The sequence below is a fragment of the Hyalella azteca genome, unplaced genomic scaffold (assembly GCF_000764305.2).
Source record: "Hyalella azteca isolate HAZT.00-mixed unplaced genomic scaffold, Hazt_2.0.2 contig6145, whole genome shotgun sequence".
Classification (NCBI taxonomy): domain Eukaryota; kingdom Metazoa; phylum Arthropoda; class Malacostraca; order Amphipoda; family Hyalellidae; genus Hyalella; species Hyalella azteca.
The window spans coordinates 174,565-246,375 of NW_025936313.1; the positions used below are offsets into that span (position 1 = coordinate 174,565).

The 71,811-nt window shown below is 38.0% G+C and overlaps 5 protein-coding genes and 1 long non-coding RNA gene across 6 annotated transcripts in view; 5 read left to right on the forward strand and 1 right to left on the reverse strand.

The window, feature by feature from the left end:
• The first annotated feature begins 399 nt into the window (after window positions 1–399).
• Window positions 400–15,161, forward strand: LOC108673182 (neprilysin-1). The gene is made up of 19 exons (XM_047880757.1): window positions 400–470; window positions 944–1,008; window positions 1,683–1,792; window positions 2,058–2,131; window positions 2,473–2,550; window positions 3,850–3,925; window positions 4,123–4,225; window positions 4,503–4,636; window positions 8,875–9,077; window positions 9,409–9,675; window positions 10,284–10,428; window positions 11,447–11,664; window positions 11,871–12,047; window positions 12,364–12,464; window positions 12,793–12,866; window positions 13,464–13,583; window positions 13,834–13,973; window positions 14,181–14,345; window positions 14,664–15,161. The coding sequence occupies exons 1-19, from the start codon at window positions 441–443 to the stop codon at window positions 14,841–14,843; spliced, it is 2,460 nt and encodes an 819-aa protein (XP_047736713.1). The 5' UTR covers window positions 400–440; the 3' UTR covers window positions 14,844–15,161.
• Window positions 15,162–25,477: 10,316 nt separating this feature from the next.
• Window positions 25,478–27,134, forward strand: LOC108673192. The gene is made up of 4 exons (XR_001930960.1): window positions 25,478–25,542; window positions 26,159–26,268; window positions 26,542–26,615; window positions 27,064–27,134. It is a non-coding gene; the product is annotated as an uncharacterized LOC108673192 (long non-coding RNA).
• An 830-nt stretch (window positions 27,135–27,964) lies between these two features.
• LOC108673183 (neprilysin-1-like) lies at window positions 27,965–30,267 on the forward strand. The gene is made up of 6 exons (XM_018160972.2): window positions 27,965–28,033; window positions 28,719–28,794; window positions 28,991–29,093; window positions 29,387–29,520; window positions 29,699–29,901; window positions 30,203–30,267. Exons 1-6 carry the CDS (start codon window positions 27,965–27,967, stop codon window positions 30,230–30,232), a joined length of 615 nt encoding a protein of 204 aa, XP_018016461.1. The 3' UTR covers window positions 30,233–30,267.
• Window positions 30,268–30,299: 32 nt separating this feature from the next.
• LOC108673190 (endothelin-converting enzyme 1) lies at window positions 30,300–51,236 on the forward strand. Its single transcript, XM_018160978.2, has 10 exons — window positions 30,300–30,499; window positions 31,113–31,257; window positions 31,645–31,862; window positions 32,061–32,237; window positions 47,084–47,184; window positions 47,528–47,586; window positions 48,184–48,303; window positions 48,554–48,693; window positions 48,901–49,065; window positions 50,745–51,236. The coding sequence occupies exons 1-10, from the start codon at window positions 30,311–30,313 to the stop codon at window positions 50,922–50,924; spliced, it is 1,494 nt and encodes a 497-aa protein (XP_018016467.1). The 5' UTR covers window positions 30,300–30,310; the 3' UTR covers window positions 50,925–51,236.
• A 4,241-nt stretch (window positions 51,237–55,477) lies between these two features.
• On the forward strand, window positions 55,478–60,529 carry LOC108673184 (glutamate receptor ionotropic, kainate 2). Its single transcript, XM_018160973.2, has 10 exons — window positions 55,478–55,624; window positions 55,831–55,910; window positions 56,214–56,311; window positions 56,478–56,599; window positions 56,860–56,955; window positions 58,336–58,450; window positions 58,803–58,855; window positions 59,218–59,321; window positions 59,555–59,709; window positions 60,025–60,529. The coding sequence occupies exons 1-10, from the start codon at window positions 55,478–55,480 to the stop codon at window positions 60,105–60,107; spliced, it is 1,053 nt and encodes a 350-aa protein (XP_018016462.1). The 3' UTR covers window positions 60,108–60,529.
• Window positions 60,530–62,393: 1,864 nt separating this feature from the next.
• LOC108673185 (glutamate receptor ionotropic, NMDA 3B) overlaps window positions 62,394–71,811 on the reverse strand; it is a 17,297-nt gene continuing 7,879 nt past the window's right edge. The window contains exons 7-14 of the mRNA XM_018160974.2: window positions 70,547–70,632; window positions 70,096–70,217; window positions 69,898–69,993; window positions 69,454–69,568; window positions 69,071–69,123; window positions 64,292–64,398; window positions 63,637–63,791; window positions 62,394–62,563 (exon numbers count right to left, since the gene is read on the reverse strand). Of these exons, the coding sequence (XP_018016463.1) occupies window positions 62,487–62,563; window positions 63,637–63,791; window positions 64,292–64,398; window positions 69,071–69,123; window positions 69,454–69,568; window positions 69,898–69,993; window positions 70,096–70,217; window positions 70,547–70,632 (811 nt within the window). The 3' untranslated portion in view covers window positions 62,394–62,486. The remainder of the gene's footprint in view (window positions 62,564–63,636; window positions 63,792–64,291; window positions 64,399–69,070; window positions 69,124–69,453; window positions 69,569–69,897; window positions 69,994–70,095; window positions 70,218–70,546; window positions 70,633–71,811) is intronic.

The window sequence follows — 71,811 nt, forward strand, 5'->3', positions numbered from 1 at the left end:
AAGAGCGTGTGATATACATTTTAACAAGCAATGCTTCCAGTTTGTTTGCGTTTGCCTCGGCATTTACTTGTCTGATAATAAAGTTAATGTGATGTGCGTGCTCCAGCTGCTTGTTAATAAGACATGCTTAAGTAAGAATGACACCAAGCTTGATATATTAAATTCTCAATAATTGCGAATTACCACTTAGGCAATACAAATTAGTATACAAACCCTAAGACCGTCGTACTCCCAATCTGAATGTCAGTACCACTTCGCGACGTTAGCTATCAGAACAAACGCGATGATTAAGCGCGATCGAGACATCAAGTGTTTATGCTCAAGATTGCGACCCTCCAAATTTCCCATCTTGGTCATACCGAGTGGCCATGATTTGTGATATCGCCAGATCAAGTGGACACTAAATTATCGAGAAGTTATTAAGGACTACGACACAAGCGATGACTTCTCCACAGACTCTTAGCGTACAGGTGAGCTAACATCTCAATAATGTCTTACTGAGTTTGTTGAGAATTAGTACAGAAGTTTTTGAAACATACAAATTTATAACTTTTGAATCTATAAACTTCAGTGATTTTGAAGTGTACCATTTGCAAAATTGCCTCACAGTAACGTTATTTAAAATTGCAGATTTCTCAATTAATTTATGCGCAATGTTTTGAGGAAAACAACTACGACAAAAGTCAAAGAATTTTTTGATTAATGCACAGACATAAAATAGACCGTAAATTATGTCCAAGATCTCAAAGTTTTCCTTGATGCTCGTCGAATTTTGTTATCGATTATTCGAGAAAAAGTTTATCATAGCTTAATTTAATTTCAACTGCTTATTAATTTTGGCGTAAATAATTCCACGCTAAATGTCAGCGCAAAATCTTTCGCTAAAAATTGTTAGAATTCCGTCTTGTTGAGGATATTGAATAAAAAGTAATTTTTCCACCAGAACTTACCAAGGCAAAGCAGTGAAGTCCCTTTGAGGCAGTTGGAAGAAAACAAGCCAGAAGAAAGGTGAGGTTTCAAAACCGCAAGTTTAATAAAAAAAATTCATCGACTTTGGTCCCGACAGGGTCGCTAACTTTAACGTCGTTAGCAATTTTGAGCTTGACGGACGTCGTTAATTCCAAAATAGCCTGATTACTTTCAGTTCCGGGATTTTGCCACTTATTGATTCGATTGCCAATTCGACCCGCTCATTGGCAGTTCACTTTTCGATTCATTTGTTGCTCAGTTATCCCATATGCTGATATTATTATAGACTGTTATATAATTACTGATGCTAGAGTCTCGATCTACAGCTCAATAGTATTTTTGTAAAGTTTGCTTGCTGTATTGCGCCATTTGCCAGTTAACTCGCGAAATCGATTTTTATTTTATCACCCCTGCTCAAGTTTATATATATGTTCAATAATCTGTTCTAGACTAGATTTGAAGTCTATCTGTCCACTATTTGATCTAAGGGACGCAGTATTTATTTTTTAATTATGACCTCGTATTTTTATTAATTATTTTGGTTTGCTTACAGTAAGTCAATACTGATTAAATAACTTTCTCGGATCAAAATTTTTCATTCCGAATTTTCACGTATCAAAATCTCTACGTATTTGAATTTCGCACATCCAAAATTTATTGCATGATCCGTGTAAAGTTTCGCGAAGTTTATAGAAGGTTCATACAACCCCCAGCAACTCGGCAAGCATGAGGCAGTGGCAAGTGTTGGGCGTGTTGGGCGTCCTGTGTGTGGCCGCCACCATCGCGCTCAGCGTCACGCTCCCGGAGACACCCAAAGCCAATGGTGAGCAAATTGTGTGGGTGTGGTCGCATATTTCTTTCGAGAATCAAATTTATGGTCATGAAACCATAAACGTTCAGCCGTTAATGAATAAAATTCATTAGCATTCATTCTAGCATTCCGAAACAAGTTTTGAGGAAATTGTTACGAAATTAGTATTCAAACACAGCGTTGATGTCATACTTTCCAGTTCGATGTTTCAACAGCTATTAATATTTTAGGCATATAAAATAAGAGTCATAATAGTAACTTTCTTTTTCGGCCGCAGAAAAGAAAATTTATTCCACGAGACATGCAGTGGGCCCAAACCCCGGGCTTCAAGTAGCGTCAGTGCTCAAGCAGGTGAATGCATTTCGTTTGTATTTTATTGTTGCATATCATCGATATAATAAAAGTATTAATTCATTGAGCCCATAACACTGTTTGAAAATTCCGATTTGGAGGGGTGCGTTGAAAAAATATTTTGTATAGATAGAAGAAATTGTTAACCTTTTTCCATGTGCGTTTAGGTCTAGGACATTCGAATTGATGCCGTTAATTTCTGAACGAAAAACATCAACTGTGAATTAAAATTATCCTCTGAATTCTTCTCTTTCAGGACACTTGAATTCTCAGAAGCATTAAATTTCAATATTAAGTCCATGATATTCACTAATTATTGCAAAATTTCTCACGCTCTTCAGGTTGAGGATGCGAAGAAGACACTTCTTGAAGAGCCAGTCCCCCGCAGTCATCGTCAAAGTCTCGTCAAGAACAGGAAGGTTTGACGGATGATGAATATTTATATTCAAATATATAACATACAATAAAAAATTGTCCGGGAAAATAATACCTAAATACAAAAAAAATTGATCCTAATTTCAAAATCAACCCCATTAGTATGTTAGAGACTTCTGATAGATTCATAGACAACACTCATACACAAACTTAGTAAAATTTCAAAATTGATACAAAAAAGTTTTTAATTCGGATTTTGGCTAAAAATAATAGCCAAGTGAGCTATGGCCTGAATAATCTTCACAAATAATCAGATCGTAAGTAATTCCAGATATCCCTATAACAGATGAAATCGTCCCATCCATCATAAAACGTACTCGATACTTTGCTTTAGTCATGTAGTATATCATATACCCCCAACACTTTTCAACACACCCAATGAATAACAACTGTATTCAAACTGCAAACAAATATTACGTTTCATCACAAATGTGCGCTGTTCCGACGTCATGCACTCGCAAACACTTCATGAACAATGAAATATCCAAACAATAAATACCGTCTTCCGTCAACAAGCGCCCAAAACCTGGTCCCCCATCAAATCATGACCCACAGCTCTTTACTCAACTCACTTCCCTACCCGGCAGCCCCCTCGGTTTCAAAATACACACACCAACCCTGCATTCAACCCGGTGCGTTTGGAGTACGCTTAAGGATCGGCCACACTCCTACTCGGCTTTAACACCAACACAAAGGGGCCGGTTGCATCCAAGCGATAATTCCATAACGCATCCGTGTGCAGTCACCGACACCTCACAAGGCTTCTCTACACCTTTGTACCCATAACTACAATAATCACTACACTCACGCATCCCAACGTCAGTTCCCATGACACGTCTAAGTGATTTAAGCCTATCGTCTACATAATCAAACTATATTCATACATACATACTATACTTGTATTTAAAAATTAAACATTATGGATGGGAGGCGTCATATTTAAACCTCTCACTCTTCCGTGGCAGCTGAATAAAGCCTTGACGGATTCTCCCGCACCCTCTTCCGACCCCATCCCCACCAATCACCCAACATACTTCACAAAACAAATCATGCGTTTAACGTTTTTTTAACTAAACTTTTCATCAGTCATCACAATATCACAAACCATAATAGAAATTGCTTCATTTTTATTCTAATAATAAAAGTAGATTTATGTTCTGCGCCATATATTTTCCTCGTTCCCTCTTCAATAGTTCAATCTCCTCCCTCGTCTTGTTCCTAGCCTTCATCCTACCAGAATTGTTAATACTCCAGCTACTGGAATCTGTAACTTATGTTTGCAGCCTTACACGGGCGCCCTCGCAACCAAGGCCGTGAACGGGACACTGGTCTGCGAGACCCCTGAATGTTCGATGGCAGGTAATTGAGAACCCATAAACGGGCTTAGAGGTTTTTGTGAAGAAATTACTTAATTTCATACATTTTTCTGAGAAAGAGACACATTTTAAAGAAATTTTAGTCATTCAACCATTATTACATGTGTTTTTTATTATTTAGTCCGTTTACTAACACCATTTACTTCGCCATTTAATCAGTGATGTATTTTTATTGGTAAGCTGCTCTGATCAGCGCCAACATGGACGTGACAGTGAACCCATGTGACGACTTCTTTTCCTTCGCTTGCGGAGGCTTCATCAATAGCCACCCCGCTCCTCCTAAGTAGGTTGAGATTATCTACTATTATTTTTGAAAAATGTTGCACGTCGATATTAGTATTACCAACAAACTGATAATAAAACATGCATTCACAAATAGTTCAGTTTTGATGCTATGATTTTTTGATATGATTGAGCCAGAATTAGCATGGCCCAGTCAAATTTTTAAATTGAATTCTATCTAATGAATATTCCTTTCAGAAAACATTTGCTTATAATAGGAAATATATTTTACGCCTAGTTTTGAGCAGTGTTTATCAACAGAATTTGTGTCGTTCCAGTTCGGGCACATTTGACAATGCGGGTAGCCTTCTCTCAGAGCGCCTCACGCTGCTGCTGGAGACGCCAGCCGCCGCTTCCGACCCGCCCCCGCTGTTCATGCTCAGGAGGGCGTACAATGCTTGCATGGACACGGGTAAGCACCGTGTTGATGCCATCGTGATACTTAGGCTGGTAGTTAGAATGCAGCGAAGTCTGAGAGCGAGTTTTTCGCGACCATCGTGTGAAATCCTTGATCTGCCCGAAGCTCGGCCAGTCGTTCCCTCGAGCTTGTACTCTTTGTAATATGATATCCTAGCCAGACCCTTTTTCGCGGCAACTGGTCGCTTTCAGGTGGCCGAGGAATGGCCAGCGGTCGGCTATAACTAATTGGACTAGGCCGACCAGTGGCCACTTATTATTTCTCGCCTCTCATTGAATTCGCCTGCACCATGCCGCCCGTCGTGAACTGACAGTTCAGTAATTTACGGCGTCTCGTTCCCCACATACCTTCCACAACGTCTGCATTTGAGCAGTTAGTATGCGGGATTTTCCCTCCGCGTATCAGCAGGCTCGATCATAACTATTTTTTGGAAGATAATATCTACAACAAGGAGGCTGATCAAGGAATGACGAGTATACCATTCAATGGAGAATAAAAATTACAACCCGTTTACATCTTGAAATAAGTGTAAAAGTCGCAGACTTGATGAACAAAGTTGCAGACTTCATGAACAAAGTTTACTATTGTTCAAAGTATTTCTTGTTCCTGGTCACCGTTTATAAATAAATAGCTAGGTAAGCATGGAAAAATCCATATCGCTATCTCCTTTACGAGTGGAGTAACGTTCAGCCTAATTTATTAAGAAACTCTTAGGCAAGAGCCGAGCCTGTTCGTAGCCTCGCGGTTCTCAATCAGAGCCTTAAGAGGCCGGTGGAGCGGCCGCCAGGCGCGTTAATCCCTATGAGGGTTCTTAACAATGAAGGCAACCAATAACTCTCCTCCTAAATAAGATACAAGTCTGAAATTTGGAATGGTGATCTGGCTAATTATTTTCAATTAACGGAAAGTAAGATATATTATGTAAACTATGTATTATCACTTTTATCACGAACAAAAATTTTAAACCATATGAAGATCGTAAAATGAGCGAATTTTTCTAGCGCGACAACATTTTCTAACATTTTCGCGACACAAGTTAATTTAACTATTTATTCTTCATTGACCTCTACACAAAGCATTTCTGAATCATTCTTTTAGCATTAGATATTAGTCGACATTATTAGTGGTAAGTGAAAATTCCGTAGATTTAAGCAAGGCCTGACCCGGCCATTGTCGTACTGGGTGTAGGCGCAGCCTACGCTGTGGCAATAAATCTTCTGTCGTTCAAGGTAAACATTCCTTCTTTCCATCAGCTTTCAAAGCCCTTGTCTCAAGCTGCGGAGTCTTTTAAAGGGTCTAAACTAACAATGCATGTTTCCATGCATCGTCAATAATATGGAAATGTTGTTAAGAGATCGTAAATGAGCATCATGCGTTAGGATGATTACGAAGAGTTTATCGAAATAATGTTTTAAAATATTAAGAGAATGAATGCATAAACAGCACAATTTAATATAAAATTTCCCATTTGCTACCACACGAACGATTATTTTAATGAAAATTATTGAATTAAATGAGCTATAATATAGCATATTGAATTCCAAACTTTAATATTCCGAAACAATAAAGGCTTTAGTAAGAGCGGTTTTCTTTCCACTTCGATTTTTGTTGTAATGGAGTCTTCCTTCCAAATAAAAGTTAGATTGCGCTAAAATTGTTGTACAGATTACGAAGAGATAATCGTAATTATGTTTTAAAGTGTGAAGAGAATGAATGCATAAACAGCGCAATGTTATATTTAATTGTCATTTACTCCAACTTGAACGATCATGTTATTTCAAATAATTGAATTCATGTAAATTTTGTATTCCTGACAGTCGTTTCACCATAGCTTGGTTGTCGCACAGTACTTTAAAAAGGACACGGGATGCCAATTAGTCACTTGGCGTTTCAAGAGGGACCTCCCTCTTCCCGCACAATTTGGCGGCAAAGAATTCGGGGGGGAGGGGCGGGGAAAGCGATTTATTGATGAACGAATTAATTCTTAAAGTAATTATGCTGGATATTATACCTATGTGTGTGACACAATATTTACGGCATGCAGGTCTTTTATTGGCATGTGTGTACAGGGAATATATACGCATATACTCTGACATTATGGGGATGAGGGTGGAGGGTTTGTGTGTGCGTGTGTACACATCGTACAAGCTCAGTGTGTGTACTTCATGTCCCCACTCCCCTAACGTCAACCACTGCTGCACACGACTCCCCAATTTCTAGCCACGTCTGCGGCATTAGGGTGAGGGTTTCAAGCTGGAGAAGGTAGCAAGTCGTGAACAATATTCAGCCTTGCATAAATCATTCATAACAAACTTTGCATAAATCAACTTTATTAATAAATCATTAACTTAGCATAGATCATTCATAACAAAGAATGACTGGTTGTAAAAATATATGGAGCGATCTAAATGGTGATGTTGTTTATGAATTCATTGGAACATATTAAAAAAATGAAAATTCCAATTTCAATTAGTTAGCACTGCTATGTTACACTCTCCATTACTGAATAGAGAATGAAAACTACAACGAAAGCATGAATGAAAACATCTCACGAAGAAAAGAATGTTAAACAATTTGGCACAGTTCGTTAAAGAATTTTTTAGCCTTCCCAGCGAGGGAATGCGTGACTGCGTGTGTACATTTAAATGCGTTAGAGGGGGTACTTGTAAAAATCTCCCCCCAACCGCTGCCTCCTCCCCAAGTCCCCTCGCTTCCCCATAGTTGAGTTCCTCTCAAGTCTAAAGCAACCCTCCTCGCCGCATGGCGCGATTGTGACGAGATGCAAAGATTGGAAGCTGGCTTTCTACTGAATAGGCGTGAACTGCGTACTCATTTTTCCAGGAATTTGAAAGCCGACAATATTCACAACAAATTGCTTTGGGTGTCATAAAATTAAATAATGAAAGCATTCAAAGCTTTAATTTAAATAATAATTACCATGACACATTTTTGCACATTACTGTTGATGCTTCGTGACTTATATGCATTTTTATTGACATGTAATTATAGTATTTATGCTCGAGCGATCTTTACACATGCTTTTATGAAACAGCCTAAATTAACTTGGTTGTACTATCATGACACAGCATTGCCGTAAATTATGAACGCGTATTTTCAATAAAGGTTATTAGTAAGAAAACAACCAATTTGATAATAGAGTAAAATTTCGTAGAATAATTAGTAGTATGTCGCTCGCTGATTAAAAATGCCGAGAAGGGGAAGCGAAGGAGGGCAAGTGTGCAGCCAGACGTAGGATGTGGCAGACGTTAGACGGCAGAGCCTGGCCGAGAAATTTTAACCGCGTGAGGCCGTTTGGGCTCGATGCAGCGTTCACCGACCGCTCCACGGGACTCTTAAGATTGCGATTGAGAATCGCAAGCCTCAGGCAGGCTTAGCTGGATCCCTATGCGAATCTATCACTACGTTCACTACGTATGGTCATTATAACTCCGCTCGTAAATGAAATTATCAATCTGAATTTTGTCATGCTCATTCAGCTACTTATTTACAATTTCTGTACAATAACAAAAAATATATAAATTTTGTATAGCATTATTTTTTGATAGAGGATGACTTACCTAATTTTTACCTTTGAGACTTACCTAATTTTGTGAGACATAAGGAAGTAGTACTATTTATTCTCTATTGATCGGTATTAAAGACATATCTTAATCAACATCTATTTTGTAGATATTATCTAACAAAATATTTTTTAATTTCTGCTAAATCGGAGATTACACATTTTCTTTGGAAGCCGCAGTTCTCATGAAGGAATTGGGGAAAGAATGAGGGGAAACACACGTCGTAAATAACCCGCCTGTCACTCATGTGGTGAAGTGGAGCACAATGAGGAGCAAGTAATAATGGATGGCCAGCGGTCCGCCAAGGCCAATTAGTTCTAGCCGAGCGTAGGCCATTCCTCGGCCACATAAAAGCCAGCCGTAGCCCCAAAATGGGTACTGGTTCAGGTATCATATTACAAAGGCAACATGCTCGAGCGTAGCAACTTGCCGCTCTGAACACAGACAAGGATTCCACACCGTTGTCGCGAATTCTTCGCTCACAGACTTCGTCGCACTCTGACTACCACCCTTAAGAAACCGTTTTCTTTGTGTGCCAAAATTTTTGCAATGGGAAACATTTTTCGCAGTCGTGTCAGTTCTTTATCTGATCTTGGGTTTACTAGTGTTTATATATAGATTTTTTTAAAAATTAAATTCTCTTGTAAAAAGACGGCATGGACTCGTTGGGTTTGGCCCCTCTATGGGGAGCGTTGCAAGGCATCGGAGGCTGGCCCATGGTTGACCCCGCATGGGATCCTGCTTCGTACTCCACCGAAGCCTCCTTGGCTTCTCTGCGTGACCTCTTCATCACGCCTATGTTCGGCATGGCCATCTCTGCCGACGTATTCAACACCTCACACTTCATGATTTATGTTGGTATAGCTCTGATACGCTTTCATTTGTTAATTTTTTATGAAGCCATTACTTTTTTAGCAAAAAATACCGATTAAGTGTATGGCAAACACATTTTAGTAAGAGTTGCGATGAGTTTTTATTTTTCTTTATATATAGCTCACACATCAAAAATTCTTCACTTGTGTGTTAGGAAGTATTTTCTCAACAGTAATCTTATCCTACCCATTACACTTGTAAATTAGGAACAACTACAACTGTGATTAAATTAGACGGGAAAAGATAATGAAAGTCAATAATGCGTTACTGTCCTTGCCTTAGGTGGGCGAAGGTTCTCCGGGCATCAACTAGACCGTCCTCGCCAATCCGATAATTTTCTCTGGAATTTATGACGCATACAGAACTTTCATAACCGAATCTGCCAAGCAAATGAGAGACTACCTAGGCTCCAGCGTTACAGATGCAGAAATTAGTGCTGAAGTGGAAGACCTGCTTGCTTTTGAGACCACACTGGCAAAGCTCATGGTCGATGCGGGTGCCGACAATGTTACCGAAATACTTGAAAGGATGACCGTGGATCAAGTCCAAGCTGCGCTTGACTCGCAAACTCCAGGACAGGTAACAAAGTTCTAAGTGCAATAAATGTTGTATACGCAATCGTCCAAGGCGTTTACCAGATAATGCTAAAAAGCCGAAGTAGGAATCAGTTGTACGCTGTAAACAGTGTAAACAGTTTTGAATATGACTCATAATTTGAATTTCATGCTTACATTTCAAACTCATGTAGCAAAGTTTAACACTGGTAATAGGTGAACTGTCCAAAAATAGTATGAGAAATCATTTAGGTTAATTAAAAATTGAGATACGCGTTAAGTCAGATTGTCATTTTTGAAAACAAGCGATAAATTCAGGAAAAAGTACTTATGTCAATGATCCAGACGCTAGTGTGAAATGATAAGCTTCTTATTGCAATATATGCACCGCAATCTGGGAAGTATGTAAAAAAATCGGGTTCATTATAAGTTCCTGCTATGGTTTGATTGTCGCATACGCTGCATATCAACGCATGGAAGTTAAAAATAGTTCCTCAAAAAATTTACAGGCCATTCACCGGTGAATAAAGTTAACCTGTGTTAATTAAGGTTGGTTAATAAAATTAAAGGCTTAGAAATAATACAGTCGTCTGCTTCAGTGCAGTAGCAAGATGTTCTTTCCAATTTTGTTAGTTCAACTTGCTGGAATACATCCGTTTGGTGTTCGAGCCGTCTTCTGTGACCATCACAGCGGACGAAGTGATATACCTTGAGGAGGGTGTCGACTACATCTCACGATGGAGCACGCTGCTCTCAGAAACACCTACGAGAGTTCTCGGTGAGTATCAATAATTGTTATTACTACTGTCAATAAATACAAGTTTATTACATGAATAATAATATACGTTTTAAAAATTACTTTTTAGAGACAACACTTCCAAAGAATCCAGTATCTCCAATCTTACAGATGTACAATGAATTTCTCATCTAATTTTCGAAAATTAAAAAAATTTACTTTTCAATTTTTCTAATATATATAAATTTTTTTTAATATGTAATTTTTTTCAAAATTATTTATCCTGTTAATTGATTCGTGCATTGCCTCTGATTTCACATAAGTGTGCAAAATTTCAGATCTATTAGACAGTTTAAAGTGTGTCAAATATCAGTTATAAGATTTGTGGTAGCTGACAAAATATTTTTTAAATTTTTTTAATATTTAAAAAAATTTTTTTAAATTTTTTGAAATCATTTATTTTGACATTTGATTCATGCATTGTCTCTAACTTTACACAAGTGTGCAAAATTTCAGATCGATGGGATAAGTAGAAGTATGTTAAAAATTGATTATAAGATTTGTAGCAGACAGACAGACAAACAGACATACATGAAGTGAAGTTAAAGAGAAGTGTTGTAATTAACATGAGTAAAAATCTGTTTTACGTCTAAAAAACTGCCAAATAACTTCAATAACTCGTGAAAAGTCTCTTAAAAAAGTCCTAACTTTAAAAAAAAGGCTCTTAAAGTCTCTTAAAAAAAGACCTAACTAAAAAAACTGTGGGGCAGGGTGGTCCAGTGGTAGTACCAAGATTAGAGCAGAGAGATGCGGGTTCGAGCCCAGCTCTGAGAGCCCGTTTTCGTCTCATTCGGTGAATAGGTTAAGCTCAGCAGAAACTGGAGCAGTGAGTTGCGAGTTCAAGACTGTAACAAGCTGTGAATGTTATGCGATGGTAAGAATCTGCGACGGGCCTACGGCCTAACCGCTATATTATAATTATGTAATCCACAACGTCTTAATCACTTTATTTTACCCTAATACAAATAATTACATGAAAATTTATGTTCGTCCCCGTCAGCGAATTTCATGTCATGGATGTGGGTTCTTCAACTTGGAACTCAGACAACCTATGCAATGCGGAAAATCAGTAGTGACTTCGAAGAAGTCTACCTTGGAACCAGACTTGATCAGTTTCCAAGAGCTGACTTCTGCAGGCTGGAGATGAACCAGGAATTGGGCTTCGTGCTTTCCAGGGCCTACGTTGACGAGTTCTTTCCAGCTGGAGCCAAAGAAGAAGTATTGCTCAAAATTGAAATCAGATAATCGTGAACTCATGAACATTTTTGTGGCCACGTTCGATCCGTACTTATTAATTCTTCATGATAGAATATATAGGATTCAAGTTCTAAACGTATTGACATTTGGATACTGATCTTGCAGATTTATAGAACAATCTGAACCTCGACACATAATCGCTAACAGCGCTGGTCTGCCTTTATCAGAACGAGCAGCTAGTCGAAGACGTCCGTTCTTCTTTCAATGCTCTGTTCGACGAGAACACATGGCTCACTCCAGAGGACCTCGTCACAGCCAGAGAGAAGCTACAGGCAGTCGAAAGTTTCGTCGCCTACCCCGAATGGATTATGGACGATGCAACCTTCACGGCAGCCTATGAAGGGGTAAGCTGTGTCTGGAAATTCTTTTTAATTTCATATTCTTGTCATGAATTTCTCAAGAATTACGTAAACAATCTTTTCCATAAGTAATTTGTTACTGCCACTGATGTATTTTGGCAAATGATTAATGATTCTAAACTAATATCAAATTTTACGTATCAAAAATTTATTTCATCATTATTAGGCGAAAATTTTACATCGTGAATCTGATACGCGATATTATTACAAAATATTGCTGCATAGGGTACTTCTGATAATGTCGTGTAATAATACTAACCCCTATTTCTGGAATTATACACTTTTGTTTCCCCATTGAAAGTTGGAGATCGCCGCTAACGATCAGTTCGGTAATCTCGTGCGCATTGGACAATATATGGAGCTTTACGAATGCGAAATCTTCAGGACTGAACCGCAAACAAAGTTAGTGCATGTTTTTTAGTAAAAGATGTAAGAAAAAAATTCTGATTATGAATAAAAATACATTTGTCAACTCAACGATTTGTCATATAATTTCATGTTGCAAATCACAATTTCATATGTTGTATTATGTAGAAGTCAAATGAAGAAAAAAATTGTTATACGTTTGCGATTCCAATTTCGGATAGACTGTAATCGTGCAGAATTAACGTTAATAAACAACGTTTATTTTAACAATTAATTAGCAAAACATGTTTGGCAAGGCGTTGAAATATGCTCCACTGCCATTAGTTGATTCAATACAAAGCATATAACCAGCATAAATCTAATTTATCCCACGCAACAGATTCATATTGCCTCCTACGGTGGTCAACGCCTTCTACGATCCGACGACCAACTCTATAAGTATGTATGAGTATGATTGAAAACTTGACTTTCTCATGAGTTTGTGTGAGAGGCTTCACATTCACGCATACTGCTAAGTATTCTTATTTCAATGATGTTTTTGTATGATCGGAAATTTTTTGCAGGATTTTTATTCAAAACTTAAATCTATATACGTAGAACCCTCTGAACAACTCGTGGTTTAGAACCATCTGAACTATACTAAGTGTAGTTTTGAACCCTCTGAACAACTCAGTATAGTTTAGTACCCTCTGGACAACTAAGTGTAGTTTATTTATAACCCTGTGAACAACTCCAGTTTAGAACCCTCTGCAAAACTCTTTGTAGTTTAGAACCAAATTATAAATTCAACGGCAATATAATTTATGTCACAAATCACATATGCAAAGACTACTGTTGAGTAAATGAACATCACTATGAATTTCTCCGAGCTCCTTAGTAAAATGATGTACGTAAATAATATTCAAAATTTCATTAAATTGTTAACTCCGCAGGTCTTCAAACATATATTAATAACTAATATTAAATAAGTTATGAATAAGGAAATAATTTTTTTGAACTTATCACGGTCTATCACAAAACTCTTGCACCACACAGCGATCTTGGCGGGTATCCTGCAGATTCCGTTCTACCAACACAACTCCCTTGCCGCCCTCAACTACGGGGGCATCGGCATGGTCATCGGCCACGAGCTTACACACGGCTTCGATAATTCAGGTGCATTTGAAGGCGATGTTTAAGAGTCAAGCAACGCATACATTACTTCACAGAAGGAGCTGAGTACGTTATGTTGAAAGCACTTTGAATAAGAGCGATGACACCTATTGTACAGATTCTGAGTAGAAGATATCGATCGTAAATTGCGAGAAATTAAATTCTCACCCGTTTAGAAATCTTCTTAAAGCATCTTCTGCAGATGAATGGTTTATGGTTTCCGTTATCTAATGCATGTATCCTTTCTTTGCAGGAAGAAATTATGACAAGGACGGAAACCTGGCGCTGTGGTGGAGTCAGGAGTCCATACAGGCTTTCAACGAGCGCGCCCAGTGCTTCGTCGACCAGTACGATGCCTTCCACCCTCCTGAGGTGGCCGACCCCACAGTCATGGTCAGAGCAAACCTTCTCACGATGGAATTTATTTTTAAATAAGTCAAAGCCACTCAATAGCTTTCCGTACTCATCAAAAATTAGAAACATAGATTTTTAAATGATAAAATTGAGAAATTTATGCGCCTTCATGCCGCATCCTAATTATTTCACTGCAATATGAGATTCGGTACCATGGGATAGAATAGAGCGTATTTTCGAACACAGGTTGATGGGCAACAAACCCTTGGAGAGAACATAGCCGACAACGGTGGAATTCGCGAGGCGTTCCTCGCCTACCAGCGCTACGTGGACCGCAACGGCGTCGAGCCCGCGTTGCCCGGCCTCGACGAGTTTACCTCAGAACAGCTCTTCTACCTCGGAAATGCAAACGTAAAGAAATAACTCAAGTTTGGTCGTAAATAAATAGGTAAAGAGTCTTCGACCTAGCCTACGCAGAAACTACGAAGCAATTCAAGTTTCGCCGTATGAATGAACAGTTAAAGATTCATCAACCTACCCATCAAAGACATTGCGAATTACGAAAAAATTATTCATATCCGACATAACATTATTGTTATGAAAAAACACACACTAAATATTAAAAGCCTTTGTGGCTTCTTTTGAGTTTATTTCATTGCCCCTCGCTCTTGACGGTGATTTCGCGATTTAAAAATGAGTCATTTGCAGAAATTTTGATTTTATTCACAGTTATGGTGCGAGAGCAGGACTGAATCCAGCATCTTGAGTCAGCTGGACAGCGACCCACACTCGCCCGGTCGATTCAGAATCCTCGGACCGCTCAGCAACGATGCAGAATTTTCCAGAGTCTGGCAATGCCCCGCAGGCTCCAATATGAACCGCGGAGACCAAAGCTGCGTGCTGTGGTGAATATATCAATGAAGAATGGTCGTGATTCAGCAATAATATAAGTACCGACAAATCATCTCAACATTTTTTCTGCTGTAATTTTTTACAATCGCTTGGTCAAAAATATTAAAAGATCTTCCATTGAGCCGTGCATTTATTAAACTTATTTTCATTCTGCCTTAGAAGTACAGTTAGTATGATATTTCAGTAGCAAAACATCTACATTAATAACTTTTATTGTAAATTGTTCGATGAAGTCGCGTAATAGTCTGTTAAATATAAAAATAAAATTATTTTCATGAACTTTATTACATTTTTTTGCGCATTAAAAAATTGAGATCTCGTCGTCATTTTATTGCTACCTTCATCAATTTTATTTCGTATATCAATGAGAAGAAAGCAAAAATAAAAAGATTCCGTCTGATACCGAGAATTTTTATCTTTCTCTCCAACTTGGAGGAATAGAGGCCGGAGGTCGAACTTGAATAAATATGGAACTTTTACTCAAGATTTATGTCTCGCAGGATAAAGTCGAACATTTTGTGTCATTTGTAAGCATACGACATTGGCTTACAATAGAGCGGGTAAGGCATCCCATGTTATTATGGATGCGTTCTGTAGCATATAAATATTTGCACGGATACCGTCTATCAAGAAGCATAATGACGAGGAAAGGAGAATTAAATTTTAAACGCAGGTCAATGATCGTGTGACCCTTAATGCGGAAATGGTCAGATGGAAATGTCAGATGTGACCCTTAATGCGGAAATGGTCGGATTTAGTTTGGATTTTTGAGAAATATTTGAATTCTACTACAGAAGAGAACATATAATTTAATTTCACGAAACCTGGGAGCCTAAGACAAAATATTTCGGTTATCTGGGCTCTGTTTGTTAGTGCTTCTCTCAATTGATATATACATGTATGTGACACGAGGACAAGAACCCGATGAACGAAGGTACGAAGTCTATAAATGGGATGGGTACTTTAGTAATGCCCCCTCAGTATCAAATAAACGCGCCGCGATGTAACTCGCGTTGGAATTACTCCGACCTAACGGTCGGCGTCAAGCCTTTTACCACTAATATAACTCTCATGTATAACCACCCCATATTAAGATAAGTTCTCTAGATAGATGGTGTCTTATTTATCTCTCACGAAATCAGTCAACGAATAGTTTTCTAACTTGGAGGCGCATAAATGGGCATCAGGGACATTAAAGTCGCTGACTTACACAGTAAGGAAACTTAAATTGTAGTTAAAACCAAAGACATTATTAAAAGAGGACATTTCATTCGATTCTATAATTTACTAATAATAATTACAATCGCTTCATATCACTTAAAATGCAAAAAAGTTGCAATAGAGGAATCTCTAAATACTGTGAGCGGATATATTCTTCGATATATGTTAAAACCATAAATACAGTATCATATGAATAGTCAGTATGCATGTACATATCTAAATAGTTTTATTTATTAGCTTCTTGTTAGTTTTTTCAATAAGTAGTACTAAATTCTTCGTAGGTGTTGGAAGATTGAAAATTAAATTTTTAATATTTTTAATAATATTGAATATTTTTAATATTGAACGACGTTTCGAATGTACAACATTCATTTTCAAGTTAAAGACGCATTGAGTAACGAAATTTGGGTTGACATATGTACGAAATCAAGTAAATTGGATACCATTCAAATAATGCTAAAATTTCGTTAATGTGATACTACAGGAAGATTTTACAAGCGCAAAAAACTACTCGGGAAATCAATCTCAAAGTTCTGACGAAGCCGGTGGTTCGAAGGTTGATAGCTGGATTCCTCTCCTTAATGATGAGGGCCTCAGCTATCGCCACTAGTATAGGATCGGGGCACCGCATAACGATACTGGTGCATTCTTCCAATATCGGGCGAGTGATGGTCTCGTTAATGTGGGCCTCCTTCAAGTGATTCCTTGGTCCTCCGGACTGAAGGTGGCAGGTGAGACGTCGGCTTAGAGTCGTGGTAGTGAGCCCGATGTAGTCCATATTAGGAAGAAGTCTACAACCTTCTTTATTGCAAGAAAATTGCAAGAACTTGCTTAGGAGAAGGAATTCTGCCAGCCTACACTAATATCTAAATAGATACACAGATGTACTTCAAATCTCGTATCTTGATAATGATCTGCATTGTCGCTGTGCTCGTGAATAAAGAGTACAACAATCAAAAACGACCTTCAAGATTATTATTTCACACTCTATCGTATGGTTAAAGTTAACTCTAATGAAGCGTTTGCGGTCTTACGAAGAGCGTGTGATGTACATTTTGATAAGCAATGCTTCCCAGCTTATTTGCGGTTACCGTGGCATTTATTTACCTGATAATAATAAAGTGTGCACGCTCCAGCTGCTTGCTAATAGTAATAAGACATGCTTAACTAAGAATGACACCAAGCTTGATAAATCAAACTTCCAATAAATGCAAAATAACTTTAGGGCAATACGAATTAGTATACAAACCCCAAGACCGTCGTGCCTGAATGACAATCTGAATGTCAGCACCATTTCGCGACGTTAGCTATCAAAACGAAGATAGGGACGCTCGAGACATCAAGTGTTTATGCTCGAGATTATTTGGGACCCTACAAATTTCCCATCTTGGTAATACAGAGTGGCCATGATTTGTGATATCGCCAGATCAAGTGGACACTAAATTATCGAGAATTTATTAAGGACTACGACATATGTGATGATTTCTCCACAGACTCTTTGCGTACAGGTGAGCTAGCATCTCAATAATGTCTTACTGAGTTTGTTGAGTATAAATACTGACATTTTTTAAACATATACAAAGATATAACATATTAATTTGTAAACTTCAGTGATTACAAAGTGTAATATTTTAGAAATTGCATCGCTGCAACTTTTTATAAATTTGCTTTTTAAAAATTAATTTACGCGTAATCTATTAACGAAAACGACTTCGACAATAGTCAACAAATTTTTCGATTAATTAAATTAGTAGATACTAGCAAAGCGCGTCTATCTTCACAATTTACGCAAACGGATTAAATCACAGATTACCCACAATCTTCTCTCGTATCTTGACAATAAAAAACTTGAGCACTGTCCCCAATCGAAACATTACCAAGCGCTCACAATATTTGCTAATCACCGTCAGTAAAGTTTTGGAAGCTTTTCGTAACAAAAACCTAGAGCGAGTTTCACGATGGAAGATTCTTCCTTGTAATATGTAATTGATTTAAATTTTTGAAATACTTCCAAGAACCTTGAGTGCTCATTTTTATTAAGCGACACAAAGCTATAAGGTACTTTATACTTTTCATTACTTAGTTCTTTAAACTTCGCAGAAGGCGTATCGCAAGCAATGCAATCACTGTGAATATTCTACATATCGATGAAAGGTAACTCGAATAGAGTTAATAAATTTGATTTCGTTCTAATGGTTAGGCTTGGTAATATATTATAGTTCTGGGATAAGTAAATTGAACTACAGTTATTAAGTCCTCCACGGCTGTAAAAAATATCAGCAGAGTTTTGATCTTTCTCCGTGGCAATATCATCAAAAATGAACAAATTTTTCTTCCCTGGCTCTATGTCACTTGGATCAGGTACAGATGCAGTTCGTATGGGGGGCAGGGGGACTACGGGGGGCAGGCCAGCTGGAGTGGAGGGGCGGCGAGTGGAGGCAGTATTCATAACGTATTCGATTGCTAATTTTTGTTTGCGTCTTTCAGGTTAGTTTCAAGATATTCAACAATATTGCCATTGCCATCGGAAAATAGATCAATGATTTGAGATTTATTATATCCCTTATCGCGAGCATTTCTCAACAACTTATATTCAGGCTGAAGAGTTGACTTGCTATATAGGTAAAGGTTGCTAAAATCAATAAAGTTCTTCATACGCAACATCAGTAGCAATGACGTTTTTCCGCTGTTTAATCTTAATCTTAATAGAAACCTCAAACTTGGCGAGGGAAATGCAAAATGGTTCATCTGCTTATTTAATATGCTCAGTAATTTTTTTAATATCTTAAGGTATAATATATTCAAGTCTCCTATTGTTTTATCGTATTCACAAGCAGATGTCGCTTGCGTTCAGTTCATGATTATAATAATATGCTCAGTAGCTTTTTGTATATTCTAAGGTATAATATAGTTAAGTCTCCTATCGTTTGATCATGTTCACAAGCAGATATCGCCTGTGTTCAGTTTAAGATTATAGTAATATGCTCAGTAAATATATTTCATATCATATGGTATAATATAGTTAAGTCTCCTATCGTTTGATCGTGTCCACAAGAAGATATCGCTTGTGTTCAGTTGAAGATTATAGTAATATGCTAATTTAATTTTTGCATATTCTACGGCATAATGTAATTTAAGTCTACTATCGTTTGATCCTATTCACAAGCCGCTGTCGCTTATGTTCAGTTTAAGCTTAAGTATACTTAAAGGTATAATATATCTAAGTATCTTATCGTTTGCTCGTGTTCATAAACAGATATCACTTGTGTTCAGTTTATGCTTATAGTAATATGCTCAGTAAATTTTTGATTATTCTATGATATAATTTATATTAGTCTACTATCGTTTGATCGTGTTCACAAGCAGATATGGCTTGTTTTGAGTTTAGGATAATATTATTATGCTCAGTGACTTTCCTATCTTCTAAGTAAAGAATACTAGGTTGGTTCCTTTGGTTCAAGGTTCGCGGGATACAGTATTGGAATGACGGGTTCGAGGTTAAGTACTTATGTACCGTTTCTGAAATAATTTTAAAATTCTGTAAGGAACGCATTTAAATAACGACTTATTTCATATTCCAATATAAGTGAATCATGAAACATTTATAAACAAAATACTAATCAATTCTTACCAAATCACTAGAGCTATGGCATAAATAAATCTCAGGTGACAGACAACTCGTAAACGAGTTTGCGAATATTAGAAAGCTTGTATTCTAGAGTGGTCGGCCTAAAGAAATGATGATGCTTTAACATTCTAAGATAAATAGTTTAATTGTGTTCAGTTTAATATATTTAAGTCTCTTATCACTTGGCTGTGTTCACAAGCAGATATCGCTTATGTTCAATTTAAGATTATAGTAATATGCTCAGTAAATTTTTTTCATATCCTAAGGAATAATATATTCAAGTCTTCTATGTTTGGTCGTGTTCACGAGCAGATATCGCTTGTGTTCAGTTTAATATTGTAGTAATATGTTCAGTAAATTTGTTTAATATCCTAAGCTATAATATTGTTAAGTCTCCTATCGTTTGGTCGAATTCACAAGCAGACGTCGCTTGTGTTCAGTTTAAGATTATAGTAATATGTTCAGTAATTTTCAAATCTTAAGGTATAATATATTCAAGTCTCCTATCGTTTCATCGTATGTACAAGCAGATGTCGCTTGTGTTCAGTTCAAGATAATAATAATATGCTCAGTAACTTTTTGTGTATTCTATGGTGTAATATAGTTAAGTCACCTATCGTTTGATCGTGTTCACAAGCAGATATCGCTTGTGTTCAGTTTAAGATTATAGTAATATGCTCAGTAAATATTTTTCATATCCTATGGTATAATATAGTTAAGTCTCCTATCCTTTGATCGTGTCCACAAGAAGATATCGCTTGTGTTCAGTTTAAGATTACAGTAATATGCTCAGTAAATATTTTTCATATTATAAGGTATAATTTATTGATGCCTCCTATCGTTTGGTCGTGTTCACAAGCAGATATCGCTTGTGTTCTGTTGAAGATTATAGTAATATGCTTATTAAATTTCTGCATATTCTACGGTATAATGTAATTTAAGTCTACTATCGTTTGATCCTGTTCACAAGCAGATGTTGCATATGTTCAGTTTAAGCTTAAGTATACTTTAAGTTTAAGGTATAATATATCTAAGTATCCTATCGTTTGCTCGTGTTCAAAAACAGATATCACTTGTGTTCAGTTTAAGCTTATAGTAAAATGCTCAGTAAATTTTTGAATATTCTATGATATAATATATATTAGTCTACTATCGTTTGATCGTGTTCACAAGCAGATATGGCTTGTGTTGAGATTAGGATAATATTATTATGCTCTGTAACTTTCCTATCTTCTAAGTAAAGAATTCTGGGTTGGTTCCTTTGGTTCAAGTTTCGTGGGATACAGTATTGGTATGACAGTTTCGAGGTTAAGTACTTATGTACCAGTTTCTGAAATAATTTCAAAAATTCTATAAGGAACACATTCAAATAACGACTTAATTCATATTCCAATTATAAGAAAATCATGAATCATTAAAACAAATTACTAGTGAGTTCTCACCAAATCACTAGAGCTATGGCATAAATAAATCTCAGGTGACAGACGACTCGTAAACGAGTTTGCGAATACAAGAAAGTTCGTGTTCTAGAGTGGTCGGCCTAAGGAAATGAGATGCTTCAACATTCTAAGATATAATGTATTTAAGACTCTTATCATTTGATTGTGTTCACATGTAGATATCGCTTGTGTTCAATTTTATATTATAGTAATATGCTCAGTAAATTTTTTCCATATCCTAAGGTATAATATATATAAATCTCCTATCGTTTGATCGTATTCACAAGCAGATATCGCTTGAGTTCAGTTTTAGATTATAGTAATATGCTCAGTAAATTTTTTAACATCCTAAGCTATAATATAGTTAAGTCTTCTATCGTTAGATCGTGTTCACGAGCGGATATCGCTTGTGTTCAGTTTAAGATTATATCAATAGGCTCAGCAGCATTTTGTATATTCTAAGGTATAATATATTTGAGTTCCCTATCGTTTGATTGTGTTCAGTTTCAGATTATAGTAATATGATCAGCAAATTTTTTTATATCCTATGGTATAATATATTTAAGTATCCTATCGTTCGATCGTGTTCACAAGAAGACATCGCTTGTGTTCAGTCTAAGATTAAAGTAATATGCTCAGTAAATATTTTTCATATCGTAAGGTATAATATATTTTAGTGTTCGTAGGAGTGGTTTATCGCGAAAGCAGGTCATGAATTTGCTGAAATCATAGGAAATATACGCTCTCCAAGTCTACATAAACCAATAAAACAATGATTTCACCATAAGAAGAGTCAAAGTAACAAAGATCGATGATCAATGGCAGGAAGATTTCGTTGACGTGCAGAAGTATACAGATAAAGGTAAAAAAGAACATTCTAACTGTGATTGATATCTTTAGTAAATATGATTGGGCAGTTCTTATACGAATAAAGACTGACGAAGAGATTAAAATCTATTTCCAAAATCTTTTCCTAGAACGAATTCCCTCTAAAATTCTAACAGACAAAGGCCTGGAATTCACTAACATGCCAACAAAAGAGTTATTCGAGGAGTTTGAAATTCAATGGTTTGAAACTTAAAATGAAATTAAAGCTCAAGTTATTGAGATATTTAATTTAACCGAACTCTTAAAAGGAAAATGTAGAAATATATTACTTATGCCAAGACCAAAAAGTGGCTACATATTTTTCAAGATTTAGTTGAAAATTATATCAGTTATGAAAGTTCAATAAAAATGACTCCTCGTGAAGCTGCAATATAACAGAGCAATACAATGGTCTATGCAAATTTATTCCCTCAGATAGAGATCGTTGTGAGAAAGCCTAAATTCAACATTGGTGATCGTGTCAGAATTAGTAGAAAACGGAGGACATTCAATAAAGGCTTCTTCCTAATATCACTCGTGAGTTATTTATCATCTAAACTATTATAGACGAGACCAGTAACATATAGGATGAGAGATATTGACGGTGAAAAAGTAATAGGTAGTTTTTCTAAGAAAAATTTTAAAAATATATCAGCGGCGTTTATGAAATTGAAAAAATTTTGAAAAAGAGTGAAAGAAAATTGTTAGTCAAATGGAAGGGATATGATATCGACTTAAAAAATCACACATAAAGTTAAAAAAGAACAGACATTGAGTTCAAGTTGTTTAAAATATTTTTCTTATTAAAATGTCATTAATTGATATAAACGGAAACAGATTAAATACAAATAATAAACAAGGTTAGCTCTGAGAGATGCTCCAAGAGAAGTATTTTCAATCAAACCTGCTGAAAGATTGGCGTTAACGTACCTCCCGACTCAAAAGGACTCGACTAAAAAAAGAACTAGTTGGTTCACTAGCTAAAAAAAATTTTAAGTTACGCATTCAAATCTGGTTCTAAATATGACAAAGCTTACGGCATGAAATTTGATGGAGAAAATGTCATGTTAGTAGATACAAATATCAGCATCCAAGGTAATGATTTAGAGATTGGTAATATAATTTTTGAAGGAATTGTTGGATTATGGGAGCTGTTAACTAAGCAAATGCCAGGAAAGTATGATGAAAGAGATTTTGCAAATTATTTTAGAATTGTGAGACAGATTAAGCCTCATCTCAAGCCAGATGGGATAATAAAGGCAACTAGAGGGGAAAAATACTACAAATTCATCAAACCACTCAATAAAGCGATGCAGAAGTCTGATAATTTAATATTAAATATTATTAATTAATTAAATAGTCTGATAAAGTAAATAATTATGATGTCTTAATGCAATAATTGTAAACTACAGTGTAATTAATGGGTCGTATCTCAATGGTGATTTACAAAATATCTTGTATACATTTTCCCCAAAGTTCCCCGGGATATAAAATTGTGGATAATCCTAGTCAACTAATTTATTTAGCCGTAGTTCAACCTTCAATTTATAATATCCGAATATGGTTACCAGATCAAAATTGGGATCTCTTGAACACCGGTGGTGAAAAAATAACAGTGCGATTGCACTTGAGATCGAGAAATTTCAACAATCTTTAGAAAAATTACTTATAAAATGAATAACTTACGATGAAATCAAACTATTAAAATTGATGAATCAATTCCAAAAATTGAAACTCTAAAAAGAGCCTCAAACTGAAACTGATTTGAATAAATAACAAAAATATTATTAAGAATCGGGATTTAGTTTCTGCAATCATCAGAAAGTTGTGTATACGTCGGAGGAGCTTTAACGAAAGAAGATGGTAGCAATTAAAATTTCAAATATGATGAAATATCAATTATTAATAATGGTCTGATGTATTTATTCGATCGAGTATCTTATATAATAGGAAATTAGGAAATTGAGGGCTGTAGCTATCCTGTAGATATGACATTTTTATGGTAGATCTTTTTATTTCACACTAAAAATAAATCTTGATGACTAATCATGATGATGATAACACGATAACTAAATAAATTCTGTGACAACACAACTTGATGACTAATTAACATCCTATGACTACACCCATTATAATTAATTTAGTGAAATGAATTAACTGAATGATGTGGAATAAATTATCATTTTTTAGAATGGTCTGTAATGGAATAGATAACATTGGAACTAAAGCATCATCATCAAACTTTTCTTTCAATACCTGATATAAGAACCTAAAAAAAAACAAAATTGTAAACTGGCTGCAGAGTTTTTTACTGATTACCTTAGAGTATTTTTGTTTAACATCTTGTATAAATTTTTAATGATTGAAATTTGATGTTGACATATTTCCCATCGCAAGTAACTCCTTACCATGGATCCACGCTGCTGCTAAGTCGCAGAATAAGATTTCAATTACGGTACTGATTCATTTCCTCAAATGTTTCAATTTTACCTTTCTTTGTTAAATTGAAAAGCCGTCTTTCTCATTGATACAGATTTTTGGAGGATGGCTATCTTATCATATGCGTTCATATTTTTCGATTTGATATGATTTCTCATCCCTTACCGCATTATTCAACGTTGCTATGACTTGTATGAGATCACACCTCGCACTTCTTATAGCGTATTTTCTTTTGCAGAAATTATATCCATGATAAATTTTTCTCTTCCCAAATTTCTGCAAAAATCCACTGAAACTAGTGCGCGTGCAAAGGTTGGCCGATACTACCGTTCTGCAGGAGGGTTTGATATAATTAATGTTCCGGCAGTCAGCATGAGATGTGCTTTATAAAGCTGAATTGGTAACGCCCCTTTTCCAGGAACTGAGCGGCTCTCTTAAGGTTTCCAGAAGTGACTCGTGGGAGAGGGACGTTGGCTTTGTATCAACATATGAATAATTGAGCTGGTGATACACACACTAGCAGTATACTGCTCAGGTATTCTGATTCAGGATTACACCCGTAAGCAATAATTTTTTCCAAAGAAATATCTTTGAAAAAGATACTTGGCTAAGTCCCGGGTTTTTAATTGCCAAAATTTACTGACATCGATTAAAAAATATTGTGAGTGCTCAGTGAGGTTTCGATTGGGGACAATGTTCAAATTATTGATCGTCAAGAATCGAGATAAGATTGTGGGTAACCTGTTTTAAGCTGTTTGTGTTCATAGTGATGATAGACTCGCTTTGCTATATAAAAAAATAGAACATAACGACCAAGACCGTTTTGTCCAAGACCTCGAGTTTTCGTTGATGCTCGTCGATTTTTGGTATCTGTTTTCCGAGTAAAAGTTTTATCATGGCTTGAATTACCTTCATAAACTTACTGATTTTGACGTAAATTAGTTCACGATAAACGTGAACGCAAAAATCTTTTACTGATAGTTGTTGAAATTTCGTCTTGTTGAAATGATTGAATAAAAATTAATTTTGTCCCTAGAACTTACCAAGGCATAGCAGTGAAGTCCCTTTGAGGCAGTTGGAAGAAAAATAAGCCAGAAGAAAGGTGAGATTTCAAAGCCGGCAGTTGCTGACTGTCAACGTCATTAGCAATTTCGAGCTTGACGGCCGGAGGACGTCTATTCCAAAATAGATTACTTTCAGTTCCGGGATAGTTTTACCTATGTATTCGATTTTTCCTTTGTGGTTATTTAGACCCGCTCTTTGGCAATTCGCTTTTCGACCTATGTGTTTCTCAGTTATCACATTTGCTGATATTATTTTAGAGTTTTATATAATTAATAATGCCTGAGTCTCGTCGATCTACAGTTCAATAGTATTTTTGTAAAGTTTGCATGCTCTTTCGTGCCATTTGTCAGTTAATTTAAGAAATGATTTATTATTTCATCACCCTTACTCAAGATTATGTTCAATAATCTGTTCTAGATTTGAACTCAATCTTTCCATTATTTGGTCTGATGGACACAATATTTGTTTTTTAATAGTGATCTCATATTTTTATTAATTAATTTTGTTCTGCTCAATTCCCTAATGTACATAAATTTCTCGAATCCAAGTTTCAAGTTTGCATATTGTTACGTATTTCATTTTCATGCATCCAAAATTTATCGCATGATCAATATTTCTTCTCGAAGTGTTTCAAAGGTTCTTACAACCCCCAGCAACTCGGCAAGCATGAGGCAGTGGCAAGTGTTGGGCGTGTTGGGCGTCCTGTGTGTGGCCGCCACCATCGCTCTCAGCGTCACGCTCCCGGAGACAACCAAAGTCAATGGTGAGCAAATTGTGTGGGTGCGGCCGTATATTTCTTTTAAATAAAATTTATTGAGATGAAACCATTTACGTTCAGTCGTTCGCAAATAAAATTTGTTCGCATTCATACGAGCATTCTGAACCAATTTTTGAGGAAATTGTCACGAAATTCGTATTAGAACACGGCGATGATGTCATATTTTACAGTTTTATGTTTCAACAGCTGTTAGTAATTTAGGCTTATGAAATAAGCTTATAGGCTTATGAGTCTAAATACTGACTTTTTCGGACGCAGAAAAAAAATTTTATTCCCCGAGACATGCAGTGGGCCCAAGTCCCGGACTGCAAGTAGCATCGACACTAATGCAGGTGAATGCATTTCTTTTTCATTTTATTGTTGCATCTTATCGATAAAATGAAAGTATTACTTAATTGAGCCCATAACACTTCTATTTTACAATTTCGATTTTGGAGGGGTGAGTTGAAACCTTTGAAAATATTTTGTATAAATGAAAGGATAAATTGTTAACCTCCTTTTCATGTGCGTTTAGGACCTCTGAATTGATGCTGTCACCTTCTGAACGAGAGACATCAACTGTGAATTAAAATTATTTTAAACTACTCTTTAAATTATTTTAAATTATTTTAAACTCCTCTTCATTTTAAACTACTCTTTCCCGGCACCTGTAGGTGCCGGGAAAGCATCATAAGCATTAAATTTCATAATATCATAGCATTAAAGTTATCATAAGCATCAAATTTCTATGTCATGCTCGTGATGTTCACTAATTATCGCGAAATTTTGTATACACCATAGGCTGAGGATGCGGAGAAGACACTTCTTGAGGAGCCAGTCCCACCCAGTCATCGTCAAAGCCTCGTCAAGAACAGGAAAGTAGGGCGAATGCTGAATGTTTTTAAAACATTAAATAAACACTTTTCGGACAATTTGTGCTTAAAATGAAAATAAATTTGATCATAATTTTAAAATCAACTCCATTAGTATGTAAGAAACATCTGATATATTCATAAACACCCATACACAAACTTTTAAACTTCGAAATCGAAGTTAAAAAGTTTTTAATTTGGATTTTGGCTTCAAATAATAGCCAAGACAGCTGTGGCCCAAATAATTGTAACAAAAGCAATTCCAAATATCCTGATAAAAGAGAAATTGTCCCATCCATAATAAAACGTACTCGATGCCTTGCCTTAGTCATGTAGTCCTTCATATATCCCAATACTTCTCAACACACCCGATAAATAACCATATTCTAACTGCAAAACAAATATTACGTTTCATCGCAAATGTGCGTTGTTGCAACGTCATGCACCCACAAACGCTTCATGAACAATGAAAAATCCACACAATAAATACGGTCTTCCGTCAACAATTGCCCAAAATATAGCCCACCATCAAATCATGTGACCCACAGAGCTGCAGTGGTGCAGTGGTGAGAGACTCTGTCTCTCGCACCCAGCTCCCGGGTTCGAGTCCCACTGAGGACAAGTTCTTCCGGGAAGCTCAGCTCATGATCAACTCAGCCATCCATCCAACTCTGGTTGATAAATGAGTACCTGGCTTGTCCAGGGTGTTGTGTAATGCAAAAATGGTTCTGACGGGTCAGCGAGCCAGTGATGATCGTGGAACTACCAGTGGCACAAGTGCCCGGAATAACTGTCCTATCACCCCTCCCTTACCTAATCGCCACTACAGGATGGGCAATTACATCAACAACAACCCACAGCTCTTCAATCAACTCACTTCCCTACCAGGCAGTCTCCACGTACGCTTTCAAAAAACACACACCAACCCCTGTTTAACCCGGTGCCACACTCCTACTCGGCCACACTCCTCGGCTTTAACACAACACAACGGGCCGGCTGCATCCAAGCCATAATTCCCCTTCGCATCCGAGTGCAGTCACCGACACCTCACATGGCCTCTTTACACCCTTTTCCCATAACTACAGTAATCACTACACTCGCGCATCCCAACGTTAGTTCATATGTCACGTCTAGGTGATTTAAAGCTGATCATCAACATAATCATACTTTAAATAAAATGTCTGTCATAAATAAAAGAAAAAACATTACATAATTAAACATTATGAATGGGAGCCGTCATATTTAAACCTCTCACTCTTCCCTGCCAATTGAGTAAAGCCTTGACGGATTCTCTCGCCCCCTCTTTCGACCCCGACCCAACCCAACCAATCACCCAACACCCTTCACAAAATAAATCATGCGTTTAACGCTTTTCTTAACTAAAGGCCTCATTATAATATCACAAACCACAAAGAAATAGTTTCAGTATTTATTCTAATAATAAAACGAGATTCATGTCATGTGCCATATATCTTACTCGTTTTCTAGTCAATAGTTCAATCCTCTCCCTCGTCTTGTTCCTAGCCTTCATCCTACCCGAATTGTTAGTACCCCAGTATTGGAATCTGTAACTTATACTTGCAGCCCTACACGGGCTCCCTCGCAACCAAGGCCGTGAACGGGACACTGGTCTGCGAGACTCCCGAATGTTCGATGGCAGGTAATTGAGAACACATAAACGGGCTTAGAGGTTCTCGTATCGAATTTACTTGATGTCAAACACTTTTCTGAGAAAGGGACAAATTTTTAGGAAATTTTAGTCATTCAACCATTATTACATATTTTTTATGATTTAATCTGTATATTAAAAACTATTTACATTGATATTTAATCAATGATGTATTTTTATTGGTAAGCTGCTTTGATCCGCGCCAACATGGACGTGACAGTGAACCCATGTTACGACTTCTATACATTCGCTTGCGGAGGCTTCCTCGACAGACACCCCGCTCCTCCTGAGTAGGTTGAGATTATCTACTAACATTGTTGAAATATATTGCTTTCCAAAAATTTACCAAAACTTTGCTAATAAAATATGCAATCTCAAATAGTTCAGTTCTTGATGCTATGAATTCATGATGCTTCCAGCGGCCTTGGTTGAGCGCGAATAGGCATTGCCGAGTAAATTTACTTAAAATTGTATACTATCTATGACTATTCGTTACAGAAAACAATTGCTTATACTCTCAATAGGAAATATATTTGACGTCTAGTTTTGAGCGTTTTTATTAAGAGAATTTTTGTCGTTCCAGTTGGAATACATTTGCCGATGCGGGTAGCCTTCTCGATGAGCGCCTCACGCTGCTGCTGGAGACGCCAGCCGCCGCTTCCGACCCGCCCCCGCTGTTCATGCTCAGGAGGGCGTACAATGCCTGCATGGACACGGGTGAACATCATCACACTGTGTTGATGCCAGAGTGACACTCAAGAACCGTAATCTTTGAGTGGCAAATTTTCGTGTTGTGAAACATTATTTTGCAGTCGTATCATAGTTTTTTACTTGATCGTAGGTTTACTCGTGTTGATACGCAGATTTTTTAACAATTCAATTCCCTTGTACAAAGACGGCATGGACTCGCTGGGCTTGGCCCCTCTATGGGGAGCGTTGCAAGGCATCGGAGGCTGGCCCATGGTTGACCCCGCATGGGATCCTGCTTCGTACTCCACCGAAGCCTCCTTGGCTTCTCTGCGTGACCTCTTCATCACGCCTATGTTCGGCATGGCCATCTCTGCCGACGTATTCAACACCTCACACTTCATGATTTATGTTGGTATAGCTCTGATACGCTTTCATTTGTTAATTTTTTATGAAGCCATTACTTTTTTAGCAAAAAATACCGATTAAGTGTATGGCAAACACATTTTAGTAAGAGTTGCGATGAGTTTTTATTTTTCTTTATATATAGCTCACACATCAAAAATTCTTCACTTGTGTGTTAGGAAGTATTTTCTCAACAGTAATCTTATCCTACCCATTACACTTGTAAATTAGGAACAACTACAACTGTGATTAAATTAGACGGGAAAAGATAATGAAAGTCAATAATGCGTTACTGTCCTTGCCTTAGGTGGGCGAAGGTTCTCCGGGCATCAACTAGACCGTCCTCGCCAATCCGATAATTTTCTCTGGAATTTATGACGCATACAGAACTTTCATAACCGAATCTGCCAAGCAAATGAGAGACTACCTAGGCTCCAGCATTACAGATGCAGAGGTTAGTGCTGAAGTTGAAGACCTGCTTGCTTTTGAGACCACACTGGCAAAGCTCATGGTCGATGCGGGTGCCGACAATGTTACCGAACTCCTCGAAAGGATGACCGTGGATCAAGTCCAAGCTGCGCTTGACTCGCAAACTCCAGGACAGGTAACGAAGTTATACCTGTTATAAATATTTTATACGCAATCGTCTAAGGCGTTCACTTGATAATATGTACTTAATAGCTGAGGCAAGAATTAGTTGAAGGCTGTAAACAGTGTGAATAGTTTTGAAATATGACTCATAATTTGAATTTCATGCTTACATTTCAAACTCATGTAGCAAAGTTTAACACTGGTAATAGGTGAACTGTCCAAAAATAGTATGAGAAATCATTTAGGTTAATTAAAAATTGAGATACGCGTTAAGTCAGATTGTCATTTTTGAAAACAAGCGATAAATTCAGGAAAAAGTACTTATGTCAATGATCCAGACGCTAGTGTGAAATGATAAGCTTCTTATTGCAATATATGCACCGCAATCTGGGAAGTATGTAAAAAAATCGGGTTCATTATAAGTTCCTGCTATGGTTTGATTGTCGCATACGCTGCATATCAACGCATGGAAGTTAAAAATAGTTCCTCAAAAAATTTACAGGCCATTCACCGGTGAATAAAGTTAACCTGTGTTAATTAAGGTTGGTTAATAAAATTAAAGGCTTAGAAATAATACAGTCGTCTGCTTCAGTGCAGTAGCAAGATGTTCTTTCCAATTTTGTTAGTTCAACTTGCTGGAATACATCCGTTTGGTGTTCGAGCCGTCTTCTGTGACCATCACAGCGGACGAAGTGATATACCTTGAGGAGGGTGTCGACTACATCTCACGATGGAGCACGCTGCTCTCAGAAACCCCTACGAGAGTTCTCGGTGAGTATCATGGTTATTATCAGTTTCAATAAATACAAATTTATTACAAGAATTAACATGAGTCAAAATCTGTTTTAATTAAAAAAAACTGCCGAATAACTTCATCGACTCGTGAAAGGTCTATTAAAGAAAATTGTATTGGAGTCGATATCAAGATTTGAGGAGAGAGGTGAGGGTTCGATCCCAGCTCTAAGCGCCAGTTTTTTGTCAGATTCGGCGAAGAGTCTAGGTGGTTAAGCTCAGCAAAATCGGCGACGGACCTAAGGCCAAATAAACGCTGATTGCTGAAACCGCTACAGTATTATAATATAATCCACAACGTCTTATTCACTTCTTTTTACAACGATACAAATAATTATACAATTTTTTTTTCATTCATCCCATCAGCAAATTTCATGTCATGGATGTGGGTTCTTCAGCTTGGAACTCAGACAACCTATGCAATGCGGAAAATTAGCAGTGACTTCGAAGAAATCTACTTCGGAGCCAAACTTGATCAGTTTCCAAGAGCTGACTTCTGCAGGATAGAGATGAACCAGGACTTGGGCTTCGTGCTCTCCAGGGCCTACGTTGACGAGTTCTTCCCAGCTGGAGCCAAAGAAGAAGTATTGCTCAAAATTCAAACCAGATAATCATGAAAATTTCTGTGGCCGCTTTCGAGACGTATTTATTAATTCTTTAAAGTAGAATTTTCAGGATTTAAGTTGTAAACTTATTGACCTACGGATAGTGATCTTGCAGATTTATAGAACAATCTGAATCACGACACACCATCGCTAACAGCGCTGGTCTACCTTCATCAGAACGAGCAGCTCGTCGAGGACGTCCGTTCTTCGTTCAATGCTATGTTCGACGAGAACACATGGCTCACTCCAGAGGACCTCGTCACAGCCAGAGAGAAGCTACAGGCAGTCGAAAGTATCGTCGCTTACCCCGAATGGATTATGGACGATGCCACCTTCACGGCAGCCTATGAAGGGGTAAGCTGTGCCTGTAAATGCTTGATAACTTGATATGAGTAGTATAGGAGTGAGCCTATCACAACAGTTTGTCTAAATAGCTTAACAGTTACCGATCATTTATTCCAACTCTTCTTTCGAATCTTGCCCATCAAAATTAACCAATTACCCTCGAATAAATCCTGGTCATTTAGCCAAAATCTCACCCCGAATATTAGCCATCAAAATTTACCAAATTACCCCCGAATAAAACCTGGTCATTTACCAACAATTTTATTTAGAATCTTGACCAGCAAAAATTTGAGCGCTGTCTATCGATCAAAAAACCTGAGCATTTACCCACAATCATACCCCGAATCTTGGCCTCTAAAGTCATGAGTTAACGGCCATTTACCCCGATTGACCGAGCACTCTTTAACCATTAACTCAGGGCTTAACCTAGAGCGGTTGTCGGAAAAATACTTCTGTGGGATATATAATTGATTTTAATTTCTGAAATACTTTCCAGAACTGGGATGCTCATCTTTATTAATCAAAACAACCCCAGATTACCCAAAGAGGTAGCAAATGTCCTAGCCGGCCCTTTGACGTCATTTTTTTCGAAAATACTTTGAACGAAGGGATCTTGTCGGCTGACTGGAAAGAAGCTCAAGTAACACCATTATTCAAAAAAGGTGACAAAAGCTGCCCGGGCAACTATCGCCCTGTCAGTTTGGCAAGTGTCGTTTGCAAGGTAATGGAATCTGTTGTGAGGGATCGATTGATAGATCATTTGACTGCTAATAATCTCCTATCAGACTGTCAACATGGCTTTATTGCCGGGAGATCCTGCACCACTAACCTCTTGTCGACTCCGAACGAATGGACCCGCCTGCTGGACGAAAGGGCGCCAGTAGATGCAGTGTACCTCAATTTTGCCAAGGCATTTGACAGTGTCCTGCATGAGCGGCTGTTTTGGAAATTGCAGTCTTTAGGAATTGACAGCAATGTACTCAAATGGGTCAGAGATTTTCTAGTAGGGAGACGCAAACGTGTCAGTATTAATGGGTCCGTATCAGACTGGGCTTCAGTGCGCAGCGGCGTGCCACTAGGAAGCGTTCTCGGGCCTGTTTTATTCGTTGCGTTTATTAACGATCTGCCAGAAGCTGTGTCTAGCGTGTGCTCGATGTATGTTGACGACAGAAAAATTTATAATACAGTGAAGAATACGTCGCAAATTGTACAGTTACAAGGTGATCTTGACAGGCTGGTTGACTGGGCTGATAAGTGGCAGCTGCGTTTTAACGCTGACAAATGTAAAGTAATCCACCTTGGCAAGAATAACGAACAGCATGATTACAGTATGAGAAGATACGGTTGCAACGACAGAGTGATGATGTCGAAGTCGAAAATGGAAAAAGATTTAGGAGTTAATATCGACAATGAGTTGAAATTTTCTAAGCATATTGAAGGTCAAGTTAATAAAGCCAATAAACGACTTGGACTCATCAGACGCTCTTTCGAGTTCCTAGATGCAGAAGCGATGAAGCAGTTGTTTGTTGCTGTCATGCGCCCGAACCTAGTTTGGAAACGTCGTGTGGGACAAAAATTTGAAAAGGTCAAAAATTTAATAGAGAGTGTTCAAAGACGTGCAACAAGGATAATTTCGGGCTTAAAAGGCAAGTCCTATGAGGAAAGATTAAATATTATGAAGCTGCCAAGCCTCAGTTATCGACGTCTGCGTATGGAGCTCATTGAAGCATACAAGTATACTCATGGCTTATACAAGGTCCCAGAAGGATTACTAGAATTTGAAACATGAACCAACACCAGGGGCCACGGCTATAAACTAAAAAACTTCGGTGTAACACATCCATGCGACAACATTTCTTCTCGCTTCGAGTCACCGACATTTGGAACAGCCTCCCTGATTGCATCGTTGACGCTCCGAGTATGAACACCCTCAAGAACAGACTAGACGAAGCTAAGCAGGAGCATATATTCAGTCTTAAAATGTCTAGCAAATTACGGACCAGGCAATAAGTCCAGCAGCTATCTCAATCAATCGTCAGTTATGGAAAGATAGGGTGCCGAAGGCTGGATCCCTTGTGAATCAAGTCACAAAAAATTCAAGAATCGGCAACAGGCCATGGGCCTATTTTTTTCAGTGCCGACACCTCTATTCTATTCTATAAGCTATATCATACGTTTCATTACACAGTTCTTGAAATTCTGCAAAGGGCATATCACAAGCAATGTAATCACCAGGAATATTTTTCATATCGATGAAAGATAACTCGAATAGAATTAATAAATTCGAATTCGTTCTAATGGTTTGTCTCGGTGATATGTGATAGTTTTGGGATAAGTTAATTGAACACAGTTATTGTGTCTTCCACGGGTCTAAAAACTGTCAGCAGGATTTTGATACTTTTCCGTAGTAATATCATCAAAAAATGAACAAATTTTTCTTCCTGGGATCTTTGTCAGTGGGATCAGGCACAGAAGCAGTATTCTCACATTATACGATTGCACATTTTGCTAAAACCCTTTTCAACGTTCGTTCTAATATATTCACTTGAATTAGAATCTTGTTTATTTCGATGGAGAGATTACGAATATCATAGCGAATATTATCAACATCAATCTGTAGCTGATTAATATTTCCGGAATTGAACATCACCTCTCTATGGGCATCTCTTATTACGTCTTCCTTTTTTATAAGAAATTTCATCAAGATTTTTTTCTCCTCACAGGCTGCCTCGAATGACAATAGCGTGTAAATGAATTGCCATCTACTAACTTTAATATACTTCCATCATGAATCACTCAATATTTTCGAATATTTTTAATGGGCTCATTACACTGGACTAGATGGAATGACTTTCTAAACCAAAGAGTAACTACATTAGGTAGAGTGAATTTTCAATCTTCTGTTTATCAATTATTTCATGTAGTACATTAGCTCTCACTTATATTAACCAAGAATACAAATGCATTCTGGCATCGATTGATATATGACTTATTGATACTCTCAATAGTTATAGGCATTACTATGCCATGTTTCCCAACATAAAAGTTATAACTTGTCTTATCGATTTTCGGGATAGAGGGATACATATCCAGTCCCACCAATGCCAGTCCATGAAATTTGTTTGTATCCAATTTTATTGCTGGCGTGAAATTCAAGTAAATCTCACTTTTTCTTCCGGTAATAACTATGCTTTGCGATTCCATTTTCTTAAACAGAAATCATTCAATAGTTTAACATCATGATCTTTAAACAAATTTCGTTTATAAAGTTAATGAGTGAGTTCCTGCAATTGATTAAAGACTCCTGTGTTTCTAGCATTCAGAGAGCTAAATAATAAGTGATGTCTTGCAACAATATCATTAACGTTAGAAGGTATCACTATTATTCCTGATCCTGCAACATCTGAATCAGTATTCGGTCTTGATTCAGGAGTTGAATCCCGAGATGATGCCGGGCTTGCAGCTTTAATTCTAGCAACTTTATAACGCACCTTTTCTTTTTGCAAAGCATTATACAATAGTTTAATTAATTTTTTATACTTCTCTCCTTTGCTTGCTTTTATTGTTCCATCCGGCTTGAGATGAGCCTTGGTCTGTCTCAAAATTGTTAGATAATTTGCCACATCATTTCTTCATAGTTTTCAGGGGATTGTTTTGTTACTAGCTCCCATAACCATATTACTAGCTCCCATAACACACATGTTGTTACTAGCTCCCACTCAATGTGTGTTCATTTTGAACTCAACTTGTGTTTAAATTAATGTTAGTTCCACTCGATGTTAGTTCAGCTTCTGGAATCCAAGATGGGTCATCATATCCCTACTATTTAACTAACAATTTCCCTTTACTCTTCTTCATAATTTTATCAATTTAATAATATCTCTGCTATATTGTGATAATTCTTCTTCGTAAAAACACCCCATTACTTTTTCAACGCTCATATCTTTCAACCTATAAGTTACTGGTTTTGTCTTTAATAATTTAGAGAAGGTAAATAACTCACGTATGAAACTAGGGAGATATAATTTATTAAAATATCTACGATTTCTACTAATTTTGACACGATCTCCAATTTGAATTTAGGATTTCAACCGTCGTTATCTCGGGGAATAAAGTTGCATAGACTATTTTACTGCTCTGTTCCATTGAAGCATCACGAGGAGTCATTTTCTTTGATTTATGATATGTAACCATCGTAAAATTATCAACTAAATCTGGTAAAATGTTTACCCACTTTTTTTGTCTTAGCGTACGTGAAATATTTCCACATTTTTGTCTTGAGAGTTCGGTTAAATCTCTCAACAACTTGAGCTTTAGTTTCATTTCCAGTTGAAAACCATTGAATTTAAAACTTTTTGAGCTCTTGTGTTGGCTTTTAATGAACTCTAGACCTTTGTTTGAATTTTTCAGGGAATTTGTTCAGTGAAAAACGTTTGGAATGAGGTTTTAATCTCTTCACCAGTTTTTCTACGTACAGGAACTGCCCATGCATGTTTGCTAAAGATGTTAATCCCAGTTAGATTGTAGTTATTACCTTCATCTGTATACTTCTGCATGTCAACTAAATCTGCTTTCCATTGATTATCAATCTTATTTACTTTAACTCTTTTTGTGGTAAAATTATATTTTATAGGTTTATGTAGAGTTTATGTTTCCTGTGACTCCAACCAATTCGTGACTGGCTTTCGAGATAAACCACTCCCACGAACGAGTTCATTTGTACGTAGCCGGTTTTAGGATCGTAATGTATTTGACTTAGAATTTTACCACTCAATTCTGTGAGTGAAATTTTACGTTTTTGATACACCAAGACATACATAACTTTTTCCAGCCATTATAGTATTAACTAATTTTGCATCAGTTCTAACATATGTCTGTTCATTAGGATCTATCGCAATTTCAGCCGCTTTCTTTGGTAGAATACCATCAAACTTGTTTCTGTATTCAGTTTTTGTATGCTCGTTATATATCATACTCTCTACAAGCTCTATCCAATGAATTAGTTCCCTTATAACCTTCATTCAATCTTTTTTGCACCTTAGTGTCAGGGCCACAGAAGGAGTAGGTATGCTTATCATTGAAAGAGCCGTTGGGAACTTGCTCAGATTGAATGTTGAAGGGTAATTATAAATGCATTTCTGGCAGTTGTAATTTCCTCAACATCGTGTTAAAAATGCCACTCCCAGTTTTTTCATTGTGAAGAAGTGATTTCAGCTGGTTTAAATATTCAGTATTATCGTTTGATAGTAGCTGAGCATAATTTAATAATGTTTTTTTATTGTAGACTATCTTGCATTACAGTGGTTTAATGCTAGCGTAATAATACCGTCTGCTAATATATGTCTTTTGTCGTCTTCGCCATTTAGAGCAATTTTATTGATCTTATTCGTATATATTCATGATTATCACTTGAGTTATTATACATTGTTTTATATATAGTCTCATTATTCAATGCTCTCAATTATTCATGCATGGTTGTATTCCTTTCAATAACATTTCTCTTTATACCTTTAACTTTCTTAGCTACAGAACGCTTTGTTCGATAACAATACATCTTTGCCCGAAGACCTACAAATTCTTCTATGGGAATGAGGCTAGTTTCATCTTTCATTCTACTGATTACTTTTTTGTTCTGATTTGAATAGAGGAAATGATCCTTAGGATAATTCGATGCGTCATATAAGTCTTGATTATCCTTCATATCTTCATATATGACATTTGTTCGAATGTCATAGCAGAGCGAGTCTGTATTTGTGAACAATAGCTCTGCTCTATCATCATCACATTTCTTTCTAACAAAGTTGTAATGAAAGTCATACATCAATTTCTTGCTTATATCTAGTATCCTTGTTTAGTCTTAACCAAATCAACTTCAACTCTATTTCTAATGTTTTCCATCGTTTTACCGAATACTGAATTCGTCATTAACTTTAAACGACGAATACTTTAATTCGTCATTAAAAATTTTTTATCTAAATCATACATTGCTTGTTGCCGCTTTTTTATGTTCATCTATGAACGGCTCCATCCATGGACTTTCATCGAATTCTAATATTCTATGGATTTTCTCTAGTTTCAATCCAAGTTTCTCATACAGCTTTAAATTACTGTAATAGATTACATATTTTTCACGCTTACCACGCTTACTAACTTATGAACATTCCTATTCTATTATTTTAAGGAGCTAGTGGTAAAATCATTATGATTGTCATGTAAGTCTTTTGGATAACTGAAGTCAACTTCAATTTACGTCAAACAATGATATATAATTACACGGTTTCTGAGGATCATAGCTTTCAGGGATATTTTTATTATTTGCTTCAGCATAACTTGTAGAAATCATTGAAACACCACCTCTAACACCTTTCTCAATGAACAGTATCATATCAGGATCGTTCAGCAAGTCTAATTCTATCTCAGTAATCTTTAACATAGCATCAAAGGATAAACCCGGGGCTGTGAAATAATGAGCTGGATCTAATTTGTATGTCTTCAAACAGGTATTTCTTAAGTTCTCAAACACTTTACTTAATAACGAGGTGTCAACTTTGAGATAGAGATTATGATAGTCGTTAAATGTTTTGCATTCGAATAAATCCCAAACCTCTTTAGCATGTTCATATTCTTTATCAAATATGTTTATCATTTAACTTGTTACAGAATTTATCCCTCAATGATAAACTAATTGAATTCATTTTGGCCTAGGTATCCATGTAATCGTATGGATATATTCATTTGCTTTGTATCAATTTAAACTGTTCATTAGTAGGGAAATGTCTCCATTTGACGTCCGGACCTCTTCGTGTTGGATAGACCCCTCCGTGACGACCTGTGTCCCCGGGTGTATTGCTACTCCCTCCTCCCCCTCACTCTTGCACTTCCCAGCGAACCTCCGCCTGCCCCCACCCACTTCCTTCAGCTCAACTGCAACGGCCTGCGGCATTTCGCGCAGTTGAGCTGGCCCACTTTTTGTCCACCCACTTCATCCTTGTTGCAGACATCCAAGAAAGCAAGCTGACCGAGGCCTCAAACCCTCAACCTTCCTTGGTTACACCTTGGTTCGCTGCGACAGACCTATTGGTCCTCGTTCGTGCAGGCGGAGATGGTCTCTGCTACCTTGTGAACCACTCCGTGACCTTCTACCCGATCTCTTCTGACCACATGTTCCCTACTGATTCAACCACAGAACATCTGGATATCTCTATTTCCACTAGTGGTCTATAATATTCCACCTCTGCAACATCTACCTCCCTGACCTTACTACTCGAGCTGGACCCCATAACACCATCATAATGGGCGACTTCAATGCTCATAACCCAGCGTGGTTCTCTGCCACCCAAGACGAACGCGCGGCTGCCCGAGGCAAAGCCTTCATCAACCAAATTGACTCCAGGCAGTTCGTTCTCCTCAATCAGGACACTCCCACCAGGCCCCTGTCACAGTCACAAGGAGCTCCATCTTCACCCGACCTCAGCCTCATCAGTTCGCATCTGGCCCTAGACGCTGTCTGGACCCCGCTGTTGAGGGGGGCACTCAACTCTGACCACCATCCCATCTCTATCTCCCTGGACTCCATGAACACCCTCAACAATCGTCCTACTCGCACCTACATCAACTTCCGACGGGCAGATTGGGATGCCTATACCACCGACACGGATGCCGCTTTTCGCGCTGCCGCTCCCTCTTCTTCCTGCTCCCAGGGAGAGATCCACTCGGCGGCCTGTCGACACATCCTCGTGGTTGTAGAAAGGATTTCTTTCCTAACCTCACCCTCAGCCATCCCTCTCATACAAGAGCCGGACAAGACCCGTGCTCAGAACCCCTACCACCCCAGTCTTCCGGACCTAAACAACATCTCAGCAGCCATTTCCTTACACTCCCGCAAAGCCTGGGCCAAGAAGATCCAGTCAACCAACCCGCAGACAAGTCCCTTCAAATTCTGGTCGCTCCTACGCTCCCTTTCCGGCAAGTCAACCAGACCAGCCCAAAAACAACCCATTTCCTTCCATAATTTCCATGCCACTCTAGACCACCTGATAGCCTCGTCCTTTTGCCGCCAATTGATGCTGGTTCCCCATTACCAACGTGACCCCTCCTGCAGATCAACTTACAGAGGCATCAAGCACCGCAATCCCCTCTCCGACACACCTCCCCTGTTCATTGCGGATCAGACCAGACAGGCGGTATGGAGCTCGGCTACCTCCACCGCCACTGGCCCGGACTCCCTCAGTATCCTCTAACTCCGTCACCTGGGTCCCAGAGGCATCCAGCACCTCCCTAACTATTTAATCTGTCCCTTGCTAAGGCCGACATATCTGCCAGCTGGATGTCAGCCGCAATCATTGCCATTCCCAAGCCTGGCAAAACTCCGTCCATCAAATCGTCATACCGGCCCATTTCCCTCCTGCGCCCATCTGTGAAGGTGTTGGAGCGTCTGCTCCTTCCCGCCCTCACTGCAGCGATCCCACTGGCGGACTCCCAGCATGATTATCGCTCCCTCCACTCTACAACATCGGCCTGCTTCCTCTAACCCAGACCATAGTCTCAGGTTTCAACCAGCACCGCCTACCAACAAGGACAATTGTAATAGCAATAGACTTCACCAATGCATTCGACATCGTGCCTCACGCCCAGCTCATCTTTCGCTTTGCCTCCAGTCCCCTCCACGCCAATATCACCCGCTGACTGATCTCCTACATCAGATGCAGGTCAGTCAGGTGCTCCACCAACAACTGCATCTCCTCCCCACGCCCGGTCCACGCTGGAGTCCCACAAGGCTCCGTCATCTCACCCGTCCTCTTCAATTCCTATGCTTCAGACTTCTCCCAGTCTACCCATTTAATCACCTCATATGCGGACGACTTCACAGCCGCTGCAGAGGCCGTGCAGATTGCCGACGCGTTTGCAGTCCTCTCCGCTCAATCTTCCGATATGGCGGCATGGGCTTTTGGGAGGGGTTGTCTGTATCTATCCCCAAATCCCACACCACCCTCTTCACCTCCAACATCCACCAATCTCAAACCGACCCTCATGTCAGCTAGGAGGGGTCTGACCTTCCACTCTGTCGAACCCCGAAGATCCACGGGGTCACTTTTGACCACCACTTCACCTTCTCTCCTCACATTGCTGCAATATGTCAGAGAGCCCGCCAGTGCATCAACATCTTCAAAACACTTGCCGAAACCAGCTGGAGACAGCAGAAGAAGACCCTCCTTGTGACCTTCAAGGACATCATTAATCCCTCATCACCTACGCTGCCCCAGTGTGGTTCCCTAATGCCTCTCCTTCGGCAATCTCTAAATTGCAATCCATCCAAAATTCTGCTCGCCGCATAGCCATGGGATCTCTTCAAGGGGCCTCCGCTTCCCACCTCCACAGCAAGGCTGAGGTCTTACCTGTGGCCGAATACCTCTCTCTGCACACAGTACTTTACCAGCGCCCTACGACCGCACCATCCCAGCTACCCAATCGTCACCCTGACATCAGGGCCCCGTTCCATGAAGCACACGCTACAGACCCGCTTCCTCCCTTCAGTCTCTCACTTGCTTAAGGAGAGGTCCCTCCCCCCGGCTCCTACTCAGCTGCCCTCAGTACCCTGCACAGCTCTGCCGTCTCCCACCTTTCTTCAGCAGCTCCTAGCAAGGTGTTGCTGATCCCTGCTCCCTCTATCTCATCCAGCGAGCTAGCCCTCCACAGAGCAGCCAGAAGCGCCCTTTCCCAGCTCCGCTCTGGCTACTCACCGCGACTTAATTCGTACCTTGCCCGCATTGGTGCAACAAATAGCCCTCTCTGCCCTGAGTGCGGCGCAGTGGATCATACCACCCATCACCACTTCAGCTGCCCATCGCACCCCATCTCGCTAGCCCCACTGGACCTCTGGTCTAACCCTGGACCGACAGCGGCGTTCCTCGCATCACTCCCAATTTTCTCTGACTTCCTTGGAGTGGATCCTCCGCTCCCTCATCATCCCTGGAGCCGCCGCCTTGAACGGGGCGCCGCCGAGCAGTAGACCCTGCAACTAACAACAACAGGGAAAATATCTTTTCAATTTCACATGATATGATAAATTTTTTGATAGTGCATCCAACGATGAAGATATGAATCTGAAAGTGTCTAAGAATCTTAAATCTCTAGTTATGTCTCGCTGTCTCCCAGTGTTTCTATCGATATACGTCCCGACTTTGATGGTCTGTGCGAAACTTATGTATTTCTGATATAACATTTATTTGACCTGGCACTTTACCTAGTTCCTTGATAATTAGATGTGAATCATAATTAGATAAGTTATGCATAAACATTGGAATAAAATCAGGATTTTTAATTTTAAAAATGCTCCTGAGATGCACTGGACCTCTATAGTCTCCCGTTAGGTGATTGTTATCTCTATCCTTATAGTTTTCTTGAGTAAACTATTCATGACAGACATAGCAAACTGTAGCATTTTTGTGTTCGTGATATTTTCAGTTGATATGAACATTTTTTTTTTGGATACTGATTTAATAGCTCACACACATGTTTTGTTCCTCTTTCTAGATATTTCGCAAACTTTTCGGACGCATCTCAACCATTATATAACTCCAATTTTGAGTACCTTTCATCTTCGCATTTAGCATAGCAACAGAAACTATTCGGCTCATGTTTTTGCATATTCCGCGTACATTTCGACTTTAGGACTGGTCGACATGAATCCTACCAATGTCGATTCAAAATCAGCGTAAATTACAAAAGGATGTTTGATAGTCTTTTGAAAGGCCTTGAATTTTAGTTTCTCATCACTAAAAACATATATGACAGGTGTGTGAATAGAGCAATCATCTTTATGTTTTTCAAGTAGGTCTTCGCGTATAAATTCATGCTTCGAAATCAGCGTAAATTACAAATGGATGTTTTTGATAGTCTTTTTTTGAAAGGCCTTGAATTTTAGTTTCTCATCACTAAAAACATATATGACAGGTGTGTGAATAGCGCAATCATCTTTATGTTTTTCAAGTAGGTCTTCGCGTATAAATTCATGCAGGCAGTATGGTTCTATGACTCGCCTTACATATTCGGTTCTATGACATATTCGGTTCTATGACTCGCCTTATGAATACATGGACTTAAAGACTTCATCAAGACACAATGACTTCCATTCTCGTTTGTAATTAACAATAATGGAACCACATCTTTATTTCTAGTTTTACTTATTCGAAGTGGGCATAGCTCCAAACAATAAATCAAGCTATATACATTTATAGAAATATTATTAAACTTGTAAATATATCGATATTTTATTCATAGGGAATTTGATATCTGCAAAATCCAACTCTTCGGCTTTCTCTTTTAATATTTTCGTTATTCTGTTACCAATTTTTTTATCCCTGCTGAAGTGGCGCACGACCGTCTACTTAAAGCACATGTTATCTTGGTTTTTGATAGTTATTAACGTGTATTTAGGATGTCTCAATTTTTATGATTATTAAATATATCTAGACCTTCTTAAACGTTTGTATTCAAATATTTTGATTATGAAGTTTGGCAACTTGTTTAATGTCCATCCAGAAGAGTTGTTCGTAAATTCTTCAATTCTATGTTTCAGATTATCATGGTCCTTTAATTGTATTTAAATTTATTCGAATCCTTGACAATTATTTAAACCTGTTTGAATTTATTCAAGCGGTGTTACGAATTATCTCGCTGCCTAATTTAATTTATGAAACTCGACTTGCAAATTCAGTTGTAATTTAATATTATCGAATTGACTGCCTAATTACTTGAATAACTTCAGATGTTATGTTCTGAAGAAATAACTTCGGATCGATCTTTCTTATATCATGATAAATATGATCTGCGCATTTATCATTCACAGCCTTCTTAAGGGGGAGGTTCACCCTCCGTAAAAACTTTTTTGTTTACGGACGCATCACTCTGAAACTTGGTACACATATGTAAAACAGAATTCTAAGACATTTTTGTTCGTGTGATTTTTTTGGAAAAATTGATAGAAAACGTGAAATTCATAGAAAACGGACAAAAAAGGGGGTACTGTAGAAATCTATCTCCTCCTAGGGTTTTGAAGCTACAGCAATGAGACATATACTATTTGTAAAGACCATACCAATCGAGTAACGAAGCCCGATTTTTGCCTTAGTTTTTTTACGCATATAAAATTTTTTTATTTTTCTCATTTCCTCCCCCTTCCCCTCCCCATTTTGAATCCAAACTATGCACAAATCTAAAAAAGGGGCTTCGTTACTCGATAGGTATGGTCTTTACAAATAGAATGGTATATGTCTCATCGCTGTAGCTTCAAAACTCTAGGAGGATATAGGTTTTCCGTGACAAAAAGTTGAACTTTTCAGGACAGTGCGACAAAGTTCCGCGCGCCTTGAAATAGTCACTCAATGTAGCATAGAGACCAAACTACAGGCTTCTGTAGCTTAATTCCACTCAAGGATGCTAGCAGCGACTTGCAGTACACCTCTCCGTACGAAGCGAACAGGGTGACTGAGCCTTGATGCCAGATACACCTATAAATGTAGTCTTAGCGAGTGAATTACCTCCCATCTATTTAGTGAAGGAACTCCACCCCCGCCGCCCTTTAAAGAGCAGCCGTGTACGTAAAAATTCGCCTACATGGATTGCAGCGGTATCGTTGAAAAGCTCAAAATGTCAGTTTTAAGATGAGACTAAGCACATAACTGCAGCACAACTCAAGTAGAAACTATATTTAAAATGCTCAGCAGCTAATTACCTTGTATCTAATGAAGGAACTATCTTAACTATATTAAAGAGCCGTCATGTAAGTAAAAATTCAAGTACAGGGATCGCAATGGTACCGTTCGAAAGGGCAGAATGTCAGCTTTAAGATGATACTAAAAACCGAAAATGCCAAATCCGAAAATTTTAGGGTGAACCTCCCCCTTAATATCACCTCGCATGCATTCAAATTTATTTTTAAAATTTACATTTGAGTCTTCATGCGCTCCGACATCATCCATTTCTAAATTGCAAAGATTACAATAAAAAAAAATAACTGGCTAATAAGCTATCATTTAAGCGTTTTCTGCATGGACGTTTGACTGCTCATGTCTTTTTAAGTTTTGAACTTCGCGATTGCATATTACGCATTTATCATCGAATTAAGGCATTTGATATGATCAAATTGTTAATATCTTTAAGATGCTTTTGAGTTTCTATTTGTTTGTTTAGGTTTTTAAATACTGTGTTACAAACTTTGCAGTGATTCATGCTGCCAAGATTTGCTTTTATTTTACTTAAAAAATTTATCCAAGGAATTTTCACATCAAATGTATATTTCCCCACGTGATTTACAATAGATGATTTGTCAACTCTCATTTTATATAGCAAAAGTAAAAATAACATTGAAAAATTATTGAATTTGATCTATTTGATAAAATGTAAAATGGTAATAAAACACAACATTTGAGATATAACTTGATACTGAATGTGGGTGGTGACTCGATCCCTGAATTGGTGATGTCTATTGACCTTTTGGAATTACGTACAGTGATGCAGAGGTAACGTCTGATAACAGCGGTCTTGGAGCGTGGGCTTGAGTCGGTTGCATTCTGTTAATAATGTAGCCTTGTGGTCGGTGCTTATTGCTGACCATGGGCTGGAGCAGCGCTGGCCGGATGCGCTCGCCGAGCGCAGGGTAATGACCTAATTGGTTGTGCGTTCGCTGAGCGCAGGCAAATAGTATAATTGGTTATGCGCTCGCTGTGCTCAAGTTTGCTCACTGTGTCACTGTGTTGCCAATTTCCACTCATCGGCAAGATTATGTCCGTCATCACACAGAAATTATGTCCGTCATCACTTTTTTTTCTCGAATTTTTACAAAAATGTACTGTTACTTATGTCAGTCATGTGTATGAGAATGGTGATCTGGTGCGGTCGTTCTCCGGAGTGGTAATGTCTCGCAATGAATATGAGCACCTCTCTATAAAATGTTACTCGCGTGATATTAAATAGCCAATACCCATTCCCAAAAACTAATCGAATGCGCTTTGTCAGGGGTTCCGAAAATGACTCGTGAGAGAAAGGTCGTTTGCTCTGAATAAATATATGAATTGAGCTGGTGATACACTCCAGCAGTATACTGTATCAGCTTACCCGATTCAAGATTACATTATTAGAAATTATACATCCTACAAAAGTATTTTTCTCACAGCCGCTCTAGGTTAAGCCCTGAGTTCACGGTTAAAGAATGCTCGGTCAGTCGGGGTAAATGGCCGTTAACTCATGACTTTAGTGGCCAAGATTCGGGTAAGATTGTGGGTAAATGCTCAGGTTTTTGATCGAAAGACAACGTTCAAATTTTTGCTGGTCAAGATTCTGAATAAAATTGTGGGTAAATGACGAGGTTTTATTCGAGGGTTATTGGTTAATTTTAAAGGTCAATATTCGGGGTAAGATTTTGGGAAAATCACCTGGTTTTATTCGGGGGTAATTAGTTAATTTTGATGGGCAAGATTCGAAAAAATATTGTGTGTAAATGACCGACAAGCTTGATTAATCTGTTTAGACTAATTATTTTGATAGGCTCACTCCTATACTACTGATATGCTTTTCAATCATGTTTAATTTCTCTAGAATTCCGTAAACAATCTTCCACACAATTAATTTATTACAGCCACTGATGCTATTTTGTAAAATGATTAATGATTCTAACCTAATATCAAATTTTATGTAATAAAAATAAGTCATTATTATTAGGCAAAGATCTTACATTATGAATTTAATACGCGCTATTATTACATAATATTGCGGCATATGTTATTTATCATAATTTTTGTAATAATACCAACCCCGATATCTGGAATTATTATACACTTTTGTTTCCCCATTGAAAGTTGGAGATCGTCGCTAACGATCAGTTCGGTAATCTCGTGCACATTGGACAATATATGGAGCTTTACGAGTGCGAAATCTTCAGGACTGAACCGCAAACAAAGTTAGTGCATGTTTTTTAGTAAAAGATGTAAGAAAAAAATTCTGATTATGAATAAAAATACATTTGTCAACTCAACGATTTGTCATATAATTTCATGTTGCAAATCACAATTTCATATGTTGTATTATGTAGAAGTCAAATGAAGAAAAAAATTGTTATACGTTTGCGATTCCAATTTCGGATAGACTGTAATCGTGCAGAATTAACGTTAATAAACAACGTTTATTTTAACAATTAATTAGCAAAACATGTTTGGCAAGGCGTTGAAATATGCTCCACTGCCATTAGTTGATTCAATACAAAGCATATAACCAGCATAAATCTAATTTATCCCACGCAACAGATTCATATTGCCTCCTACGGTGGTCAACGCCTTCTACTATCCTACGACCAACTCTATAAGTATGTATGAGTATGATTGAAAACTTGACTTTCTCATGAGTTTGTGTGAGAGGCTTCACATTCACGCATACTGCTAAGTATTCTTATTTCAATGATGTTTTTGTATGATCGGAAATTTTTTGCAGGATTTTTATTCAAAACTTAAATCTATATACGTAGAACCCTCTGAACAACTCGTGGTTTAGAACCATCTGAACTATACTAAGTGTAGTTTTGAACCCTCTGAACAACTCAGTATAGTTTAGTACCCTCTGGACAACTAAGTGTAGTTTATTTATAACCCTGTGAACAACTCCAGTTTAGAACCCTCTGCAAAACTCTTTGTAGTTTAGAACCAAATTATAAATTCAACGGCAATATAATTTATGTCACAAATCACATATGCAAAGACTACTGTTGAGTAAATGAACATCACTATGAATTTCTCCGAGCTCCTTAGTAAAATGATGTACGTAAATAATATTCAAAATTTCATTAAATTGTTAACTCCGCAGGTCTTCAAACATATATTAATAACTAATATTAAATAAGTTATGAATAAGGAAATAATTTTTTTGAACTTATCACGGTCTATCACAAAACTCTTGCACCACACAGCGATCTTGGCGGGTATCCTGCAGATTCCGTTCTACCAACACAACTCCCTTGCCGCCCTCAACTACGGGGGCATCGGCATGATCATCGGCCACGAGCTTACACACGGCTTCGATAATTCAGGTGCATTTGAAGGCGATGTTTAAGAGTCAAGCAACGCATACATTACTTCACAGAAGGAGCTGAGTACGTTATGTTGAAAGCACTTTGAATAAGAGCGATGACACCTATTGTACAGATTCTGAGTAGAAGATATCGATCGTAAATTGCGAGAAATTAAATTCTCACCCGTTTAGAAATCTTCTTAAAGCATCTTCTGCAGATGAATGGTTTATGGTTTCCGTTATCTAATGCATGTATCCTTTCTTTGCAGGAAGAAATTATGACAAGGACGGAAACCTGGCGCTGTGGTGGAGTCAGGAGTCCATACAGGCTTTCAACGAGCGCGCCCAGTGCTTCGTCGACCAGTACGATGCCTTCCACCCTCCTGAGGTGGCCGACCCCACAGTCATGGTCAGAGCAAATCTTCTCACGATTGAATTTATTTTTAAATAAGTCGTAGTCTCTCAATAGCTTTCCGTACTCATCAAAAATTAGAAACATAGATTTTTAAATGATAAAATTTTGAAATTTATGCGCTTTCATGCCGCATTCTAATTATTTTACTGCGATATGAGATTCGGTACCGTGGGATAGAATAGAGCGTATTTTTGAACACAGGTTGACGGTCAACAAACCCTTGGAGAGAACATAGCCGACAACGGTGGAATTCGCGAGGCGTTCCTCGCCTACCAGCGCTACGTGGACCGCAACGGCGTCGAGCCCGCGTTGCCCGGCCTCGACGAGTTTACCTCAGAACAGCTCTTCTACCTCGAGTTTGCAAACGTAATGAATTGATTCAAGATTACTCGTAAATAAATAGGGACAGAGATTTTGACCTAGCCCACTACGCAAAAGTTACGAAGCGCTTATGGCTTCTTTTGAATTTATTTCATTAACCCTTAATTATATACTTGCTTCCGACGGTTATCATAGCATATCATAGCATGCATCGGCGCAGATGATTAGGCCGACGAGGGCATGTCGTCGAGTTTCGTTGACTTGCATTCAAACACTGCTTTAAAAATGGCCACATGGCCACGTCACGTCCAAAAATTTCGGCAACGCGCGCTCCCTAAGAGCGCCTGTTTCGATTGTCCAGTTGTCGCATTCTTATGGGAGGCACTTCCACGCTGTACATATAACTACGCATAACCGAATCAAGTCGATTCTTGAAGGCGTTCAACGTTGTCTCCTTGGCAATCTCCGCTGGCAGGCCGTTCCACCGATCAACCACGCGATGAGAGAAGAAGTGCCGCCTCGCAGTAGTTTTACACCTTGGTTTATTTATTTTAAACTGATGGCCCCTGGCGATCTCCTCTGTATATAGCGCGAATAAATATTCTCTTTCAGGTAATAGCCATGAGTGTATTTGCAAGTTTCTATAAGGCCGCCACGAGTTCTCCTATGTGCCATACTAGGAATGTTCATCCTCTCCAGGCGTTGCTCATAAACCACATCCTTAAATCCTGGGACGACTCGAAGTTGCTCTCCTCAAAACACCTTCAATAAGTTTCTTGTCTTTCTCAAGTTTGGGGGACCAGGCAACGTTGCAAAACTCAAGGTGTGGTTTTACGAGTGCCACAAATAATGTTTTCATTGTCGGAGCGTCCAGAAATTCAAATGATCTTCCAATCAGACCCAGAATACTGTTAGCCTTATTAACCTGGATTTCAATGTGCCTCGAGAACCTCAGCTCACTGTCAACGTTCACACCCAGATCCTTCTCCAGCACAGACTTCTGCAAAACGGTTACATTGTTTTGATCAACACTAGATAATGCTCAACAGCCTTTATACCGAGGGCTTCCAGTTTGCTAAGAAGTCGCTCATGTGGTACAGAGTCGATCGCTTTCGCCATATCCAAGTAAACTACGTCGACGTCCTTTCCATCATCTAGATTCTATAGCTTTCGTCCAGTCCTTAAGACATGCCAATAATTTCGGTGAACACGATCGGCCAGGAACAAACCCATGTTCACAGTCCGATAAAAGATCATTCGTTTGCAGGTGTTCCATTATCTTCTCACGGATCAGTGACTCAAGTATTTTACAAACAATACTCGTCAGGCTGATTGGCCGGTAGTTGCTTGGTTTACTCTTGTCGCCCTTCTTAAATAAGGGTGTTACTTGTGCTTTCTTCCAGGCTGACGGTAGCTTACTCTCATCAAGGGACTTTTGGAAAATTAGAGCCAAAGGCTCGGCGATTATCGGTGAAAGTTCAGTAAAACTCTCAGATGTAGCTTATCTTGGCCCTCTGAATTATTCGGATTCAATCTTTTCAATTTATTAAAAACTTCAGACACATCAATATCTAGCACACTGATGTTGTCCCGTCGTGCAAGATCCGTGATCCGATAATGATCTTCCTCTGTAAAGATTTAATAGTTTAAATATGTCTAACGATTTAATGATCTGTCTCACGATTTAAAAATGTAATTTGCAAAAACATTGATTTTATTCACAGTTATGGTGCGAGAGCAGGACTGAATCCAGCATCATGAGACAGCTGCGTAGCGACGGACACTCGCCCGGTCGATTCCGAACCCTCGGAACGCTTGGCAACGATGCAGAATTTTCTCGAGTCTGGAAATGCCCCGCAGGCTCCAAAATGAACCGCGGGGACCAAAGCTGTGTGCTGTGGTAAATATATCAATGATAAATGGTCATGATTAAGCAATAATATTCTAAGTAGCACTAATCATCTCTGCAAATACTTATGTTGTAATTTTGTGCAATCGCTTGGCCAACGATACCATGTATTGAGAGATTTTTCATTGAACACTGTTTATGTACTTATAACTTATCTGCATTCAGTCTTAGAATTATAGTTTATTTGATATCGTAGTAGCACGACATCTACATTAATTACTTCAATTGTAAATTGTTCGTCGCTGAAGTCGCGAAATAGTCTTATAAATATAAAAATTCAAATTTTATTCATTAACTTTATTGAACATTTTTTTGCTTATTAAAAAATAGGATTTCGTGGTCATTTTATTGCAACATTCAGTCAATTATATTATAGTCCGTACAACAATAAGAGAAAGCCTAAATAAATAAATGCGGCCCGATACCGAGCATTTTGATCTTTCCCACCAACTTAGAGGAATAGAGGAGGTCGAAATTAAAGTAATATGAAACTTATACTCAAGATTTATGTCTCACTGGATAAGGTCGTAAACTTTGTGTCATTTGTATGCAGACGACATTGGATTCCAATAAAGCGGATTAAGCATCTCATGTCCCTATGAATGCGTTCTGTTGCAAATAAATCATTGCATGGGAGACCATGCATCTAGAAGCATAAGTATGAGGAAGGGAGAATTTAATATTGTAATGCAGTTCAGTGATCGTGCGACCTTTAATGCAAAAATGTTCAGAATGTTCTAATTTTGATTTTCAAGAAAAAGTTGAATTCTATTACAGAAGAGAATATTTAATTTAATATTCATGAAACCTAGGAGCCTAGGACAAAATATTTCAGTTAGTCTGGGTTTCCGTCTGTTAATGTTGCTCTCGATTAATATATGAATGCCATTGAGTGCGGCGGCATCTAGCAAATAATTTTTCTGCGTTGCCATTCAGGCTTTGTCGCAACTTGTGAACAATTCATCTTCCACGCATTTGGCTAGTTAAGGGCGTGTTAGAAGTAACATAAAAGTTACTATTCAAAAATTAACGTGTCATTATAAATGAAACAATATTATGATGTTAATCTAATGATAGATCAACTAAATTTTCATATAAAAGCATGCCTGCCCGAAGAAACAGCAGAGGATGATTTTATGGCTGCCTGAGTAGGATTTGAAAACCACGCTCTTCAAAGAAAGTTTATCGACAAATCCAACGTAAAAAAGTGAAAATTTGTGAAATACCTAATGTTAATGAGCGATGTTCATTGATGTGCACGTAAATAAGACTTAATGGATTTAATTGTTTTAATGAATACTGTTATATTAACAACAAAATGCAAAAGCTGACATACTGAATTTTACAGTGAATTTCAGAAAATGTCATGCTCAGAGCTCATGTGCCGTGTACAACTGTAATGTGCAACACGTTATGCTCATCACATCTTCTGCTGGTTATTGACTCAATGGAGGAGTTTAAATAATATAGGGATTTTAATTGCCTTAAAGTGCTTCGTTGAACAGCAGACTAATGATACTCAGTTAAAGGTTTACTTTGATTAATCCACTTCCCGCGACGCATGAATTCTCGAGAACGAGGCTAGGCTGGTTCCCCATTTAATCAACAAAAATATCGGCCATCTTACACCAACAATTATATCTCACTGAAAATTACTAAATTGAGAAAATTTATAGTTTTACTGTTCAAACAGGTAAGGTAAGCTAGTCACAGGAGTGTTTCGTAGCTTGCGATACACAAGATTTCAATAAAAAAGAAATCGGAATTTGCATCTACGCTTGCAGTGTGGACATGATCAGCAAAATATGCACGTAAATTTTTTTCTGCGAGACATAGGTTTTAACTTGAAATTATGCTCATAAATAGGCCAAGCTTATTTAAGATTAAGCGTATTTGCTGTTGCTTTAAGTAGGCTTGACAGAAGAGATACTGAGTGTGCGATTAAAATTTCACTTCAGTTAGCTGGTTTTAAGCGTTTATTACTAATAACTTCTGTGGCATTTTAATGCCCTTTCAAAATTCAGCCGAATAGTAGCTACAATCGGCTGCAAGTAATTCAGGGTCTGCTTGGCCTGCCGATCAAAATCAGTTTCTGGTCAGAAACTCTTCTCCCACTTTATAGTCGCCTGAGAGTATGAAAAAAGTAGGCTGTGCCGTCATAACGAGCTTGCAATCTGATCAGAGGCTGCTCTTCAAACCCTGCGCAGAAAGCGTACATAGAGTGGTTAATTTACGCACTCCACTAGTCCTAGGCGGCAGTGGCACTTACTGCATCAGCATCTAAATTTTGTTAGGGTGAAAATTAGGCAAGTTACAACGTTTGTATTTTAAAGTTAAGGTAGAAAGGATTTTAGAGTTTTGACATTTTACAAATGCCCATTTTTAATAATATAGCTTTTATTGGATGGAAAAGTTATTAATACTTCACAAATTAAGTAACTCGTTCTGAAAAATCATTACCACGAGAGATTATCTAGCACAAATCCGAGCGTTCGCTTGAAGAATGAAGCACCTTTAAATACAAAATTATTATTTTCTCATCACCGTTTGCCAAAAAGATCCAAAAACCGTCCAAATTTCTTTGAGAAACCCAATGAAGAAGACAAAATTACAGCGCAACACATGTGACAGAACGTTTGCCGGGAGCCGCGGCTTCGGCCTCATAACCTTAGTACAGAATGTGATGGAGGCCACTAGAGGAGTGACCAAAAAATAAGAGATGGCACAAAGTGGCCACGAAAAACGAAGGCGCAAAGAGATGGCCACGAAAAACGAAGGAGAAAGATAAATGATAGTAGAAGAGGGAAATATGTGTATAGCGCATTTTTGTAAATGTTGAAATGTTTTAATTTTGTGCCATAATTACCACCATGCATTTACTCTGGCTGTGCGTGTTGGACTGCTCACAAATTAAACTTTATCTGAACCGTAACTAATAAATCGCTTAGAAACGTTCACTTAACTCAAAGAAGGGCGTAACATTAGTTCACGGAGACGTGCTGCATCGTGTGGCTCATGAGGGAGTGGACCATCCCCAACTCCCCCACCGGCAAGAGTTTCGAGGCCTTCGAGCCCACGCCGGGATGCATCATCGCCGCGATGACCCCCGTGAGTGACGATTTTTGAATTTTATTCAAATTCATACCTTGTGTATGGATTTCTTTTATACTTTGTACATGGAGTTCTTTTTAACTTGTAAATAGATTTATTTTACCTTGTTCACAGAGGTAACTGTTCTGGGTGCAAGTTTCGCGACCATACAAGTTACGAATTACGAATTTTAAATTTTCCTCAGGAAAATTTCAATTGGTATGTTATAGTTGAATTCATTGTAATGAATAGGAAGCCGATTAAGGTTGAAAGTTAATACATACGGAGTTAACTTTGAATGCAGCTTTATTCAACTAAAATAGCATTTGTGAATAGAGAATACATTTAATCATTGGCACCAGTATTATTGTACCACTAAACATAAAGGTGTTTTTAAAATAAATTTATTTATATGTAAATCGAATTCTCATCAAACTCTAGAAATTTCTTAATTTATTTTATATCGCTGGCGAATGTTTTGATTTTAACCATGAAACCAGAAAAACTATAGTTATCGCTCAATATTAAATTTAAAAGTACAGAATAATTATCAACAACGTCCCCGTTGCGAACTTGAGTGGCTTCTCGTTCAATGTCCATAATTTTACTCAAACGATAATTATTTGTCCCAATATAATTAAAAAATGAGCTTGACTCCACTTTCTTTTCAAGTAGTGATGGTACCGATATTAATGTTTATGTAAATCTAATGATGATGTTTGTTTGTTGCAGTGGTCGCAAGCTATCGTAGACCTCAGCAAGAAGCCCTACACCGGCGCCCACATCGAAATTTTCAGGATAATGATGCAGTACCTGGGATGGTGGTGAGTATATGACAAGTTTAAATGTGTCAATTGAGAAGTAGGCTCTGCAACTAATTAATTTTTTATTAAAATTTGTTCCTTGATATCATAATGCGTGGAAATTCAGTTCACGAGAAACCTCTCCATTAGAAATGTTTGCGAGATTTTTTTGCCCAGTTATTACTTGGAGTTGTCGCCGGAACCCGTGTTGGGGACTGCAGTGAATGGATCGTACAGCGGCGCAGTCGGCATGCTCCAGCGACAGTTAAGGACCCAATGAAAAACATATTTGTAAAAAACTTCGTTATAATACTCTTTAAATTTGAACAAAGATTTTTTCCTGGTAAACTGCTATATTATACGATTTAAAATCCGTTTCTTCTGACTACCGTATCATTGATTCTCAATTTTAAAGATTTTATCTACAGAAATGAACCACGAACGAGATCTTATATAGCGGTTTCAGCGTTGAAAAAGAACTCTGCATATATTGAAAAAAATTGCCAATCATTCCAAACGGTCATTATTATCCCTTTTGTTAAGGATAATATTAATGCAATCTTTTGTTATATTTCACCCGTTGTTTGTGCAGGAGGGGTGGTTAGCACCCACAAAAAATTATAATTATTTTCTTGTGTAGGAGGTTGACTTGGTTATGGGTCCAGTAGCCCAGCACAATACGCGCTCGGAAGTGCTCGACTACGCACCAGGCTACATGTTCAACGAACACGGTTTCCTCTACAAAAGAATCACGAAAATTCAACCTGACATCTTTACATTATCCAAACCATTCGTACTGGAGGTACTGGTCATAATGAGGTCCTACTGATACGTTTCTACATGTGTATTGACACTCACGCATATCTTGTTCAGATCTCTCTACACATGAATGACTGACAAACTTTACTAACTTTTAAAATGAAATGAATTCAGAGGAAATTATTTCATTTTTGAATTCCATATCATTTCCTTTATGTGAAATGTTTAACTTGGGATGTTATTCGGCAGGTCTGGGCGTGGGTGGTAGCATCAATGCTGATAGTGGGAGCCTTTGCCGGCATGCTACATCTGGCAGCCTCTTACTTGAGGTTCTGAATGATAAGGCTATATAAGGTTTCTAGGTTGCACGAAAACTACCAAAGATGAGTAAATTTTCAGGTTAAAACCAACTATGTGAGATGAAAGGCCCTGATATACTGTACATGGCTTCTTTAACGGATTTTTTTATATTAGTCAATTGTTGGGCTCGATGAGAGCAACACTTAAATTTTCAAAATATTATCAATTGGAAATGACATTTCTGCGTTCTTACATGAGAACATAAAATTTTTACAATTGTATGTTTTCACACGAATAATAATTAAATTAGAAATTTTATTTCCCTGCAATAGGCTGACTAAATGCAGCTCAACTTCCAAGGGCAGCCATCCGATTCCAGAGATGTTCTCCAGAGGCTTCACGTGGACTTGGAAAATCTTCTTGTCGCAAGGTAATTAAATCTCTTCTTTAATACCATTGAACCGATTTAGAGAACATAGGAATGCACAATGATCTTTGTTATTCAATAAAAAAGAGAAGCTACAAGAAGACAGTGAATTTGAAAAATGTCATTATCATTTATCACACAGAAGTTCATCGGCTATTATGGTTTTCAGATTTGACCGACACACCAGACAGTGGAGCTGGCCGAGCCCTCGCCACCACCTGGCTTTTCATGGGATTTATGCTCTCCCTGATGTACCGGAGTAATTTACTAGCAATCCTCGTCAATGACAAAGTTAGTTGACTATTCACTGGTGTAACTTTAGAAGTTTAGAGCCATCCTTATCAATGACAAAGGATCGAAGGATCATACATTAAGGATACATCATCCGATGTATCCCTAAGGCTCTTATCACAAGGAAAAGCAGTGCACTCGAGCAATTAAACGATTAATTTAAGGTTTCATTGGTCAAAGCTAATTCGTGATTATCTGTATAAGGAAGAAATGTTTATAATCTGTATGCCCACAAATCTTGAGTCTCGTTTTCTTCTCAGATCAAGTTACCGTTCAACTCTATTGTGGAGTTCGGGCAGCAGAACGAATACAAGTTGACCTGGCAAGAAGGCACAATTTATCCTGTCTACTTGAAGGTTTGATTTAAAACTTTGTTTTTAAGGTCATTCATCATTGACTATCATACATTTTTTTGTTCATTATTATATCATCAACTTTAAATGCTCTGCTTGCTCCGTGATATATTCAAAGTCTATTGTTTTGCCGCAACATTCACTTTGCTCACTTGCACCTAAAATATTTCATATGGAAGGCTTTACGATGCTTAAATTGTTTAGACGGGATCGACACTTATCGGAACTCATCCGCGCCAGCGGATTCAGACTCAAAACACAACATTTACGCAACTTCCCAAATCATAGTCCTTCAATTCTGATCGGATCTGCTTGAAATTAAGAATATTACAGGTATTTGCAATCTGGTGATGAAGAATTATTAGACTTTTACGTCATTTAGTTTTCTATTAAAACGAAAGAACGCAACTTTTGCGCAACTAAGCGAATCAAAACTCCTTCATTTCTGAACGGATCTGTTTAAATTCAGAATATAAGTTAATTACTAGTGACGCGCCGCTGCTGAAATTATTACAGATTTTTGCATTTACTTTTTTATTAAAACGAAACTTTTAAGAAAACTACGTGGGTCGTTTGGTTTGTACAAAATGGAGTAGGAAGGCAACATTTGCTCTGATGTTAAAACACGTAGGGTAACGTGGGGCAGCGCGCCCCCCACTTTTTTAGACTAAATTTTTGATGAAATTTTAATTGATACGAGGTGGTTCTTTGTTTTGTTTAAAGGTGCAACTAATGAGGAATGTATGATGTGAATTAGACGCCTATAGAGTTATTCAATTTTTAATGAAACACTATTTTGTAAAAAGTGTCAAAATGGGCCCATTGCCCCACACTGTCGACCGGCGGTAGAGAACACGGACCAATATCTGCCATACTTAGCGAGAAACCCGCTATGGGCCCGTGACCCGCAGTGGGCTCGCTGCCCCATGTTACCCTACTGGGTGCAAGTAGGCGCCGAGCAAGGAAGCGCAAAGTAAGTGTGCTTGGGCCGACCATATGTATTAGAACTTCAGCCCTTTTTGTAGATACCGCCATGAAGGTGACCACTGTGATGGAAGCTAAACAACAGAGTACCTGTTGGTCTCTAATACATAAGTTTCGAAGCGGATTTTGGTCTAGGTTTAGTACCACATCTTACTATGATTCATCTAACTGACCTTCCACAGCCTGCATGATATTCCAAAATTTGCGAAAAAATAAACGCCATGCAGTTTTATGTAATCTATTCTACAATTGATTAAGCATTCTTTTTAAACCCACAAGATCGATAGTCAACACATGTGCTTATTAATCGGCTGAAAGAATCGCGAACGCTAAATTTATCACTAAGATCACTTGAATATAAAATCGACTGCAATCACAAGCATTTTATTCTCTATTCAGTACACGGCAATTCATGAGCCTGATGTACCCGACGGGAAATTGTGGGCCAAGAGGGACGACTTCGTGCCGACCACTGAAGAGGTTGTCGACACAGCCTTGTCCAGAAAAGTCGCAGGTGTTTTAACTTGTACCGCTTTGTGCAAAAATTTGAAAATGTTATACTTTCAGTCTTTGATTTTTCAAATTTATCAGACACTAGCAGGATTGCCTGGCATTAACCGGGTAAATAATCCGTGCAATTATAGGATCCCGTTTACCCGAATCCCGTTAATAATTATCATAATCTGATGTATGTTGAGAAAAAACTCGTTCAATCCAATTATTTACCAAAAAAACATAGAACTTGGTATCACAAATTTATAACTAGGAAGATCAACAATGCTTTCGATTTTGTGATGAATAGCAACAATTTTGAAAAACTGTTATAGCATGAAGAATTATGACAAAATTTTAATGTTTTTTTTCAGTAATTGCACCGAGGGTAATTTTGCTGAGTTTCATCTCGACTGACTTCTCGCAGGTATGTAGAATGCATCTTAAATGAGTTATCACGAATTAAAGGAGGCGTCTCCCGTGCTTAAATTAAATGGTGTCTCCCATTTTATGATGGCGTCTCCCATCCTTTTATAAAGGATGATATGATGAGGAAATACAAAAAATGATAGCAATAGAAGCACGAGAAAATAGGTACTGGAAGGCTTGATGAGAGCAGAGACACCAAACAATTGAACCACAAAAATTCCCCACGGGAAACAACACATAACACAAAATACCCGAGCAACATAAGCTACATTACTGGATCCGTTGAATGATTGGCGAAATAGATACTTCGAATTCAAGTCAGTACGTCAGCTACTTTAAACATTATCATTCTCTCTCCAGCAAGGTGACTGTCGCTTGGCCTTGGCGGAGACGGGCATGGTGCCCGTTTACATGACCTACGGATACCCGAAGAAATCGCCTCTGAAAGAACAACTTGACATGATGTGAGGCTGTAGGGAAGTTTTAGCATGAACTTCCGACCAACTTGTTAACGAATAACATTTTACTTATAATTTGCCATTCGAATATCAGATAAACAATAAGCTTTTTGGCTTGAGTAGCAGCCAATTGGGAAGTATTACAGATTAAGAAGCATTGAGTGTCTTGTCTATCTCATGAAGTGGACGAATTCGATTGCACGAGACTGGGTATTATTAAGCGTAACTTTCGTATTTAGGTTACTTCGGGTGATCCAGGCAGGTATATCGTCTCATCTTCAGGACAAGGCTCTTGGAAACTCGACTTGGTGCATGAAGGCGCAGAAAAATTTGAGTGAGTCACGCCCCTTGGCCGTCAAGGACTTTTTTGGTCTTTTTCTCATCTACGCAATCGGTGAGTCAAATAAGATGCAGCTGAAACATAAATAGTCTCCTTTTCAAATTACTTGAATGATTTTATCGGAGCTTTAGCGTGCAGTTCCCTGCTTAATTTTAAATAGAGTCATGGGTTGACATACTTCAGGTGAAAAATTTGTTAAAATATTATATAGTTGCAGTCCAAAACGCATGCATTATGGGATAACATATTGTCGCGATGGCGCATTGAACCTTTAATTGTTTCAACTACGGAAAAAAGTTTAAACTACTCATCTAGACGTCGGAACTTTTTGCGCATCATACTGCAGACGAATCACTTCTCGTTCTCCAGGCACTGTCTTCGCCATGGCAGTCTTCATCATCGAAGTCACGACTCATGGCCGATCGAAGAAGACTAAGAATGCTATCTCCTGAACACTTGACGTCTGCAGCACCGGCGGAACATTTGTTCCTGATGAAATGGCTATCAAATGGAAGACCAAAACCCACCGAATATTTGGATGCACCGACTGTTATCACATCAGTTTATAGAGCTATAGCCTCTACCTTAAGTTGGTCTGTTGAACGAAAGGAAACTACAACAATATGCATTCCAGAATCACATATTTACTCGGTAATGAAACTTCTACTGAACAAGTGTATGACGACAATACTTAAATAAAAAGCAGTATACAAATTCGAATGAAACAAAACACTTGAGCGTCATAATGCTTTTAGCATCTCATTAAATTTGCTATAGGCATGGTTGTCAAAATTATGAAATGTCTAGCAAGCTATTTTGAACTCGTGGTCTGATCAGCTGAATATATACATACAATGCTTGTTTGCTGCCGAACAATGAATATAGGATGAGTAAAAGTACATGGCAATAACTAGTTGTTTATTTTCCATTATTCTATACAGTGATATTTATGAGAAATAACTTCAACGCAATCAGAGGTGAGAAATCTTAAACCTCTCGAACCTAGTGCGTGCAGACTTCTAGTCCTATCAGAATTTTGAGCAAGATGTGATATATAAAGAACTCATTAATCATTCCACAAAATATTGTGGAATCAATTTTCCGTTGAATATTATCGCGTTTCCTCGCACAATATCCGCCTACTAAGTGGATTATGCAGTTAATTTTCCGAAGTTAAGCCTAAATTCCATTCATCATGGAGAAAAGCAACAATTTTCTCAAAAATCAAATCGTGGCATACATTATAGGACCCCACTAAGTAGTGCGTATTTGAGAAATATCAGTAAATTCCTGCTGTTCATTAATTGGTGCTGGTGCTCCAGAAGAGGATGAAAGTCCGCGTCAACTGCTCTTCGACTGAACAATCCTTCATTGGGAATTGGTAAAATTAACATTAGATTTGGGGGCGTTTTTACTGCCTCGGACATATCATATTGGATTGGTTTAGTTTCAACAGTGCATCAAGTAAAAGTTGGTTAGAGTTCCAGATGTGTCATGTAATTTTTTTGATGACATTGATTTATCCAACTCAAACGTGTTGGTGAACTTGTCGATTCACTTGGGAGTGAAAGTGCCATTGACACGTACATCACTCACGAGTTGGTTAGTGCCCATGACATGTCACAGTGGGGTTGGTTAGTGTAATTAACGAATTAATTTAGAGTGAGTTCGCGCAGCATCAAAGTACGGTATCAATAATCCCTATGAAAATAATCTAGTTGAGTGTTTGAATAGTTGCGACACCAGCCCCTCACTCCAAGCCACGAGTCAGGCCGGGAAAAGCGGCCAGCTCTGACGCAGATCTGTCCTCACGTTCCTGTAAAATATGCTTAAGATGTCCCCCGTAGGAAACGTTACTTGTCCAACTCTCGCTTTGAACTGACCTGCGAGGCACGCGAGTAAACTGTTTTGAGGCAAGCGCTTCTACATGTGAAAAATTTCGTCACATCCTACGCGAGAAACCAAGAAGTAATACCGAGTTATTCTAAATGATGCACTCAATATAATAACTTCGTATATCAGTATAAATTCAAAAATGAATAATTTATACACCAATGGACAAATAAAGATTAAAATTTTTTAACCTATTCAAACGAGAAATTGGGCGGCGGCGGCGGAAACGACGACCGTCAGCGTTCGCGTGCAGAAACGGCCGCTCTATATACGTCCTCTCGCCAGCCATGCCAGATTGTTCAATGCCAAATTTGAGATGAAATGCCCGCTGCACTGTAGCTTGCGACTCACTTTTAGCAAACTCATAAACGCAGAAAATATTGTGCTGCAGAGTAGCCATCACAATCACAGGTGAGAGAGAAACAAACATAAAGGCGGCTGGCTTGCGAGAGAATCTTGGCGGCCGTTTCCGCCAAGCCGCCGCCGCCCAATTCCACGTCTGAATAGGTTAAAAATTGAATCTTTCTCCTTCCATTGGTGCTTACAATTATTAATTTTGAATCTATGTCAAAATAAATACAAATTTATTGAATGGAGTCCATCATTTAGAATAAACCTGGATTATTCTTTGATATCAAAAGGAGAATCTCAAACAAGAACTCTCATGACTTTGTCTTTACCGCAATTTATGGTATTGGAAAGTGGAGATTGTTCATCAATATTTGTGTAAACTTCACATAGACCACACGATATCAAGCATAACGACTCAATTAGTGAGAAGAAATCACAAATTTCAACGAAAGAATAGAAAATTTAAAAATATTAATCTGGGATTTAATGCACATTTAAATAAACGGATTCTGCAAATAAAATCGAGTAAATAATAACGGTTTGTGTAGAATTGAGTAGTAATTGACCATCGTCCATTTCCAGTCTTCTCATTCATTCTTCCTGCTCTGGAAGTCCCGGCCCGTTGCGACTTCAACGATGAACACCAGTAAAGCCAGTATCATACCTGAGCAGCGGGGTATACTCATCAGTTATGATTTAATGCATGGTGTTGGAAATGCTTTTAGTCAAACATGGTTTTATAGAAGTTGAAATGCTAAGAAATATGGTTTGACGTAAATATGAATAAAAATATTGAATATATATAATGCTCAGAGGGCGCTGAAAATAGCTACCGGGCGCAGCCATCGACAAACCTTATCGTTACGAGGCATAACCGTTGCTAGACAGTCTAATAAATTGATAGGCTTAATGTTATTAAACCATCTATAGTTACCATGCTCGTCCATCGACATACATTTTAAGTACCAGGCTCAGCCTTCAACGCACTTCATCCTACCCGGCTCAGCCATCGACACACTTTTAAGTTAGCAATCTCAGCCATTGGCACACCTATATAGTGACCAGCCACAGCCGTTAAGACGCAATCTAGCTCCAGATTTAGTTATTAACACACTTACTTTAACCAATCTATGCTATTGAATTGACACACTCATACTTATCAGGTTCAGCCTTTGACATACCTAGTTACTAGATGGATCCATTATCATTCCTAGTTACCAGGTTAATCCATCATCAAACATTCAGTTACCAGGTCCACCCATTGAAGCACACTGAAGTTACCATGCAGGGCTGGCCATTTACTCGCCTGCTAGCCAGGCTCAGCTAGTAATAACTCTCATTATAAGACTCAGAAATTAATATACTTTGGCAGTACATTTCATTGATCCTGGATAAACAGTACCAACTATCAGGCGCATTTAATGTGTTTATAATCGACTATATTAGATTTTAGATTAGATCATTTCATGTAACGCACACCGTGTATTATATGTATATGATGACGTTTGGAAGCAATTCGTATGGTAAATTTTAGTTGATACTTCAGAGCATCAGTTGAGCCATCATATCAGGATCGGATTATCAGTAATACAAACGATTTATCAGAAAAATACTTCCATTTTCAGCTTCAGATACAACTGACAATCATAATGAATGAATAAAAAGTTTTCTGAAATCTTCGCGATTGTTGCTGGAATAGCTGGGAAACGCAGGAGGGGGTATATCCTAAAACTTTACCTAATCCGTAGATTGCGAAAAGTCCAAGGAAGTCAGTGACGGCCAAAGGCCGCGAGTCGCTAAGGCTTGTTTGGGGCCGCATGCACCACGACGAGTTCCAGAGGCTGTTGGACAGCAAATTACCTGCTATGCCGGATTGAACCACTCGAAGAAGCCTGGAAAGTACCATTTTGTAATAATTTATACAATAAATCCATTTTTTATTCATTCGCATTCATATGATTTTTTTTGAAAGTCGAAGCTATTTATCACAATTAGACTATCGATACCATTCTCATACCCTGCTAATTGCGGGAAATCGTCGTTAAGAAATTCATGAAATTTTATAGTCATAATCCATTACTAACATGAAGTACACTTTGGCTTGAAGAGGGGAGTCTGTAGATTAGCCGGAAGTATTGTTATTGCCAGCACCCTTACTCACATGATGTCAACTTTGACTTAAAGAGGTGTGTTTCTGGGGTAGCCGTATGCAATGTCATTGTCAGCACCCTTACTCACATGATGTCAACTTTGACTTAAAGAGGGGAGTTTTTGGGGTAGCCGTATGCAATGTCATTGTCAGCACCCTTACTCACATGATGTCAACTTTGACTTAAAGAGGGGAGTTTTTGGGGTAGCCGTATGTCATGTTATTGTCTGCACCCTTACTCACATGATGTCAACTTTGACTTGAAGAGGGGAGTTTTTGGGGTAGCCGTATGTCATGTACACGGGAGGCAATGAGTTCGCTTCAGCCAACGCCAGGCGACACTCACCAAACTGCCAAAGAATGCGTTACGATGTCGTTATTATGGATCGGTATATACATCGTATATGCTAGAACAAAATCGAACTTGCTGGGCCAACTTTAAACGTTACAACTGCTCCTAACATGTGGTTTCTCTTAGCAAAGTTAAGAGTTAAACTTAGTGTCTCATGAAAGTTGATGTTGCTTCCACTTTTGATAACTTCCTAACAGTGGCATAGAATTTGATGATAAAAGAGGGAATATTTTGCTGTATCTAATGACGAGTTTATAGTTATTTCGAAAATGAGGATCGGTAAAATTTTTATGCTACTCAATGAGAATTAATAGTAATGGCGAAATCTTGGTTGAGTGATTAAGGTGTTATTGCAAAATATGCTCAGGCAATGATATAAAAAAAGGTAAATAATTGAAAAACAAACAGCCGATAATAATAATAATTTAAAATGAAGCTAATGGTCTAAGATTAAGAAATGAAAAATCTTATTTATTTCGTGCGTTCAATCTCAAATTCATCCGGAAACTGGCAGAGATAAATTAAATTTTGACGAAAATTTACACATTTAGGGAAATCATTCATCACATCAATTATTTAATCACGCTGTTTTCTTTTTGCTCTGGAGTGCTGCACTTCAACGACAGACAACTGTAAACTTTTGGTCATTCCTTTCTTTTGAACGCGATCAGTCCCATCAGGTCCTGGTCAAAACAAAAATTACATTACAAATTTATTGAACTCACACTTAATAGCAGTAGAAATTAAAATCAACATCATAAAATAATTCAAAATTGAATTAATAAAAATATGTAATTGTTGTTGCGCTTTCCTCGTTTGGAAAAAAAATCAGCAGTAAATTAAGGTAGACAAAGAGATAACACCATCAGAGAAGACAAAAAATTTATCCTTTGCATCATTGAAGTTGCATGAAGCTGAAATATTACCACTTTTAAAGACTTGGTTGCCGCTCTGAAACTGCCGCTCATAAGTCATTCTTAGACCTGCATTTCTTAAGGACGCTACACCTGGGAACACATCTACCAAGTGGCAAGGATATGGTAAAGACAAGAAGAATATTCAAATATCTCTACCCAATGAATATTGGCTTCAATACAGACACCACCACTCAGTGCACAACCAAGTTAACCTCAGCCTCATGAGCAATCATTGTAGTCTGTATAGAACGTATTTGAGGGTGGATTAATAAATTACTTGAGTTATAAATTCGATAGAAATTTAGAGCACTAGTGCTGAGATGGTAAAGACGTGAGTTATGCGAAATGGTGCTCTGCAATAATAGGGTAATGTTCGAGTGCGTGTTTTTACGTGCGTGCGGTATCTCTAGAAATGAGAGAAAAAAGGGGATTCAGGCAAATTTTTGTAGTTGCTTTGGGGTTAGATAACGTTCGAAGGGAGAAACCCGTCATGGCTTATAGTTAATTTGAATGTGGGAATGAAGGATGAATTTTAGTTTAATCTTTACAATATCTGCATTAACGAAAACTATTACAGAAATAGAGATAATTTGTACTCTATGCAAGTATTCGATTTATTAAAAAAAATATTCAATAATATAGTCTGAGCACTGATCTCGTAACTGTGAGCGCATGCATACAACTCCCGAGGGGAAGAGAACAAAAGAAGGGTTTTCTCACGCGTATCAAAACGGTATTTATTTAACGGCAACATTTAGCTTCAATGACGTAAATAGGCAGACAATTCAAAAAGCAAGTTGTATTTAAATTTGAGTATGACAGCAAGTCAACTGGACCAAACAGAATTTCAGCAGTTGCAGAAGCTTTGCAGTTTGCACGCGACATCGAATAGAATGATAAATTTGTATAAAGTGTGTCGTTTTAGGAAGGCGCCAGTTTACAGGTTTTTAGAAATTAGGCCAAAACCATTCACACAACTTGGGCGCGAAGCCGATTTTAAATTTTTTATAGAGCTATAGGATTACTAGAATTTGAAACAAGAACCAACACCAGGGGTCACAGCTATAAACTAAAAAAACTACGCTGCAACTTCTCCACGCGACAAAATTTCTTCTCGCTTCGAATCACCGACATGTGGAACAGCCTCCCCGATGACAGCGTTGGCGCTCCAAGTATGAACGCGTTCAAGAACAGACTAGATAAAGCTATGGAAAAATATATGTTCAGATTTGAAATGCCTAGCACCATATCGAACCCGGTGGAAGTCGAGTAGCTACTTCAAACTATCGTCAGTCATGAAAAAATACGGTCAAATGACACGATTTTAGATCTTCTGTGAACAAGGCACGAAAAGGAAAAGAATCGGCGACAGGCCACATCAGGCCTACACTGCAGCGCCGAGATCACTATGTTATGTTATGTTATATGCCAGGTAAAAGGTCATGTCATGTACGACAATAAAGAGTTCAAATATATTGAAAAAATAAATTGAATTAATCATATTTTCACCAAAGATCAATCCGTTCTGGACTCCTTTTCACCAATTTGAATCACTAGTTCAAAACTAATAACTAAACATTTAAAGAAAAAAAAAGGAGAAGAAATTTTGAAATTCTCAGATTGTTTATTTGCATGTATTGCTTGTCAAAGAATTCTTTAATTATTTTCCTAGGTTGTTTTTTTTTTACTTTATAGCTCGAGCCATTCTACATGTACATATTTGGTTATTGTGAGACTCAATCCGCATCTTATCCGATGCATGTGCATTGTACAAGTCATGATATACGCGAGAATTTCTCCCGTTTATCTTACCCGATAAATCCGCATCTTATCCGACGCAAGTGCGTTGTGTAAGTCATGACATACGAGAGCATTTATCCTATTTTGCATTCGTGGCAACCCAAGCTAGGTTAGTGACTCTGTGAAGGGGTAAAAGGGTATGTAAGGTATCGCATCTGCTAGAATAGGTAGATGACGATATTTGACAGTGCGAGTCGTAACGTTCTGCTAACAGTGAATAATTTCACGCGATCCGTATCCATGCGAATCCCTATGAAAATTTTGAGGATGGTTAGCTAAATTCAATTAGCAGCTCTATGTCCGCTTTACGCTTTGGTTGTACGAACGAAATAAGCGCCTGACTAGAATCTGGACACAGACCGAGCGAACTTTGGGCGATCGTCGAGCGCGCGCATAGCACCTGATAGCTTCGGCATGGACGCGGCCGAATCTGAGAAGTACTTAAAAAAATGTCCTATCCCTTCCCCCCATATAATGGGCGAAAAGGAGGGGCATTTGAATCGTTGTACGCTTTATATACGTATGTGCAGACTAGACGGAAAAATGAAAAATGTATCATCGTGTCTTATTTAAGCAACTGGCAAGGAAACACGAAATTGAACCGGGAATAATTTCAGTTAATACAACTTTTAAGGGAACCGTGTCGGTCAAAATCTATTTTCTATATTTAGGGAAGGATCATCTCCAAACTTGGTACACACATGTAAAATCGAAAATGACGATTATTTTGATCATGTAAATTTTTCGAAAAAATTAAAGAAAACGTGAAATTCATAGAAAATGGCCAAGAAGGGGGGTACTCTAAAAAAGTTTTAGCTGTTGCAAATCACATGCTACAACATCGAAACACGTAACATTCGATGCGTAAAGACCATATCTAGCGATTGTCGGGCCACTTTGTCAATTTTTTTTCTTGGTTCTCTTGTTATGATGATTTTTCTGAAAAATTTAGAATTTTCGAAATTTCCCCCCCCCCATTTTGCAATATATAATACAAACTAAAACGAAATCGAAAAAAATGGCACTATAACCGCTAGATCTTTTTATTACGAATCGAATGGTATATGTCTCATTGCTGTAGCTTCAAAACTCTAGGAAGAGATAGGTTTGCCGTGACAAAAAGTGTGAATGTTCAGGAGGGCGCGACAAAGTCCCGCGTGCCTCGCATAGGCACTCAATGTAGCAAGGATACAAAACTAAGCGTTACTGGAGCTCAATTCCAGTCAAGGATGGTAGGAGCGACTACATGTACACCTCCCCGTATTTGAAATTCATCTCTTAGAGCTACAAGCATTAATTATTTTACTGCTACGTAATTATCAAGTATTTTTCGTCTCTTGCGCCCCTAAATCATATATACATGCCTTCAAGCAGCCTGTGGTTTTTAAATATAGCAAAATAAATTCAGATTTGTTTGTCCTGTATTTAGTAAAAACACTATCTAACTACTACGTAAGCTCAAAAAGTTGGTAAAGACAATTCTTATTTCGTTTCATCGTATGCCTTAACAAACGTACGCTTATACATACATCGACGCCATTCCATGAGCGGGTGATGGTCATAGTTCGCTCAAATACTAGCGTCTTACATGAGACAGCCTGACCAGCTGCTCTTTTCGGTTATATTACACAGATTCGGCCCATCGTGCAATCAACTCCAGTAATAAGCTCCTAATTTCCTGCCGAATAGGGTAGGCGGCCGATTTGCACCTAATTCACCTCTAAGCCGAGTCGATGGAGTCTGACGCGACCCTGAATGGAATCTAAAATTCGACTGGGATACATTATTTGTAATTTACCAACGCATATATAGTCATAAATAATCATAAGTAATAAACAACGCAATGATCTATAAAGTTTTACTTTGCTTTTGTCCCCGCAAAATTTCACAATTGGTTGGCTGCATAAAAATATTCATCGTTTGAGGAATTCGGAAAATAAATTTAAAGCTTACCTCAGAAAAATCCCCTGCCATGAATCCCCGCTGAAGCCATCTCGCAGCGACAACTGTAAGTACACAGACTGCTTGTTTCACTTAGAGCTGAAATTTTGTCAAACTTGCTTTGCTCGTTGTTCGAAAAGTTGGCTTCCATAGTTGGGTCATTCATAAAGTTGGTAGTAATTAAACCGTGCGTATTTTGAATTGACGTATGAAAAAATAAACTGCATTTGTTGTCCATAATGCTTTTCACCTTTAACTTTTATATTGATCAAAACCGAATCTAACAAATTCATGCAAAATGTTAAAGTTCGATTCTATTAAAAATTATTTTATTTTTATTATTGGAGCTGAGCACGGACAAGACATGAGGTACTGAAAAACTTCTTTTTCAGTACCTGCAACCTTCTCCGTCATCACAGTGCTGACGACATGGTTGGCATCAGGTTGATAGTCATCTCTCATGCCCCACAGTTTGCCCAAGGGAAGGTCCGGTTGATTGACGGCATACTCCTGAACATTGAAAGCTACAGACTATTGTGGCTCCAGATCGAGAGTGGGAGGCCATAAATTTCAAATTAAAGCATGTATATTAACTGCCTACGTAGGTCATAGGTTCATTATGTTCAGGAAAAAAAATGCAAGCTCACACACATTTTTGAATCAGGGATTTTTTCGTATAACTATATTGCGTTTTTATTCAATAATAAAATAATTCTTACAAAATTCGCCTTTACATGCAGAGAGCAACGTACTTAAGCCTCTTATTTATCCGACACAAGATGAAAACTATAATTTAGTTAAAAAGAACTAAAAAGAACTGTTGAAACTATTTTTATTACCTGAAAAAAAGAGCTGTATATTTGTCCGTTAATCCAAGTCAGCTTGTATGTTTTCTGCGTCACAAAATCCTCGACTGAAGTGAAGGGCAGTTTAACCTGAAGAAAAATAATGTTGAAGATATCATTTTAGATAAATGTGAAATCAGTATATTGTATTTTCTGTGATATAATGAGAATTTATGCGATAATCTACAAAACCTTGTCGTTGATCAAGATGGCTGTGATGTTGCATTGGTACATGTTAATGATCATAAAGCAATTGATGAGCCACAATGTAGAAAGCAGTCGTCCGGAGCGCTCCCCAGGCGAATCAGATGGATCTGCATTAAGAACGCAAATAATTTACAGAAAATATTCATATCTTTGATAAATAGTAAATAATCTTCTATATAACGCGAAAATCAGATCAATTTGTAGTCTCTATGTAGTTGTGTTGTTCCTATATTTAGTTGTGTTGTTCCTGTGTGTTTTGTCTCGCCGAACTAACGCTTAAAATTACTTATTGCGGATAAATTGATGCCTACGAGGTTTTGAATACAACAGAACATGGAAAAAGTAAATTGGAAAATGTAAACGAAAGTGTCAAAACAAAAAGATATACTGTGATTGCTTAGATTACATCATATGATGGTTGTTAAGATAGTTCTACCTTGTGCGAGGACGGTTTTCCAAGCCCAGGTCAAGCCACGTGAGAACATCACCCACTTCGATTGTTTGGATTTGAGATGCGAGTTTCTGCAAAAAGTATCAAGACAAATTGAAATTGTTGCACATTAAATTAAAGGAAAAAACTAATACAAATCATGTCACGTTAAAATAAGGCATGGGAAATGCTCATGGATTTACTCGGATCTAAAGAGCCTAGTTTAATATTGGTCAGCATTAAGTGAATAGCAAACCCAATTCCAGCAAACGTGTCCAGCAAACCAAATTCTCGTGCAGGTGATCATTAAAAATCCACATTTTTAAACGCCGGAAGTTTTCGATTTCATTGAGAATAATATTGAAGGTTCGGAGCGTCGTAAAATATCAATGAAAATGTCTGCCATGAATTTGATTTTTGACTTTGCGATATAAGCTAAAAAACATTGAAAACATAGATCGATTAATAATCTAAATTAATGCAGAAAAAATAAAATCTGATTCCCGTTTTCCATTTAAACTTGCAATGGAGAGCGATATGTATAGAAAGTAATGAGATGAAATTCAATTGGCAATATGAGAAGAAATAGGTGTAGTGGCAACGGATGGCTTGGGGGAGGGCGTCATTTAGCTCATTATTGGGGGCTTTAGCCCCTCTAAAATACTCTCAAGCCCCCAAAGTAATTTGTATTATTTTTTAATTGTTATTATATTGTTTTCTTGTTTGAGATTGCCGGTCATTTCAATATGGTTTTGCTGAATATAGCATCAATAAATGATCATACCACTAGTCATTATTAAGTAGAATATGCTAATTAATCATAGGGGGTAGCTCTCCCTGTCACTGAAACCTGGTGAGGCCTCTAAGATGTTGGTCAGTGGCGAAAAGACGTGAAGCAAAATGGTGCAATTAATAGAAGAAATTAAAGTGTGAAGAAACTGTATTGTGAAAAGTAAAAAAAATTGTGTTTTGAAAGCTGCGAGGTGGATTTTGAGCGGCCGAAACAACAGCATCGGCAACATAACACCTATTGGTGCATGGTCACTGGGCCCTGATTTGAGTTTGTTAAATTGTCAATGAATTGTTGGGGGTTGCTAGTCATAAGGACCACAATGCAAAATAAGAAAATAATTGCCAATGTAGCGAATACAAAGTGTTTTTTTACATCAGGTTATTTATAGTGGAATCTCGATGAAAGCAATATCAACTGTAATTGATAAAAGAGTAATAAAGTGAGTTTGAATTATTAAAAGCCACTCATAAGCTTATTT

What these genes read in the sequence shown, in the direction of transcription:
- LOC108673183 (XM_018160972.2), top strand. Translation starts at nt 27,965, where the DNA reads ATGGGCAATTACATCAACAACAACCCACAGCTCTTCAATCAACTCACT. An exon ending in TCCCGAATGTTCGATGGCAG is followed by an intron (nt 28,795 to 28,990) that starts GTAATTGAGAAC and finishes TTTATTGGTAAG; the next exon opens with CTGCTTTGATCCGCGCCAAC. An exon ending in CCTCACACTTCATGATTTAT is followed by an intron (nt 29,902 to 30,202) that starts GTTGGTATAGCT and finishes TCCTTGCCTTAG; the next exon opens with GTGGGCGAAGGTTCTCCGGG.
- LOC108673184 (XM_018160973.2), top strand. Translation starts at nt 55,478, where the DNA reads ATGGGTCCAGTAGCCCAGCACAATACGCGCTCGGAAGTGCTCGACTAC. An exon ending in TCTCGACTGACTTCTCGCAG is followed by an intron (nt 58,856 to 59,217) that starts GTATGTAGAATG and finishes TTCTCTCTCCAG; the next exon opens with CAAGGTGACTGTCGCTTGGC. An exon ending in TTTTCTCATCTACGCAATCG is followed by an intron (nt 59,710 to 60,024) that starts GTGAGTCAAATA and finishes CTCGTTCTCCAG; the next exon opens with GCACTGTCTTCGCCATGGCA.
- LOC108673190 (XM_018160978.2), top strand. Translation starts at nt 30,311, where the DNA reads ATGAGAGACTACCTAGGCTCCAGCATTACAGATGCAGAGGTTAGTGCT. An exon ending in ACTCGCAAACTCCAGGACAG is followed by an intron (nt 30,500 to 31,112) that starts GTAACGAAGTTA and finishes CAATTTTGTTAG; the next exon opens with TTCAACTTGCTGGAATACAT. An exon ending in TGGCCGACCCCACAGTCATG is followed by an intron (nt 48,694 to 48,900) that starts GTCAGAGCAAAT and finishes TTTTGAACACAG; the next exon opens with GTTGACGGTCAACAAACCCT.
- LOC108673182 (XM_047880757.1), top strand. Translation starts at nt 441, where the DNA reads ATGACTTCTCCACAGACTCTTAGCGTACAG. An exon ending in CAGCTGGAGCCAAAGAAGAA is followed by an intron (nt 11,665 to 11,870) that starts GTATTGCTCAAA and finishes TGCCTTTATCAG; the next exon opens with AACGAGCAGCTAGTCGAAGA. An exon ending in AGGACTGAACCGCAAACAAA is followed by an intron (nt 12,465 to 12,792) that starts GTTAGTGCATGT and finishes ATAAATCTAATT; the next exon opens with TATCCCACGCAACAGATTCA.